Genomic DNA, 72,089 nt, shown 5'->3' with positions numbered 1-72,089 from the left:
AACCCATTCAGTGGGGAAAGAAGAGTCTCCTCAACAAATGATGCTGGGACCACTGGATTTCTACAAGCAAAAGAATGGATTTGAACCCCTATTTCATACCATGTACAAAAATTCATCAATGACCTAAATATAAGAGTTAAAACCATAACACTGTTAGAAGAAAACATAAGTGTAAAACTTCATGACCCTGAATTTGGCTATGGATTCTTCAATATGACAACAAAAGCATGAGAAACAAAAGAAAAACTAGCTAAATTTGACTTAATCAAAATTGAAAACATTTTTGCATTAAAGGACATTATGTAGAATGTGAAAAGACAACCTATAGAATGAGAGAAAACATTTGAAAATCATATATCTGATAAGGGTTTAATATCTAGAATATATAAAGATCTCCTACAATTCAACAACATATAAAGACAAACAACTCAAGTGAAAAATGTGAAAAGGACTTGAGTAGTTTCTTCAAAGAAGACATAAAAATGGCAATAAGCACATAAAAAATGCTTGACATCAGTAAAATACAAATGAAAAGCACAATAAGATACCTCTTCATACCTACTGGGATGGCTATAGCTTTTTAATGAAAAATATCAAGTATTGGCAAGGATATGGTGAAATTGGAACCCACATACCTTGCTGGTGGGAATGTAAAATGGTTCAGTCACTGAAAAAACAGTTTGGCAGTTCCCCAAAAAGCTAAACATAGGATTACCATGTTCCTATTCAAAAGAATTGAAAACTAGTTTCAAACAGATACTTGTACACCAATGTTTATTGCAGCATTATTCACAATAGTCAAAAGGTGGAAGCAACCCTGGTGTTCATCAACAGGTTAATGTATAAAAAATGCTGTATATCCATATGATGTAATATTATTCAGCCATGAAAAGGACTGAAGTTCTGACATACGCTACAACTTGGATGCACATGGAAAACAATATGCTAAGTAAAATAAGCCAGACACAAAGAACAAATATTTTATGAAATATCTGAAAGAGGTAAATTCATAGAAACATAAAGTAGATTAGTAGTTACCGGAGTCTTAGGGGAAAAAAGAATGGGGAATTACTGCTTAATGATTACAGAGTTTCTGTCTGCAGTGATGAAAAAGTTTTGGAAATAGATACTGGTGATTGTTGCATAACATTTTGAATGTAATTAATGCCACTGAATTGTACATTTAAAAATGGTTAAAATGGCAAATTTTATCCTATACTATATATTTTACCACAATAAAATAAAGAGGGGAGAGGAGGTGGTGAATTGGATGAGAAAAATAACAACAGTAAAAATAACTTCCTAGTTGTGAAAAATAAGAAATAAAAACGTGAAAATTCAAATTAACCTATTGTGTCAGAATTCAGGTTAGTGATTGTCTGGGAAGGAAAATATTACAAAGGGGCAAGAGGAAATTTTGGGGGTGATGGATATAAGCATCATGTTGATTGAAATGATGTTTTCATGATATATACATACATCAGAATTCATTAAATTGTACATTTTTAATATGTGCAGTTTATTGTATGCTAATTATACCTCAACAAAGTAGTTTTTTAAAAATGAAAACTTATTATGCAACCAGTTTTATTAAAGACTGGATCTGTATAATCAACAAGACAGGCCCATTCTCTGCTGTCATGAAGTTTACACCCTAGTAAGAAGGATAAGTTTTAATCAAATAATCACATAAACCACTGCTTAATTAGAAACTGGGACATATTCTAGGAAGGAAAATTATGGGGAGCTCTGAAAGTGTATTAATATGGGACCTATTCTAGTCTGGGAATGACTAGGGAAGCCTTTCCAAAACAAATGGCCTTTGAGTTGAACGTTGATGGATAAATAGCCATTAATTAAGCATGGATTAATGGAGATGGAGGGATGGGGATTTTTAGTACAGGGGACAGCTTATGCAAAGGTCCTGGCATATAAAAGAGCTTGGCATGTTTGAAGAACTAAAAGGCCAGTGTGGCTCAGGCATAGTGAGTAGGAAGAAAGTGGTGGGAGAAAAGACTAAAAAGCTAGGCAGGATCAGATCATGAAGCATGATAAAAGCCATAGTGAGGATCTGGATCTTTAACTTAAGAAAAGCATGAAGTTATTGAACGGTTTTAATTAGAAGGGTAACATGATTGAATTTAAAGGAACACTCTGGCTGCTATGTAAAGAATGAATTGTAGGAGGACAAGAGTAGAATCAGAGAAGCCAATCAGGAGGCTCCTATAGTGAATGGTCCAGGGAAGAGATGACAGTGGCTTGGTCCAGGGTGGAGGTAGCGGAGTTTGCAGGAAGAGATGACAGTGGCTTGGTCCAGGGTGGAAATACTGGAATTTGCAAGAAGTGGACATATTTGAGATATTTTTTATGAATTGGATAAGAGGATGGGTTTTGAGTAAAAAGGAATGCTCTATAATAATTCTTACCATCAAACTACAGCCTGCAGGCCATATTGGCCCACTGCCTGTGTTTGTAAATAAAGTATTATTGGAACACAGCCACACTGATTGGTTTATGTATTGTCTAAGGCTGCTTTTGTACTACAATGGCAGAGTTGAGTAGTCGTGAGAGAGACCATATGTAGCTCTTACAGCTTAAAATATTTACTATCTGGCTCTTTATAGAAAAAGTTTTCTGACTCTTGATCTAGTATGATGCCCTTAGATATCTGGCTTGTATGACTAGATGGATGAATGGATGTAGGGGAAGAAGAAGGCAGAGAGGAAGGGAGGAAAGATAGAAGGAGCAACCTCCTGGGGTAGGAAGTCTGTGGCAATATACGAGAATAGAGGATGTGAGGAGTGGTCCTAGAACAGTACAGCAGAGGTGAGAGGTGAGACCACAGTAACTGCAGTATATATACATGTATGTGCCAGAAGTACATATCCAGATCTGTCAGAGAACTGAATGGAAGGCTGATAAGAAGGAAAAGGGAGACCCCTCGTTGTGCCAACATCATTTTTTCAGTGGCTTAGTTAGGGACATTTACAGAAGATGAAAAGCAGGAAGGGCTATGACTAAATCAGATCATGAGTCAGAATCCAAATCATAACATATATTGAGTTATTAGTACATGATAAGCTCTGTTCTAAGTGTGTGACCTACAATGTGATTCCTCACAATAACACTAAGAGGTAGATTCTCTCATTATAACCATTCTACAGATGAGGAAACTGAGTCGCAGAGAGGTGAAGTTAACAGTAAGTGGCAGGGCTAGAATTTGATCCCAGGCGAGACTCTGCTCTTAATCACATTTTGAAAGCAGATGAAATGGAAGAGAGACATAGCCTTGGGGATGGAGACACCTAGTCCTGTCTCCTGGAGAAAAATATCCAATCTACATTTGGGGGTTTCACATTGGAAAGACACCCTTACGTTGTTAGATAGGTCAGGGTTTTCATTAGCAAGTATTCCTAACACAGTGTTCAAGAATTTTGTGAGTAGGCATCAGCATCAGTGAGCATCTGTTCAGAGGCCCATACAGAGCATCTTATGGTCTCTTGAATACCTGCTCCCAACCCCTCAACACTCAGCCACCAGAGCAAGAAGTGAAGCTGCAATACTACCCTCTCTCTTCTCCTTCCAAGCTGCTCCACTGCCTTCTGAGGAGATATGTTTTTTCTTCGAGTCCCCAGATGCCAGCCATCCTCCTCAGCACACCTGCTGCCTAGCTCGAAAAAGCCTCTGCCTTCCTCACCAGACAGGCTGCCCTCATCACCACACTGGACCCTTAGGTTATCTGCCCTCAGCCTAGGTAGAGCTATGCCGCAGCTGTTTGCACCAGCTGACTTCTTTCTGCCCACTTTCAGCACCAATGGGAGGTCAGTCAGACAAACGGCAAAAACCCCAACCTTTCAAATAACAAGATTGGAAATACCTTGCTAGTCTGGGTTCCAGGGAAGAAATTCTAGATACCACCTCTGCCCCCATTTACCTGTCTCTGATGCCCACTACTTCACACAATACCATTGGACCAGAAGTCCATTTGCTGTCCTCATTTCAGGGTCATTTTTCTATTTGTCTTCCTCTACTTCTCAGTTAGATTTCCTGGAATGTGTCTACTTGGCCTGAGGCTCTTTAAGTCTGCTTCTGAAGCCTCCTTCCTGGCTGCTGCTCCCAGATCAGCCTCCACCTGGAGAACTGCTTGGAACTAAAATTGGTCTGGCATTGCCACATCTCTGTTCAGATTGAAAGTTTGATCCTTTTTATAGTCTTTCCATCTCCTTCTGCTTCTTCAGGCTATCTCCTCTTCTCTCAATGTGTAGTATATTCTAATTTCATGGTCAAGGGCAAGGTTTAACAGAGCCCCTTCCATTTCTGAGGAGCCAAGGAACAAATGTGGGGGTCAGGTCTCATTGCTGCCATTGCCAGCCCTGCCTGCCTGGCAGCCTTGAAGCCCCTCTAGAATGTCTGGTATGAAGCACACACCCTAATTCAAGGAGCTTAATGATCAACGTGAATCACATTTGTAAATCTAAGATTCTGAACTTAGATTCAAAACACCACCTAGTAGAGGTTATTAAAGGATGATGGAGCTTAACAGCAGCCTGAATAGAGAAGGTTTAAGAGCTTCAATCTCAATCCTCAGCACAGTGTGGGGTGGTTACTAAAATCAGTGAGGATATAGTCTGCATAACCAGAAGTGCAGTTAGCAAGCAAGGAAGCATAGCAAGGAAGATGATGGTCCTGCTCAGGCCCAATCTCAAGCCCGTACACAATGGGATAGCCACAGTGGTTGTTAAAATATTGAAATCCTTCCATTCTGATTGGTAAATAGCAGTATCCCAGAAGTCTCCAAGAGCATCTTCCGTTACCCTAATGATTCCCTGTACCCTTGACCTCTTCATAGTTCAGAAATTAGTGAGTTACTGCCCAGCCCAACAGAGAGCCTATATATAGGACCTGCTTCAGTGCCGAGGCCACTCTGATGGGTCATGCTTTAATGGGCTACTAAATATGTTGAATATCACCTAAATACTTACATTATCACCCCAGGTCTTGCTCTGCTCCATTCCAATGAGAACACATCAGTTGAAGGTGAGAGCAGTGATCAGGAAAATCACTTTGTAAAAAGCAGTAATAAAAGCAAACCCTCTACTAAGTGTTTTATATTCATTAGCTCCTTTAAGCCTCATTATTAATCTGTGAAGTTGTAACCAATATTACTATCTTGTATGCTGGGGAAATTGAGTCATAGAGAGGTCAAGTGACTTACACAAATTTCCACAGAGTGTGAATCAAACCCATGTTTCCAACTCCATTTATAAAAAATTTCCATAATAGACAAATCGATAAAGACATGAAGTAGATTAGTGGCTGCCTAGGCCTCAGGTGCTGGGGAGAAATGGGTTGATAGTAGGTACAAGATTTCTTTTTGATTGTGGTGATGGTTGCCCAACTCTGTGAATAAACTAAAAAGTGTTCAATTGTACACTTTAAATGGATAAAAAATTGTACGGTATGGTATGTTAATTACATATCAATAAAATTGTGTGTGTGTGTGTATGTGTGAAAGAGAGAGAGAGAGAGTGCGAGCGAGCGAGAGAGAGAGAGAGAGAGAGAGAGAGAGAGAGAGAGAGAGAAAGGGTCTGGCTAGGGAGGAAGAATGGCAGAGGTAGCTGTGTTCAAATATGTGAAGGACATTCCTGAGAATAAGGAGCTGCCCTGTCTGGTTGGTTGTCCTGAGAGCAGAACGTGGGTGTGTGGAAGGAAGTTACAGGGGGGCAGGATTGGCTCACCAGCAGGAAGAACATTCTGTCAAGTGGAATCCTGTGCCCGCTGAGGCACGGAGCTTCCAGGTCTGTCCCAGGTCATTTGGCAACTGGGTGGGGACGCTTGGCAGGAAGGCTGAGGAGGGGAGTCCTCCACCAGGTAGAGAGGGTGGGAGCAGGTGAGCTGAAAGAGTTTCTAGCCCGAGTCTGATGAGGGCCTGGAGGGAGGAGGACTGATGAAGGGGGACAGATGAACCCCAGGCCCCTTCTGTACCTGACACTCGGGTGCCTTGCTCCAGCTCTGTCTCTTGCCTGCCCAGTTTCAACCCCACCTGTTTTCAGGGTGACCAAGGGGGATCCTTTGAGGTTCAAGATGGGAGACTGAAACTTCTGCCTCTCAAAGACACAGGGCTGTTTCTCCTGCAGCCATGCAGACCCCACGTCCACACTGGGGTCCCTTCTCCCACACAGCACCCTGAATCTAAAGTTTAACCCTGGGAACAGGAGAATAGAAGGGACTCAGGCTCTCATGGGCTTTGGCTCTTGGTGTCATTGCCTCTGATTAGATCTGGGAAACACTGTTCACTTCACAGTTATTCTCTGGGTTCCTGGGAGTTCCTGGGAGCATTGTAAAGAGTGTGTGGATGATGGAGAGGTTAGTTAGAGGGTGAATCTCCTTCAGGATAAGACTCTGGGTACCTGTCCCCCATTCTGCTGCAGAGAGGAGAGCAGAGGTCACAGAGAATAAATGATGTGTCCAAAGTCATGGTGAATTATTGAATTCGTATATAGTGAATTAATGATAAACCCAGAATATTTAAACATAGTTCTGTTTCTTGGCCCCGGACTACCTATCTATCTATCTATCTATCTATCTATCTATCTATCTATCTATCTATCTCTAACATCTATCCATCTATCTACATAGCCAAAGCTGTGTTTGATCAAAGAGTGGAGGAAGTGTCTTGAATATGAGTCGTGTTATATCACATGAAGATTGTGTATCTGGAACAGACTATGCTCACTCCAACCTCCAAGTCTTTACTCAAGTTATTACCTTGCCCGGGGTTTATCTTCCCTTCCCTTCTTGTCTTTTCCCTTTTCTCCTTTCACAAATCTAACCATTCTTCAAGGTCTAGCAGCTCAGTCGATTTTACCTTCCAGGGGTCTCTGAGCTCACTCTTTTGGCCCTTTGGTATATTTTATAATGGAACCCAAGGGTTTGTTTTGTCTTCCCAACTAGATAGCAAAGGCTAAGTCTTAGCCTTTTTGTATCTACTATAATCTCCTTCTCCTGAGACTAGGCCCCAATGAAGTGCTCAGGAAATCCAGATTAAAATCCAGTTGCTGAGCAGTAGATGTAGTACAAGCCAGTCAAGCAGGTAGCCACATAGATGGAGCTGTATGTTTTTGTGGAAATCACATTAAAATTGCAGATGTATAGCAGAACACTCACATCCAGTCTGAGGTCTCCTATGCTTTCCAAACCTCACTAAGTCCTCCCTCAGCAGCCCCTCTTCTATCAAACAGTCAGTCAGCTGTTTGTGTGGTCTTTCCTATTCTAGTCAGTGCAGGCATTACAAAGCAAGAAGAAAATACTACAAGATCTGCTCCAGCCTCCACATAGGAAAAATGTCTGCAACCTTCACTCACTGTTGTCCCTCTGGTTCCAGTCCAAGCATTGTATCTATACTTTCTTATACTTAACACAGCCTCCTTTAGATCAGTCCCTCAGTCTAGTCTGGGCATAAATCTCTCACTCCCTTCCCTCTCCTTTGTGCCCTCCCACTCAAATCTCAGTCGGCAGCTGCCAGCAGTAAGGGGCTTTTAGAACCCAAATGGGGCTTTTTTCCAAACACTTCACCTTTGCCTCATTGTTAAAAAATGTGTTTTGCTCACTTGAAGTTATTAGATCCCTCTTGCCCTCAGTGAGACTGGGTGGATGAGGCCCTTGTCTTAGGCAGACCAAAAAGGGTCACAGCCTGAGCAAAATCTAGCCATCCTTGTCTCTGGGAATCTTAGTACGTGGAAACTGTAATCATCTTCTTGGGCCCTTCCTACGCAGTAGCCCAGGATGTTTTAGAGCAATGTGTGGTTATTTCCCTCCCTACTCCTTTTCTTCTTGGAAACCAGGGTTGCTGGACCACTGCTTGACTCCTTGTCCTCTTGACAACTTCTCTCTCTCACTCATGGTGTCCACGGTAGATGGTGTGTAGCCTGGACTGTGACACATTGATCTAACCCAAGCCCCTCATTTTCTCTGTGCCTTCCCTCTCTCAGTGGAGATGGTGCAGAGGGTGGAAACTTTTCTAAGGCTTCACAGGTCCTTTCTTCTTGTCATGTCACTCTTCCTGCCAAACTCTGACCACCTCCTGTCCTCTTATAGGGGTACATGCCACATATCCGGAAGACTTTCTGGCCCACAATTTACACGAGGGAAGGTCTCTATTTATACAGCACCATGCTCACACATAATCTGGGAGTTGTAAGCCACTGGCAAGACCAACACTAGTGTCTTTATCCAAACTTTTGGAGGGGTTGCCATTCACCTGTGAGTGTGAAATTAAGCTACGCAGAATCTGAGCTTCAGGTCCTGAACTGATTTGGGATGTTTTCTAAGTTTAGTTGTAGTATCTACATTGTGCTATTAAGATGACAGGGCATTTCCACGTCTTTTGTCTCATATGATCCTCACGACAACCTGGTGAGACAAATATTCTCATCCCCATTTTCATATGTGAAACTATTAAAGCGTGATAATAACATTAATGACCAACATGCATCAAGCACTTTCTACATCCCAGGTAGTGTTCTAAGCACTGTGTATGTATTAACTCATGTTTCCCTCACAACAAGCCACGACCTCATTATTACAATTATCTAATTTTAAAGTTTAGGAAACTGAGGCTCAGAAAGGCTAAGGGACTTGCACAAGGTCACACAGCCGGTAAGTGGTGGTGCCTCATTTTGAAAATAGGCATCCTGGCTCCTATGCTATTTGGATTTAGAAAGGTAAACTCACTTGCTCAAAGCCACAAAAATTGTTAGAAGATAGATTACTAGGCTGGACACTAGGCTTTGTGACTTCAAATGCTGTGCTCTTTTCACTGTGTATTCATTTATCCACTCATCCAATAAACATTTTTTAAACACTACTGTGTGACAGACAATGTACTGGGAACTGGGCACAAAATTGCTGCTCATAAGAAGCACACAGTCTGGTGGGAGAGATAGTCAAGTAAACAAAAGCAAAGCATAGCATGATGATTAAGAACATACTTTCCTGCTCAATGTATCTGGGTTCAAATCGCACCACTACATATTAGCAATAGGACCTACACCTCGATATCCTCATCCATAAAATGGAGATGATAATATCAGCATATTCCTAATAGGATTGTTGTGGTGATGAATGGATTAATATATGCAATAAACTTACAAAGCACATAAGTGTTAGATGCTATTATTGTTATTATTACTGGTGGTGGTGGTGGCAGAGGGGGTGCTTTCTCTATTCTATGGTAGAGTCCCAATGGCTAAGAGAAGGCCCTAAACCAGTGTTTGCAAAAGAGCCACAAGATGCCTGGAAGGAGGACGAAGAAGAGACAGGCAGGGGCCAGATCATTCAGTGTCTTGAATGCCATGCATTATGCCAAGCGATGTGGCAGAATGGGTTTGGAGCAGGGTCTCTGAAGAGGTGGTTGACCAACACCTACATTTCTGCTATTTCAAGGAAGAGCAGGCTGGGTGATCAACCTGTACATGTGGTCTAGTGACCCCAGCATGCAGCAAACCTTTTTCCCTAGCTCAGGTTCACAAGATTGAATGGCTGTGTGTGGCCTTATGAACTGCTGGTCTGTTTTGAAAGGAACTCAGGGACTTCCCTGGTGGCCCAGTGATTAAGAATCCGCCTGCCAATGCAGGGGACACGGGTTCAAGCCCTGGTCCAGGAAGATTCCACATGCTGCGGAGCAACTAAGCCCGTGCACCCCAACTACTGAGCCTGTGCTCTAGAGCCCGTGAGCCACAACTACTGAGCCCACGTGCCACAACTACTGAAGCCTGCATGCCTAGAGCCCATGATCCGCAACAGGAGAAGCCACCGCAATGAGAAGCCTGCGCACTGCTCACCGCAACTAGAGAAAGCCCATGCACAGCAACGAAGACCCAACGCAACCAAAAATAAAATAAATAAATTTATAAGAAAAAAAGAGAAAGGAACTCAACCCTCCCTCGGTTTTCAGCAGCTTTCTGCTCCATCTGGCAAGAGCTTCAGGCCGTTGCATCCTCATATAACCTCCATGGCCTCAGGCAGTGACCTAGAAGTAATGAGGCTATTGGATGACAGCTTTTGGAGCTGATGTCTGTAAAGTGAGGATCTGGGAGTGGGGTGGATGGAGAGAAAACAGATGGGACATTGCACCTGGCTGCTGGGTAGTCTGAAGCCAAAGGAGCCAGACACCTTAAGGATCTAGCTAGGATGTCTTCCAAACAGTTTGAGATGTTTCAGTCTACCCACAGGGATTGTTTTTCATAAAATCATATATTCCAACATGGGCCAGATAAGCCAGTGTCAATTTTAAGGTCACTGCAGTTTTTTTGTTATTTGTTTCCCATTTTCTCTTTTTTCAAGGTCATCTACTTGAGCTGCTATGCCCTGGAGAGTCTGCAAAGAAAAATAACAGGCATTCCTCACATTTGTATCAGGCTTTATGATTTACAAAGAGCTCCCACATTCATTGGATTCTAAAGTCCCCTGGAAAGGGGGCAGGGTAAGGATTTGCATGGTTATCATTTCCTATTTTACAGATGAGCAAATAGAGGCCAAGAAAGGGGAAGGCACATGCCCAGAGTCATGTGGTGGAGTAGTAGAGGTACAACTCTGTATTGGTTTGCTGTACTGTGTAACAAATTACCGCAAACTTAGCAGCTTAAAACACCAAACATTTATTATCTCATAATTTATTTTGTTAGAACTCTGGGAATGGCTTAGATGAGTTCTCTGCTTAGGGTCTTGCAAGGCCACAATCAAAGTGCTGGCCAGGGCTGGGTTCTCATCTGGAGACTCAACTAAGGAACAATCTGCTTCCCCACTTATGTGGTTGTTGTCAGCATTCAGTTCCTTGTAGGATTTACCACAGCTTGTTTTTCAAAGCCAGCAAGGGGAGAATGAGTTGGCAAGCAAGATGGTGCCATTAACAGTTGGCCCTCCATATCCGTGGGTTCCACTTCCATGGATTCAACCAACCATGGATCAAAAATATTAGAAAAAGAATTCCAGAAAATTCCAAAAAGCAAAACTTGTGCTCTGGCAACTGTATTTACAACTATTTATATAACATTTATATTTTATTAGTTATTATAAGTAATCTACAGATGATTTAAAGTATACAAGAAGATTACGTAGGTTTTATGCCAAAACTACACCATTTTGTATAAGGGCCTTGAGCATCCACAGATTTTGGTGTCTGCAGGCAGTCCTGGAACCAATCCCCCACAGATACTGAGGGATGACTGTGTAACATAATATAATCATGAGAGAGATATTTCATCACCTTTGCCATATTCTTTTGGTGAGGAGCAAATCACAGGTTACACCCCTACTCAAGGGGAGGGCATTACACAGGCATATCAGTGCCAGAAGTGGAGGTTATGGTTGCCACATTAACGTCTGTTTGCCATAGACTCCAATCCAGCTTTGTCTGATTCCAAATCCAGTGATCTTTCCACTGGATCACACTGTAGCCACTAGGGATGCATGACATCCAGTCCTATTACTCCCAAATGTATGTACACCTATTAAAGGTGCATTTCCCAAGCAGAGTAGAGTAAATCCATGAAGCCTGCTCTGCCTGTAAACCTGTGGCCTGGGTCACACAGCCTAGGGTCCTAGCCAAATGACATATGGACACATCCCCACTTTCTTAACTTAGAAAAAACAATTCATCACTTCTAAAGATGGAATGCTGTTTTGGGAAAATTTTGTGCAAACCCTGAGCTTGTTATCTTCCCAAAAAAAGGATGCATGTCTTTTCATTTTAGGAGACCTCAGCTCTTATCCTGACAAATTCCAAGTTATTTACAAAGGCAGAGGGAGTTGTGCTGTGTTGTGCCTCTTTTGCCTTTGTGGCTAAGTCTCATTAGTTTGATCCCATTAATGACTGTCAGAGAAGATGAGGCCTTGGAGGAAAGGAATTAAAGAGAGCTCTTTAAATCAGCCAGCCAGGACCAGAAAGCTCTCTGCAGATGGCTTCTAGAGTTTAGGTTTGCCTGCAAAGAAACCCTATAACTCTCTCCAGAAGCCTGTTCTTAAGTGACAATAGGGGCTACATCAACTATTCATTTCATTTCATTCATTCAGTCAGTCATTCAATAAGTGTTTATTGAGCAATTCTTTGTGTAAGGCAACTTTCTAGGTACTAGCAATACTGAGATCACCATCCCTTTGCTCAAGAAGCTCACAGTGGAGTGAAGACAGACAAGAAAATAACCAGAAGGCTGTAGAACTGCTTTTTTGTTTGTTTGTTTGAAATAACAGGGTAAGTTTATTATACTGTCTGGCTTATTGCACAGTGATGATTGTGTCAGACCCTATTTACAGTCATGCGGTTCTTTTAAACAGTCTTACAGAAAGAATGCATCTAGACTATACTGCAGGTAATTAATAATTTGTGAGATTAAAAATAAGGTGTAGGTGAAGATTCCCAACTTAGTCAGCAGTGTAAAACTTCTCTCTAACTACTACTAATTTGATATTCTAAATTTTTAATAATTGGAAATCAGTGTCACAGATTTATTTGAAAAGAATAGTACTCATGCTTTCACAGTTTTCCCACTATATATGCACTTACATGCTGTGTTTAAGAATCACTAAATACAAATATGCCACACAAAATTAGTATAACCTATCATAATTCTGTGCAAGTCAGACATTCATTTATGGCACATGTAATTTATTTATTTTTTAATTTAATTTTTATTTTATATTGGAGTGTAGTTGATTTATAATGTGTTAGTTTCAGGTGTACAGCTAAGTGATTCAGTTATACATATACATATATCCATTCTTTTTCAAATTCTTTTCCCATATAGGTGATTACAGAATATTGAGTAGAGTTCCCTGTGATTTACAGTAGGTCTTTGTTGTTTATCTATTTTATATATAGTAGTATGTATATGTTAATCCCAAACTCCTCATTTATCCCTCCCCCCAAATTTCCCCATTGGTAAATCGCTAAGATATGGAAGTAACCTAAATGTCCATCAACAGATGAATGGATAAAGAAGATGTGGTACACATATACATTGGAATATTACTCAGCCATAATAAAAGAATGAAATAATGCCATTTGCAGTAACATGGATGGGCCTAAACAATTATCACATTAAGTGAAGTAAGTCAGACAGAGAAAGACAAATATCATATATCACTTATATGTGGAATCTAAAAAAAATGATACAAATGAACTTATTTGTAGAACTGCTTTAATGGAGGTATGCACTGAACCTGTGGGAGTTTGTCCAAGGGGGTCAGAAAAGAGATGTGATTACTCAAGATTGCAAACCCAAAGCTTCCAAGACCAGGCAAATGAATCAAACAGGTGGATACAGGGAGTGGTAGAGTTTCTACTTAATTGGAGGGCATTGCAATATAAAATGTAAACACCATGTGATCCTAATAAAATATAGCCTGCAACCTGACCATTTGCCACCCCAGCATAGACAGAGGTAGTACTGATGCTAAGATTTAAATTATAATAGCAAGCTCTTCTATAGAGGTTACTGTGTACCAGGTATGCTTATAAACAATTCAAATGTAGTAACTCATCTCCTCTCCATAACAAGCCTATTAGGTAGGTACTTTTATTAGCCCTATAAAAGGGGAACAGAGACCCAGAGAAGTTAGATGATTTGCCTGAAGTCACACAGCTAATAACCAGAGCTGGAACTTAAACACAGGTGGCCTAGTTTCAGAAACTACCATGTCCTCAGCTTCTGCCAAAAGATGATTAAGGGTTTGAAAGGTGGTGAGAGAGCATGCCATGCAGAGGAAGCAGGATGTGCAAAGATGGAAGGCTGGGGATTCTGAGGGAATTCAGGGTCTGTAAATGGTGTAGTATTTCTGGAATAACAAGTGTGTGTTTGGGGTGCTGGTGGGAGGAATAGGTGAGGCAGGGTAAGGAGATGGATAGAGAGAAATGAGGCTAGATAGAAAAATCAACAGGATACTTCTATGCCACACAATGATATTATTCATTCCTTAGATAGATGTTTATTAAGTGTTTGCTATATGCCAAATACTTACACATCATGTGCTAAGTGCTGAGATAGACCTAGACAAAATGTGATTTGGAGGTTTAGAGAAGGGGCATCAAATTCAGCATGAGGGAGTCTGGGAGTACCTCCCAGAAAAATGATTGGATTGACCTAAGTCTTGAAGGATAAGTAGGGGTTGACTGGAAGAAGGAGACAGGAGAGGGCATTGTAAAGAGAGGGAATGGGGTATAAAAGGGTATTTCTGAACTCTTGGTAAAAATGATATTCCTTCTTTTTTTAATTTTTATTTTTTGACCTTCCTTCTTGTCTCACGTTTTCCTTTTCCTTTCTATCCTCTCACCTATTCACATGTCACAATGGGAAATAGCCAGAGAAGAATTGGACTAAGACTTGCTCCATGAGATTTCCATGTTCTGGCACACCTAAGAGAGTCAAGGGGGTTAAATTTGGGGTTAGAATAACTGAGTTTGGGCTCAGGCACTTTATCCACATTAATGCCAATTAACTCCAATTATCAATCAACCCTGCAAGCTTTTCTTTTTAATCTTTTAGCCGCATATTATAGATGAGGAAATGGAAGTTCAGAGAAGTGATATCACCTGCTTAAGGAACTCAGTGAGTGGCACGATTTGGGGTTCTCATATTCTCAACTTTTAAGAACCTTCTTTCAAATGAAATGATACTATCTCTTAGTAACAATACCTAAACATCCTTTATTGTAAGCTCGGTCAACAATTCGAAACTCTTTCCCTCAACATGTCATACCTCTGAGTCTTGGATTTCTCGGCTGTAAAATAAGGCTGTGATGGAAATTACTACTGTCACCACTATTCACTTCCTTTCTACTTTCAGGAATATGGGGTTATTATACTTCTTTGCCCCCTTTAAGTTAAATGTGGCCATTGACTTGCTCTGACCAATTAAATAGGAGCAGAAGTGATGTGTGTCACTTTAGGGTGGACGCATTTCAGAGTTCACATGATTCACTGTCTTCTCTTCCCCTTGGACAACATTCAAAATGGTAGTGCTTCCTTTGGCCTGGGTTTCTGTGTGAAGATGACATGGACCAGAATCCTCCACTGACCAGCAATATAGAATGAGTAAACACTCTATATTTATTTTTTTTTAATGTTTTAACACCTTTATTGGAGTATAATTGCTTTACAATAGTGTGTTATTTTCTGCTGTATAACAAAGTGAATCAGCTATACATATACATATATTCCCATATCTCCTCCCTCTTGTGTCTCCCTCCCACCCTCCCTATGCCACCCCTCTAGGTGGTCACAAAGCACCGAGCTGATCTCCCTGTGCTATGCAGCTGCTTCCCACTAGCTATCTATTTTACAGTTGGTAGTATATATAAGTCCATGACACTCTCTCACTTTGTTCCAGCTTACCCTTCTCCCTCCCCATGTCCTCAAGTCCATTCTCTACGTCTGTGTCTTTATTCCTGTCCTGCCCCTATATTGAGTAAAAACAAATGCTTTCACTGATTTAAGCCACTGAATGCCCTCATTCACAGAAGTGAATGCCCTCCATCTTGTGGATTTGTTGTGAAGTTTAATGAAATAATGGGAGTGGAAGTGCTTTATAAACTCTTAGGCTGTGTGCCCATGCCATCCATTATTACTTGCCAAGTGATGTATCTGAATGCAAGTCCTATTGAGCAATGTTCTAATGGAATTTCCACTCTACAAATAGGATTTTTGTAGACATTTACATTGTGTCTTTTTACATTATAGACAGATATTTACTTGTTTACATAGCAGTCTTGTGTGGGAGCTTCCCCTTTATCCATAGGAGAGAACCAACTCTGAGATCTGAAGTTGATTTCTCAAAGACTATGGATAGCTGATGACCAGTCACTCTGAGCAAAATAGTTAAAACTAGTTTCACTGATTTTTCCATCTAGGCTCAAAGAAACAATTGGGGAGGAGGGGAAACCCATCTCCTCCCAAATAACAACTCATTTTTTTAAATTGAAGTATAGTTGATTTACAATATTATATTGGTTTCAGGTATACAACATAGTGATTCAGTATTTTTATAAATTATATTCCATTTAAAGTTATTACAAAACAATGGTTATATTTTCCTGTGCTGTACCATATATCATTGCTGTTTCTCTGTTTTATACATAGTAGTCTGTACCTCTTAATCAAATATCCCTAACTTGCCCCTCCCCCCTTCCTTCTCCATTTTGGTAACCACTAGTTTGTTCTATGTATCTAAGAGTCTACTTCTGTTTTGTTATATACATCGGTTTATTTTTTAGATTCCACATATAAGTGATAACAGAGTATCTTTCTCTTTCTGACTTATTTCACTAAGCATAATACTCTCTAGGTCTATCCACGTGTTGCAAATGGCAGAATTCCATTCTTTTTTATGACTGAGTTAGACTCCATTATATATATCACATCTTTTTTTTTTACATCTTTATCAGAGTATAATTGCTTTACAATGGTGTGTTAGTTTCTGCTTTATAACAAAGTGAATCAGTTATACATATACATATGTTCCCATATCTCTTCCCTCTTGCGTTTCCCTTCCTCCCACCCTCCCTATCCCACCCCTCTAGGTGGTCACAAAGCACCGAGCTGATCTCCCTGTGCTATGCGGCTGTGTCTCACTAGCTATCTATCTTACATTTGGTAGTGTATATATGTCCATGCCTCTCTCTCGCTTTGTCACAGCTTACCCTTCCCCCTCCCCATATCCTCAAGTCCATTCTCTACTAGGTCTGTGTCTTTATTCCTGTCTTACCCCTAGGTTCTTCATGACATTTTTTTTCTTAAATTCCATATATATGTGTTAGCATACGGTATTTGTCTTTCACATTAAAAGGATCATACACCATGATCAAGTGGGGTTTATTCCAGGAACGCAAGGATTCCTCAATATACACAAATCAATCAGTGTGATAAACCATATTAACAAATTGAAGGAGAAAAACCATATGATCATCTCAATAGATGCAGAGAAAGCTTTTGACAAAATTCAACACCTATTTATGATAAAAACCCTGCAGAAAGTAGGCATAGAGGGAACTTTCCTCAACATAATAAAGGCCATATATGACAAACCCACAGCCAACATCGTCCTCAATGGTGAAAAACTGAAAGCATTTCCACTAAGATCAGGAACAAGACAAGGTTGCCCACTCTCACCACTCTTATTCAACAGAGTTTTGGAAGTTTTAGCCACAGCAATCAGAGAAGAAAAGGAAATAAAAGGAATCCAAATCGGAAAAGAAGAAGTAAAACTGTCACTGTTTGCAGATGACATGATACTATACATAGAGAATCCTAAAGATGCTACCAGAAAACTACTAGAGCTAATCAATGAATTTGGCAAAGTAGCAGGATACAAAATTAATGCACAGAAATCTCTGGCATTCCTATACACTAATGATGAAAAATCTGAAAGTGAAATCAAGAAAACACTCCCATTTACCATTGCAACACAAAGAATAAAATATCTAGGAATAAACCTATCTAAGGAGACAAAAGACCTGTATGCAGAAAATTATAAGACACTGATGAAAGAAATTAAAGATGATACAAATAGATGGAGAGATATACCATGTTCTTGGATTGGAAGAATCAACATTGTGAAAATGACTCTACTACCCAAAGCAATCTACAGATTCAATGCTATCCCTATCAAACTACCATTGCATTTTTCACAGAACTAGAACAAAAAATTTCACAATTTGTATGGAAACACAAAAGACCCCGAAAAGCCATATCACATCTTCTTTATCCCTTCATCTATTGGTGGATACTTAGGTTGCTTCCATATCTTGGCTATTGTAAATAATGCTGCCATGAACATTGGGGTGCATGTATCTTTTTGAATTAGTGGGGCTTTATTTTTGGATATACACCCAAGAATGGAATTGCTGGGTCATATGATAGTTCTATTTTTAGTTTTTTGAGAACCTCCATACTGTTTTCTACTATGGCTGCACCAATTTACATTCCCACTAGCAGTGTACAAGAGTTCCCTTTCCTCCACAACCTCATCAGCATTTATTATTTGTAGACTTTTTGATGACAGATAGCAACTTTTGATTTTGCCTTTCCTGGAACAGAGGAAAGGCTGGTGATCCTAGGCCTGATAGTTCCAAACCAATAACTCAACAGATGCTGACTTGCAAACATCAGCCTGAAAGGGCCAGCCATGACACTTGTCATGTAGTGTAGCTCGAATGGTTTATAACCATGGGAAAAAAACAACCCTTCCCCAAGACTTTCCTCATTCAAGCGCAGCAAGCTTGCCATCAAAATAGAAGCTCAGGACTAGGGAGTCTATGGGCCAAAGAGTAACCCAGACCTGAGCAACATCTGCTGAGAGTCTTTCTCTTGTCTATGAGACTCTAACCACAATAGTTATCTTTTCCTCCCTTGAGCATAAAGTTTATTTCTGACTAAGAATGTTTATGCCTCCTGTTCCCTTGGACTAGAATGCTCTTCCCACAGGTCTTCCCATGCCTGCCTCTTATTTAGGTCTTAGCCCAAAGGCACCTCTTGAGAAACCTTCTTTGTCCCTTCTAATGTTATCCCCATCTCAGTCGCTCCCTATGTCCTCACCCTGATTTATTTTACTTTAGAGCATTTATATCAACTTGAGGTTATATTTTTATTTATTATTTATTTTATGTAGTTATTTATTTTTGAATTATATATTTATTTCATACTTTGTACATGTGTGTTTATTTACTTATATAAGTATATTCATAAACTATATATAAATGGTTTATATAATATATTCATTTGTTTATTTTATTTGTCTCTTTTGTTCATTTGCTCTATCCCCAGTATCTAGAACGATGTTGCAGATAAAGTAGGTGCTCAGTAAATATTTGCTGCATGCATGAGCAAACAGTAATCCTCCAACAGCAGAGTAGAGTTTCTCAAATACACATCCTAGAGTCCAAGTGTCTTTTGGAAGTGTCAGGGGTTTGGGGAAGCAGGTGTAAACTTGTTTTTACCTTGGCATCCTTCAGCAAACACCATTCTGTATACGTTCTTCTATCTTTTATTAATTCCAGAAATGTTTATTGAGTGCCTAGAGGAAGAAGAATATAGAAGAAAGCACTGGGACCATGTTTCAGTCTTTATTCTTCTGGATGATTTCTAAAATATAACTGAGAAATAAACAGGAAATACTATCAAAGAAGGTTTGGAAAAGGCAGGGCAATAATGGGGAGAGGTAGGCTCCCAAAAAGATATTAAAACCTCTTATAAAGTAACAATAATGGGCCTTCAAGATGGCGGAGGAGCAAGACGTGGAGATCACCTTCCTCCCCACAAATACATCAGAAATACATCTACATGTGGAACAACTCCTACAGAACACCTACTGAATGCTGACAGAAGACCTCAGACTTCCAAAAAGGCAAGAAATTCCCCACGTACCTGGGTAGGGCAAAAGAAAAAAGAAAACACAGAGACAAAAGAATAGGGACGGGACCTGCACCAGTGGGAGGGAGCTATGAAGGAGGAAATGTTTCCACACACCAGGGAGCCCCTTCACTGGCAGAGACGGAGGGTGGGGGGGAGAAACATCAGAGCCACGGAGGAGAGCGCAGCAACAGGGGTGCAGAGGGCAAAGGGGAGAGATCCCGCACAGAGGATCGGTGCCGACCAACACTCACCAGCCTGAGAGGCTTCTCTGCTCACCCGCTGGGGTGGGTGGGGGCTGGGAGCTGAGGCTCTGGCTTCGGAGGTCAGATTCCAGGAAGAGGACTGGGGTTGGCTGCGTGAACACAGCCTGAAGGGGGCTAGTGCGCAACAGCTAGCTGGGAGGGAATCCGGGAAAAAGTCTGGAACTGCCTAGAAGCAAGAAACCATTGTTTCAGGGTGCATGAAGAGAGGGGATTCAGAACACTGCCTAAACGAGCTCCAGAGACAGGCATGAGCCATGGCTATCAGCACGGACACCAGAGACGGGCATGAGACATGAAAGCTGCTGCTGCAGCCACCAAGAAGCCTGTGTGCAAGCACAGGTCACTATCCACACCTCCCCTCCCGGGAGCCTGTGCAGCCTGCCACTGCCAGGGTCCCGTGATCCAGGGACAACTTCCCCAGGAAAACACATAGCGCGCCTCAGGCTGTTACAACATCATGCTGGCCTCTGCCGCCACAGGCTCACCCCACATTCTGTACCCCTCCCTCCACCTGGCCTGAGTGAGCCAGAGCCCCGTAATCAGCCACTCCTTTAACCCCGTCCTTTCTGGGTGGGGAACAGACCTACATGCAGAGGCGGGACCAAATCCAAAGCTGAACCCCAGGAGCTGTGCGAACAAAGAAGAGAAAGGGAAATTTCTCCCAGCAGCCTCAGGAGCAGTGGATTAAATCTCCACAATCAACTTGTTGTACCCTGCATCTCTGGAATACCGGAATAGAAAACGAATCATCCCAAAATTGAGGCAGTGGACTTAGGGAGCAACTATAGACTTGGGGTTTGCTTTCTGCATCTAATTTCTTTCTGGTTTTAGGTTTATCTTAGTTTAGTATTTAGAGCTTATTATCATTGGTAGATTTGTTTATTGATTTGGTTGCTCTCTTCCTTTTATATATATAAATATATACTTTTTTCCTTTTTCTCTTTTTGAGAGTGTGTATGTGTATGCTTCTTTGTGTGATTTTGTCTGTATAGCTTTGATTCTGTCATTTGTCCTAGGGTTCTGACTGTCCATTTATTTTTTTTCTTTTTTAGTATAGTTTTTAGCACTTGTTATCATTGGTGGATTTGTTTTTTGGTTTGGTTGCTCTCTTTCTTTCTCTCTTTCTTTTTCAAATTACTTTTTAATTTTTAATATTTTTTTCCATTTTAATAACTTTATTTTAATTATTTATTTTTTCTTTCTTTTTTCTCCCTTTTCTTCTGAGCCGTGTGGCTGACAGAGTCTTGGTGCTCTGGCTAGGTGTCAGGCTTGAGCCTCTGAGGTGGGAGAACCAAGTTCAGGAGATTGGTCCACCAGAGACCTCCTGGCCCCACATAATATCAAACAGCAAAAGCTCTCCCAGAGATCTCCACCTCAACGCTAAGACCCAGCTCCACTCAAAGACCAGCAAGCTACAGTGCTGGACACCCTATGCCACACAACTAGCAAGACAGGAACACAATCCCACCCATTAGCAGAGAGGCTGCCTAAAATCATACTAAGTTCACAGACACCCCAAAACAATCCACCAGACGTGGTCCTGCCCACTAGAAAGACAAGATCCAGCCACATCCACCAGAACACAGGCACCAGCTCCTCTACCAGGAAGCCTACACAACCCACGGAACCAACCTTACCCACTGGGAGCAGACACCAAAAACAACGGGACCTATGAAAGGACAGCCAGTGAAAAGGAGACACTAAACACAGTAATTTAAGCAAAATGAGAAGACAGAGAAATAAAAAGCAGATGAAGGAGCAAAGTAAAAACCCACCAGACCAAACAAATGAAGAGGAAATAGGAAGTCTACCTGAAAAGTAATTCAGAGTAATGATAGTAAAGATGATGCAAAATTTTAGAAATAGAAGGGAGAAAATACAAGAAACGTTTAACAAGGAACTAGAAGAAATAAAGAACAAACAAACAATGATGAACCACACAATAATTGAAATTAAAAATTTGCTAGAAGCAATCAATGGCAGAATAACTGAGGTAGAAGAACAGAAAACTGACTGGGAAGATAAAATAGTGGAAATAACTACCACAGAGCAGAATAAAGAAAAATGAATGAAAAGAATTGAGGACAATCTCAGACACCTCTGGGACAACATTAAACACACTAACATCCAAATTATAGGGATCTCAGAAGAAGAAGAGAAAAAAGGTACTGAGAAAATATTTGAAGAGATTATAGTTGAAAACTTCCCTAATATGAGAAAGAAAATAATCAAGTCCAGGAAGCACAGAGAGTCCCATACAGGATATATCCAAGGAGAAACACGCCAAGACACATATTAATCAAACTATCAAAACTTAAACACAAAGAAAAAAATATTAAAAGCAGCAAGGGAAAAGCAACAAATAACATACAAGGGAACCCCCATAAACTTAACAGCTGATCTTTCAGCAGAAACTCTGCAAGCCAGAAGGGACTGGCAGGACATATTTAAAGTGATGAAAGGGAAAAACCTCCAACCAAGATTACTCTACCCAGCAAGGATCTCATTCAGATTTGATGGAGAAAATAAAACCTTTACTGACAAGCAAAAGCTAAGAGAATTCAGCACCACCAAACCAGCTCTACAACAAATGCTAAAGGAACTTCTCTAGGCAAGAAACACAAGAGAAGGAAAAGACATAGAAAAACAAATGGAAAACAATTAAGAAAATGGTGATGATAGGAACATACATATCAATAACTACCTTAAATGTAAATGGATTAAATGCTCCCACCAAAAGACATAGACTGGCTGAATGGATACAAAAACAAGACCTGTATATATGCTGTCTACAAGAGACCCACTTCAGACCTAGGGACACAGACAGATTGAAAGTGAGGGGATGGAAAAGTATATTCCATGCAAATGGAAATCAAAAGAAATATGGAGTAGCCATACTAACATCAGACAAAATAGACTTTAAAATAAAGACTCTTACAGGACACAAAGAAGGACACTACATAATTAACAAGGGATCAATTGAAGAAGACATAACAATTGAAAATATTTATGCACACAACATAGAAGCACCTCAATACATAAGGTAAATGCTAACAGCCATCAAAGGGGAAATTGACAGTAACACAATCATAGTAAGAGACTTTAACACCTCACTTTCACCAATGGACAGATTATCCAAAATGAAAATAAATAAGGAAACACAAGCTTTAAATGACACTTTAAACAAGATGGATTTAATTGATATTTATAGGACATTCCATACCAAAACAGCAGAATACACTTTCTTCTCAAGTGCTCATGGAGCATTCTCCAGGATAGATCATATCTTGGGTCACAAATCAAGCCTTGGTAAATTTAAGAAAATTGAAATTGTATCAAGTATCTTTTCCAACCACAAGGCTATCAGACTAGATATCAATTACAGGAAAAATTCTGTAAAAAATACAAACACATAGAGGCTAAATAATACACTACTAAATAACCAAGAGATCACTGAAGAAATCAAAGAAGAGGAAATCAAAAAATACCTAGAAACAAATGACAGTGAAAACACGACAACCCAAAACCTATGGGATGCAGCAAAAGCAGTTCTAAGAAGGACGTTTATAGCAATATAATCCTACCTCAAGAAACAAGAACCATCTCAAATAAACAACCTAACCTTACACCTAAAGCAACTAGAGAAAGAAGAACAAAAAAAATCCCAAAGTTAGCAGAAGAAAAGAAATCATAAAGATCAGGTCAGAAAAAAATAAAAAAACAAATGGTGGAAATGATAGCAAAGATCAATAAAACTAAAAGCTGGTTCTTTGAGAAGATAAACAAAATTGATAAAGCATTAGCCAGACTCATCAAGGAAAAAAGGGTGAAGACTCAAATCAATAGAATTAGAAATGAAAAAGGAGAAGTAACAACTGACACTGCAGAAATACAAAAGATCATGAGAGATTACTATAAGAAACTATAAGCCAAATAAATGGACAACATGGAAGAAATGGACAAATTCTTAGAAATGCACAACCTTCAGAGACTGAAAAAGAAAATATAAACAGACCAATCACAAGCACTGAAATTGAGACTATGATTAAAAATTTTCCATCAAACAAAAGCCCAGGACCAGATGGCTTCACAGGTGAATTATATCAAACATTTAGATAAGAGCTAACCCCTATCCTTCTCAAATTCTTCCAAAATATAGCAGAGAGAGGAACACTCCCAAACTCATTCTATGAGGCCACCATCACCCTGATACCAAAACCAGACAAAGATGTCACAAAGAAAGAAAACTACTGGCCAATATCACTGATGAACATAGATGCAAAAATCCTCAACAAAATACTAGCAAACAGAATCCAACAGCACATTAAAAGGATCATACACCATGATCAAGTGGGGTTTATTCCAGGAATGCAGGAATTCTTCAATATATACAAATCAAACAATGTGATACACCATATTAACAAATTGAAGGATAAAAACCATACGATCATCTCAATAGATGCAGAAAGAGCTTTCGACAAAATTCAACACCCATTTATGAAAAAAACTCTTCAGAAAGTAGGCATAGAGGGAGCTTACCTCAACATAACAAAGGCCATATATGAGAAACCCACAGCCAACATCATTCTCAATGGTGAAAAACTGAAACCATTTCCACTAAGATCAGAAACAAGACAAGGTTGCCCACTCTCACCACTACTATTCAACAAAGTTTTGGAAGTTTTAGTCACAGCAATCAGAGAATAAAAAGAAATTTTAAAAATCCAAATTGGAAAAGAAGAAGTAAAGCTGTCACTGTTTGCAGATGATATGATACTATACATAGAGAATCCTAAGGACTCTACCGGGAAACTACTAGACCTAATCAATGAATTTGGTAAAGTAGCAGGATACAAAATTAATGCACAGAAATCTCTTGCATTCCTACACACTAAGGATGAAAACTCTCAAGGAGAAATTAAGGAAACACTCCCATTTACCACTCCAACAAAAAGAATAAAATCCCTAGGAATAAACTACCTAAGGAGATAAAAGACCTATATGTAGAAAACTATAAGAAACTGATGAAAGAAATTAAAGATGATGCAAACAGATGGAGAGATATACCATGTTCTTGGATTGGAAGAATCAACATTGTGAAAATGACTCTATTACGCAAAGCAATCTACAGAGTTAATGGAATCCCTATCAAACTACCAATGGCATTTTTCTTAGAAATGGAACAAGAAATTTCACAATTTGTATGGAAACATGAAAGACCCCAAATAGCCAAAGCAATCTTGAGGAAGAAAAATGGAGATGGAGGAATCAGACTCCCTGGCTTCAGACTATACTACAAACTACAGTAATCAAGACAATATGGCACTGGTGCAAAAACAGAAATATAGATCAGTGGAACAGGGTAGAAAGCCCAGACATAAACCCATGTACCTATGGTCAACTAATGTATGAAAAACGAGGCAAGGATATGCAATGGAGAAAAGACAGTCTCTGCAATAAGTGGTGCTGGGAAAACTGGACAGCTACATGTAAAAGAATGAAATTAGAACACTACCTACCACCATACACAAAAATAAACTCAAAATGGATTAGAGACCTAAATGTAAGACTGGACACTATAAAACTCTTAGAGGAAAACATAGGCAGAACACTCTATGACATAAATCACAGCCAGATCCTTTTTGACCCACCTCCTAGAGAAATGGAAATAAAAACAAAAATAAACAAATGGGACCTAATGAAACTTCAAAGCTTTTGCACAGCAAAGGAAACCATAAACAAGATGAAAAGACAACCCTCAGAGTGGGAGAAAATAGTTGTCTATGAAGAAACTGACAAAGGATTAATCTCCAAAATATACAAGCAGCTCATACAGCTCAATATCAAAAAAGCAATCAACCCAATCCAAAAGTGGGCAGAAGACCTAAATAGACATTTCTCCAAAGAAGACATACAGACTGTCAACAAACACATGAAAGGATGCTCAACATCACTAAACATTAGAGAAATGCAAATCAAAACTACAATGAGGTATCACCTCACACCGGTCAGAATGGCCATCAGCAAAATATCTACAAACAATAAATGATGGAGAGTGTGTGGAGGAAAGGGAACCCTCTTGCACTGTTGGTGGGAATGTAAACTGATACAACCACTATGGATAACAGTATGGAGAACAGTATGGAGGTTCCTCAAAAAAGTAAAAATAGAACTACCACACGACCCACCAATCCCACTACCGGGCATATACCCTGAGAAAACCAGAATTCGAAAAGAGTCATGTACCACAATGTTCATTGAAGCTCTATTTACAATAGCCAGGACATGGAAGAACCTTAGTGTCCATCAACAGATGAATGGATAAAGAAAATTTGGCACATATATAGAATGGATTATTACTCGGCCATAAAAAGAAACGAAATTGAGTTATTTGTAGTGAGGTGGATGGACCTAGAGTCTGTCATACTGAGTGAATTAAGTCAGAAAGAGGAAAACAAATACCGTATGCTAACACATATATATGGAATCTAAAAAAAAAAAAAAGTTCTGAAGAACCTAGTGGAAGGACAGTAGTAAAGATGCAGACATAGAGGATGGACTTGAGGATGCGAGGAAGGGGAAGGTTAAGCTGGGACGAAGTGAGAGAGTGGCAAAAATATATATACACTACTAAACGTAAAATAGATAGCTAGTGGGAAGCAGCCGCATAGCACAGAGAGAGCAGCTCAGTGCTTTGTGTCCACATAGAGGGGTGAGATAGGGAGGGTGGGAGTGAGCTGCAAGATGGAGGAGATATGGGGAAATATGTATAGCTGATTCACTTTGTTATACAGCAGAAACTAACACACCATTGTAAATCAATTATACTCCAATAAAGATGTTAAAAAAATAATAACCATATGAGAACTATCAAAATTAAATAAATAATATTGGAATGAAAAAATAAAGTAACCATAGTGCAAATATAGTGGTTCTTAGCCAAATACAGATCACTAGACCATAAATATATATAATTATTATTATATTAATTATTATTAACATAATTGCCTATACAATGAAGTAAAAAATATATACCAATGGGGGTGTGGAAAGGATATTTAATTATTGATATTAGATTTATTATTTAACAATCAGGAAAAGAATATTTAGATTTAAGCCTTATGATGTACACAAAGATAAATTCAAGGTAGATTAAAGAATACATTTTAAAACTCAATCATAAGAAACTTTGAAAAAGGAGGATTGGAATAATTTTTAGATGTCCTTTGGAATTATTTTAGCGTTTTAATTCTGTTTTTAAAAATTATAAAGTTAGAGCTCAGTAGAATTTACTATATATTTTAAATCTTCTGTTTAGAGAAATGGAACAAATCTAAAAAGTAAGGAAGAAATAGTTAAGGAAATATGTACATAAAATATGATAGAAAAAGATTAATACCTACATGTATAGGGGTATTGAGAATGTACTAGATAAATAGACAAAAAACATGAAGATAATTCACAAAATAAGAAATATAAAGAGTAAACAAACATTTGGGGGCAAGTTCAAGGTCACTAATAACAAAGGAAATGTGAAGTGAAATAATAAATAGGAAGTTTTTTATATCTATTAAATCGGTCCATAATGGTTTGGTCCTTTTGGAAAGCAATTTGGTAATATGCATCTGCAGCAATAAAAATATTTTTTGACCTAGTAATTTTACTCCTGAGAGTCAATCCTATGGGGAAAACTCAATAGAAAACAAAAAAGCTAAATGTATGAATATTTTTTATAATAGTAAGAATACAGAAAACACCTAAAACTCAACAACACGGTAAAGGCTATTCAAATTTTAAATGATAGTTATGAAAACTGTGCAGAAACATGAAACTATGTGTTAGAGATAAAGAAACTAAAACACAGGAAAGCCAAGTCAGTTCTCCAAGTTCATTCAGTCAGTAAATGATAAAGCTGGGACTTGAACTCAAGCAATGCAGAAGAGTCTGTGGGTATCTTAGTCTGCTCACTCTGCTATAACAAAATACCATAAACAGGGTGGCTTAAACAACAGCAATATATTTTCTTATGGTTCTGGAGACAGAAAAGTCAAAGATCAAGGTTCTGGCAGAGTTCAGTTTCTGGTGAGAGCTCTCTTCCTGAGCTGCAGACAGCAGCCTTCTCACAGTGTCCTTGCATAGTGGAGAGAGAAATCTCTGGTGATTCAGCCTCTTTTCTAAGGATACCAATTCTATCAGATCAGGGCCTCACACTTACGACCTCATGTTGCCTTAATCATCTCCTTAAAGATTCTATCTCCAATACAGTCACACAGGAGATTAGGGCTTCCATATATGAACCTAGGGGGACACAAATCAGTTCATGACATTCTGTCCCTTGCCCCCCCAAATTTCTGTCCTTATTGCATGCACAATACATTCATTCCACCCCAATAGCCCCCAAAGACTTAATACGTTCCAGCATCACTCTAATGTCAAAAGTCCAAAGTCTCATCTAAATATCATCTAAATAAGATATGGATGAGACTTGAGGTACAATTGATCCTGAGGCAAAATTCCTCTCCAGCTGTGAACCTGTGAAACCAGGCAAGTTACATGCTTCCCAAATACAGTGGTGGAACAGGCATAGGATAGAAAATCCCACTCCAAAAGATAGAAATAGGAAAGAAGGAAGGAGTGAAGGGTTTCAAGCAAGTCCATACCTAGCAAGGCAAATTCCATTAAATGTTAAGTTTCAAAAATAATCCTCTTTGGCTTGATATCCTGCCTTCTGGACCCACAGAGGTGGCAGTCCCACACAAAAGGCTCCAGGCAGCCCTTTCCCCACAGCTCTAGTTGAGGGCCATCTGGCTTGCTGACACTGAGGGGACAACGATACTCTGGAACCAAGGAGGAAGCCCTGATGGTCTCTGAATCACCTTCAGGGCCATTTTTCCCTTTTTTTGAATAGTGCGTGTTTGCAGCCAAATGGTCCTATGGGCTGGTCCTGTGAGACCTAGGAAGTCTGACAGCCTTCCTTCATTTCATTTTTTCTGTCCTCTTTAGGCCCAACTGGCAGTGTTTCTGTTGGTGTAATCCCATCTCTATTCCTAGCTTCTGCTGAGATGGCTGATCAAATTTATGAGTTGCACCCATGATCTCCTTATCAAATGATTGTTCAGCCACACCCTTTATGTTCTCTTCAGAACAAGCTTTCTCGGTTTTTTTGCAATATGGCTAGACTAAGAATTTTCAAAATCTCCAAGTTCTGCTTCCTTTTTACCTAACAATTCCTTCTTAAATTCATCTCTTTTCTCTCACATTTTACTATAAAAAGTAAGGAGGACCCAAGCTGCATCTTCAATACTTTGCTTAGATATCTCCTCGGCTAAATATTCAATTTCATCACTCTCAACTTCTACCTTCCACAAAACACTAGAACACAATTCAGCCAAGTTCACTGCCACATTATAACAAGATCGCCTTTCCTCCAGTTTCCAATAACTTATTCTTCATTTCTGTCTGAGATCTCACCAGAATCACCTTTAATATCCATATTTCTATTATGTACCTCAAAACTCTTCCAGCCTCTACCCATTACCCAATTTTGAAGCCACTTCCACATTCTTAGGTACTTGTTATATCAGCACCCTACTTCTAGTTACCAAAATCTGTATTAATCAGCATTCTCCAGAGAAACAGAACTAACAGGATATTTATATTTATATATAATTTATTATAAGGAATTGGCTCACATGCTTGTGGAGGCTGAGATATCCCAAGGTCTGCAGTAGGCAAGCTGGAGACCCAGGAGAGCTGATGGTGTAGTTCCAGTCCGGGTCCAAAGGTCTGAGAACCAGGAGAGCCAATGGTATAAGTTCCAGTTTGAGAGCCAGCAGGCTCAAGACACCAAAAGAACTGATTTTTCAATTACAGTCCAAAGGCAGGAAAAGACCTATGTCCTAGCTCAAGCACTCAGGCATGAAGAGTTCCCTCTTATTCACAGAATAGTCAAAGTTTTTGTTCTATTCAGGCCTTCAACAGATTGGATGGGGCCAACCCATATTAGGGAAAACAATCTGCTTTACTCAGTCTACCAAGTCAAATGTTAATCTTATCCAGAAATACCCTCACAAACACACCTAGAATAATGTTTGACCAAATGTCTGGGTATCCCTTGGCTCAACCAAGTTAACACAAAATTAGCCATCACAGTGGGTTTAACCATGGGAATATTTTACTTAGTGCCCACCCTCCTTGATGCTTATTACTTGGCCCTTCGTACAACTTTCTTAATTATTTTGCCGTTTACTTTTCCAATTGTATTTTTATGGATTCTAATTATTATTATTAGGATTTTCATTGGAATTGCCTTCATCCAATTCAGCCTCCACACTACTGCCAGGACAAACTTCAAGTACAAAACAGATATTGTTCTTCTCTTGATTAAAATATTTTGAGTTTCCCAAACTCTCTAAACTCCTCAGCAGGGATATTAGACCTTTCATGATCTGACCCCTGCCAATCAGTCTAGTGTCCTGCCCCACTTCTCTTCCTGCACTCTAATCATCTCTAATAAGTTATATTTCCCAAAAGTGTGCTCTCTCTTCCATGCTTTTGCTTGTGCTTACCCCTCTGCTTAGAATGTTCCATTAATCCTCCTGTGCCAGATAAACTCTTATACTTCTCTGTGAAGCTTTCCTTAACCCTGCAATATGGCTTAGGAACTGTCCTTCTGTGTCCCACAGTTTCCTATATTTACATCTATTCTGACACTTATCTCTGTATGTTTATTTCCTTTCTAGTTGTCTGCCTTCCCTACAGGACTGCATGTTCCTTGAGATCAGATACACAGTGGTATACCCAGTGCCCAGCACCCTGTAATTGACTCAATATATGTTTGTTGAAGAAATGAGTTGTTGTAACAGTAATGAAATGTATAAAGAGGTTATTGTAATTTCTTGGGGGAGAAGATACTTTTGAGGGGTAGAATCAATAGGATCTGGGGACCAAATATGAAGCGTGAAGGAGAGAAACGATTCAAGGATGACTGGGGTTTTTTTTGGCAGAGAAAGTGGTAGTGCAATAAGAGAAGGGAATACATGATGGAGAACTGGCTTGGGAAAGTAGATATGTGTTGTTAGGACAAGAGTAGCATATGACAGCAGGAAATTCAGGCAGAGGTGCCCAGCTGGCAATTAGAAATACTAACTGGAGCTTGAGATTGAAATAAGGAGACCAAAATCACTCAGAGAGGATAGCTGATGTTGTGGGAATGTGATGGCATAGAAAGAATCTGCAGAAAGAGAAGAGAGTTGGGAAGAGAATCATGAGGAAAATCTACTCTGAGTGGGCCAGAGGAAAAATGGAGCCTTGAGAGGCAAAGAAAGAGCTGTCAGAAAGGTAATAAGAGAACCTGATGTGTGCTGGCTCATGGAAGCCTAGGGGGAAGAAAAAATAATTTCAAAGAGGAAGAAATCAGCAGCGTTAGAGGATCACAAAAAAGGAGGACAGAGATTTACACTATGGGAAGATTGTTGAAACATCTGAGATAATAGTATTGGTTGAATAGCAGGACCGGAAGTCAGTATACAATTATGTATTATGAAGCTAGAAGTTTGATGGCAAAAGGAGGGAAAGAGACGGAAATATATCTCTAGGGAGTAGAAACATTGAGAGACAAGCTTGTTTAATATAGCTACTTGTAGAGTTCCTTACATAAGTGATTGAGCAATTTTTAAAATTCACCCAATTGATTGCATGGCAAATATTATTTTCCAGTCCTCCCCACCTCTACTCACACCACAAACCCTTACCAATCCTGTAAAAATGTACATGTCATACAATATAAATTCATGTTCTCAAACTCTATCTTACATGGCTCAAAGCAAGGCCCTTCAATTGGGCGAATCAATCAAATTCCACTCTTGATGAAGAGACAGTTACGACTTCTGGTCTCAAATTCCATATGTTAAATGCCAAACCATATTCCTTCTTATGCAAAACATCTTTCCAGAGCACCTCTCTAAACGTCCTTCTCCCACTGATGACACCCTGCCTCTCTCTCTCTTTTTCTGTTCTCTCTCAGTTTTTACCTTCCTTTCTCCTTTATCCTTCTCCACAGAGAATTCAGAGCTTCATAGTTTGTAAATAATAATTACTGTGTATAATATCTTGATTTGACTGTGGGAGTGAGGGCAGGAGGGGAGAGAAAGTGATTAGAATTGGGAAAACATAGTGGCTTATGCAAGATAACACAACAAGTGCAAAGCTGAGCCAGACAGGATGAGAAGCCCAGATTTTATGGCATCACAGGCCCTATTACATCATCCACTTACATATTACCCCCCAAACTCAGCTTACCCATATAGAAAGTACCCAGACAATAGTTCCCAGCTAGAGTTGTACTTCATCCATCCAATGACCTTCCCCTCTACATACCAAATCTATAAGACCTGAGTGCTCAGCCAAGCCCTTTCTGCTCAACCCAGACTTCAGGATTTCAAAATTCTTGTCTCTCAGGACCAAATTCACCTACCACTCCACGATTTTCCACAAATAGGGGAAAATTAACTAACATTGATTGACTACAACCTAGGTGCCAGGCATTCAACCTTCATATGGGCAAAGTTGGTACTATTGGTTTGATTTTACAGGTGAGAAACTGAGGCTCAATGAGGGGCTTTTCTAAGATTATGTACCTAATAAGTTGGCAAAGGGGAATTTGAACAAAATAAGTCCAAGGTCTGTATTCTTTCCACTACCCCTCTATGGGACAACTTCTATGGGACCTTTATTTAACCAGGCCCAGAATGCTCGTTTGTATCCTATGTTTTCCCAAGTGTTATCTCCTATTCAATTCTCCAATTTCCTGTTTCTTCAAAGAACTAATAAAATTCACCAATGGAAGGAAGTTATGCTTAGTAGTTGACAGGGAGCAGAGTATAGAGGGAAAGTACAATGGAGCTTGATTTGATTCTCTCATTTCTCACCTACAATTCCAGTCCAGGCTCTAGGAAAAGGGTAGAAATCTTTTGACCTGGGATACTGGACTCCCATAAACATCAACCCTAGCCATCCCAGAAAAGCCTAGTAGACTAAATGAGTTTGATTTTCTTTTGGATAGGCCTGAAAGTGGCCAGAAGAGGACATATCTTGGTCTTTCACCAGGTTTTTGATATCTGCGATCCAGGCCTCTCCTGTCCCTCCACAGGGACTATGGAAAGCCTGTGGTTTTTTAGAGCTGTTTGTCTAATGGACTTGGCTTTGCTAGGGGATCCTAACCCACCCATGCTCCATGCCGTTCCTTCTCAAGCCCAAAGGGCTCTACTGAAAATGATCTATCTCTGGAAATGGCCCAAAACCCTGCTGCATTCCACTTAGTTCTCTACCTTAGGTATGTGGGATTAGGAGTATACGTGATTTTAATCTGACTTTTAGGTCAACAACAGGATGATTAAAACTGCCCACAGTATATTTTAGGCTCTAAGTCAATTTTTTCCCCTTGCACTTTGTTATATTTCAGATTGGCTTGTTTCTGCTCCAGTGTCATCACAACATCATCTGTTCTGGGTAAAGTGGTACTGTTAGCTTTTCCCATCAGCTGCGTCCCACTTCCAATTTCTCTGTCTGGCCCCCTCTTTCTTTTTTAGCACTCCTCCCTCCATCAGAGACTTCCAGTAACACTAAGCCTTTGTTCAGGGAGATAAAGCTCATGGGATAAGGTCCAGTGATAAGCTAACAGGAGTGATGGTTTAATGCAGTGAGGATCTCAATGATTCCCTGAAATCCTACCATTTAAATATCCTCCAACTTCCCCAAATAAATACCCCACTCATGATCATGCACAGCCATGTAGCCGCTCTCAAAAACGGCCAAGGAAACAGATAAACAGATTCATTCACTCATTCACTTATTCATTTATTTAACAATTTTTGTTGAGCACCTCAGCTGAAGGCATTATAGGCAAGGGGAATAGCATGAGAAAAGATGGGGGGATTAAGGGGGAGCTTGCCTGATTCCAAGAACTGTAAGTTCTTGAGCTTAAATGAAGTGTAGGATGCAAATGTGCATGTGAATATAGACGAGACCTGAGAAATAGTTACAGGTCAGATCAGAAAGGGCCTTGCTTGTCATTCTGAGGAGTCTGGGTGCACCAATAGTGGCTGCACCAATTTACACTCCCATTAACAGTGTACAAAGGTTCCCTTTTCTTCACATCCTTGCCAACATTTGTTATTTGTGTTCTTCCTTTCTTTTTTGTTTTTTAACATCTTTTTTCTTAACATCTTTATTGGAGTATAATTGCTTTACAATGGTGTGTTAGTTTCTGCTTTATAACAAAGTGAATCAGTTATACATATACATACGTCCCCATGTCTCTTCCCTCTTGTGTCTCTCTCCCTCCCACCCTCCCTATCCCACTCCTCTAGGTGGTCACAAACCAGTGAGCTGATCTCCCTGTGCTATGTGGCTGCTTTCCACTAGCTATCTATTTTACGTTTGGTAGTGTATATATGTCCATGCCACTCTCTCACTCTGTCCCAGCTGACCCTTCCCCCTCCCTGTATCCTCACGTCCATTCTCTAGTAGGTCTGTGTCTTTATTATTGTCTTGCCCCTAGGTTCTTCATGACCATTTTTTTTTTAGATTCCATATGTATGTGTTAGCATATGGTATTTGTTTTTATCTTTCTGACTTACTTCACTCTGTATGACAGACTCTAGGTCCATCCACCTCACTACAAATAATTCAATTTCATTTTTTATGGCTGAGTAATGTTCCATTGTATATATGTGCCACATCTTCTTTATCCATTCATCCTTTTTGACCCACCTCCTAGAGAAATGGAAAAAAGACAAAAATAAACAAATGGGACCTAATGAAACTTAAAAGTTTTGCACAGCAAAGGAAACCATAAACAAGATGAAAAGACAACCCTCAGAATGGGAGAAAATATTTGCTATGAAGCAATGGACAAAGGATTAATCTCCAAAATCTACAAGCAGCCCTTACAGCTCAATATCAAAAAAACAAACAACCCAATCAAAAAATGGTCAGAAGACCTAAATAGACATTTCTCCAAAGAAGATATACAGACTGCCAACAAACACATGAAAGAATGCTCAACATCATTAATCATTAGAGAAATGCAAATCAAAACTACAATGAGATATCATCTCACACTGGTCAGAATGGCCATCATCAAAATATCTACAAACAATAAATGCTGGAGAGGGTGTGGAGAAAAGGGAATCCTCTTGCACTGTTGGTGGGAATGTAAATTGATACAGCCACTATGGAGAACAGTATGGTGGTTTCTTCAAAAACTAAAAATAGAACTACCATACAACCCAGCAATCCCACTCCTGGGCATATACCCTGAGAAAACCGTAATTCAAAAGAGTCATGCACCAAAATGTTCATTGCAGCTCTATTTACAATAGCCAGGACATGGAAGCAACCTATTTGTGTTCTTTCTGATGATAGCCATTTTCACAGGTATGAAGTGATATCTCATTGTGGTATTGATTTGCATTTCTCTGATGGTTAGCGATGTTGAGCATTTTTTCATGTGCCTGTTGACCACCTGTATGTCTTCTTTGGGAAAATGCCTATTCAGGTCTTTTGCTCATCTTTTAAATAAGGTTGTCTGGGTTTTTTGATATTTTAATACTTTTGATGAGTATGAGCTGCTTATATATTTTGGACATTAACCGCTATTGGTCATATCATTTACAAATTATGTCTTCCTTGTACTGAGTTGTTGTGGCCCAGGATCCATTTGTATTCAGCCATGCCAATCCCTGCGAAGCTGACATACAATAGAAGATGGAGTGATACGTATGCAACCAGTCTCTGTAGGTCTTTCAGGGGAAGCACAGTCTCCCTACCTTTAATGTGGGAAGTCAGTTACCTAGTCATTTGCTTTATTATCAAATTAAAGAAATACAAGTAGCTACTGGGATCAAACAGAGGGAGGCCATAGAATGGGAATACGGTCAATGATTACTGATGACTTGATTACCCAAAAATGACCAAAAGCTCCAAAGACAGCAGGTGTCTCTGAGGCCAAAAGGAACTTCAGAGTGTATCATGCTTAGCTCTTACTTAGCTCTTGCTTGCTTGCTTGGCTAAAAGAAAACCTGGTCTTCTAGTTGTCTGGGAATGTTATGGTCTATAAGCAATGATGAGAGTTAAAATTCTGTACTCAGGAATCCTTGTGGGATTATCTTATTGGGGAACTGAGTCTTCTTAAGGGGCTAAATGTTCATTGGCAGCTTATATAGCAACTTACAAGATACAAAGAGAGGGGCTCTGAAATTTCCTCTAAGTTGGGTCCAAATCCCAGTGGATTCCACCATTTGTGAGCTGTACAACCTTGGACAAGTTTCCTTTTCTGATTTTCAACTTCTTTACCTATAAATGCGAATATAGTACTTAACTCACAGAGTTGATATGAAGATAAAATGAGATATAATATGTAAAATGATACAGTCTAGTGCCAAATAAATATTTCTATAAAATATACCATACTCTCTGTTTTAAGGAAAATGATTTTTTTAACAGAACATCTAGAAAATAGGTCCATATTTTAAGAACTCAGAAGAGTAATCAGAGGAAATATCATGGTTATGGGAAATATTTCCTATCTTTTATGTCTCTATCAAGGTTGTTATCTTCTTGAGAGAGAAACTGTTTGATCGTGGTGTCCCCCAACCTACTGCAGTGCCAAGCATAGTACTGGGAGTGTTAAAGACCAAGAACTTGTCTTATTAATTTCTGTACTCCTAGAGTCTAGTACAGTATCTAAAACATAATATGCTTATTATATGCATTGACTCATTTAATCTTCATGACAGTCTTCTGAAATATTGCTATTATTATCCTTGTTATTAGATGAGGAAACTGAGGTACAGAGAGGTTAAGTCAATTGCAAAAATTACCAAGCTAGTTAAGTGGTAGAGCTGGAATTTGAACCCAGGCAGTCTGGCAATAGGCCTGCACCCTTAACACCTTACACAACCACATAGGAGGTACTTATTAGATATTTGTTGAATGAACACAATTGTAAGGAAATGTAAATTATAATCATGTAAAAGATGATGTTTAAAGTACATATGTACTTTAAACAATACCCATGCTCCCCCAAATTGGATAAAAATCTATTCTTTTGTAAATTTCATGCCTTTTACCAGTGTGCCCAGCATATTATAGTTTGAAAAGTTAACCCACAGTGTGCATTAAGGTTTCCTGCTGCTCAAAGCAACTTGTGGTGACCTATTTTGTTGTGTCAAGAACACTTTTAGTCATATCAATAATCACCTCCTAAACTGTCCAATTTAAATAATTAGTGTTTTCACATACTGGCTTTTTCTAAAGCAGAAAGGCCTGGTAAATATCATTTAGTAGATCCTGTTCCAATCACCTATAACCTGCCCCTCCACTCCACCCCACCCCTCCAACCATAAAGGCTGGAAAGACAGTTGGTGCCCTCTTCTGGGGGTTTGGGGCAGTAGCATACATCAGGCCCACCAGGGGGCATTTCCAGGAAATAATCAAGTCAGCTTCTTTCAATTCTGGTGATAAGAATGGAGTTAGTTTTTGGATCTCTTTCTGAAATAAGAAAGCTGAACTATTCATTCAGGTGAGTCTTCTGAAGCCCTGGTGAGTAGAGGGATGGAATAAAAATTCAGCTGAACTTTAGAAGGATGCTGAGTAGATATTTCCTTCAGTCAGTTACACTTTACATACAGTTTAAAATCATAGGTTATTAATGATAAATTTTAACATTTATTTAAGAGTATCTATATGCTAATACTTTGTATACATTATCTCATTTAAATCTCACCACAGCCCTAAAGAATATTCCAAATTTACAGTTAAGAAAGCTGAGATGCAGAGAGGTTAAGCAACAGACAAAAATGGCAGAACCAGGAATTCTAACCCAAATCATGTTATTTCCAGTGAATATGTTGTCTCTTTTTACTTCTTTTGATCCTGTATCAAAATCTTACTACTATGGCAGAAAAATGTTCTTGACGTATATAATCCCACTCAAATACCACAGAAACATCAAAGAAAACTGTGCTGGGAACTCTTGTATGGATCCTTTGCTAGTTGTCCTAATAACTTGCTCTTTTACTGAGTTATGTTGGATAGAAAATAGGAAGTTTAAATTGGTAACAGAGGTCAAGGGCCAAAGAGAATGTCGGGAGGCAGAGAAGGGGGAAAGGAAGCAGGGAGAAGCGGTGTGGACATGGAGGACAGAGAAACTTATGGGCCACCTCTCCACAGCTCATATGAGGTCAGAACTAGCACTTCAGGGTAAGCTCAGCTTTCTGGAGAGCACAACTTGCATGAAATGTAATAATAATTAACCTGTGTCTAGTACTTACTTTGTGCCAGGCACTCTTTTAAGTGCTGTACATGTGTTAACTCATTAAATACTCACAAAAATCCTATGAAGTAAGTCTTTTGATTAACCTCATTTTACATATATATATTACAAAATTGAAGAAGAGAGAGGCTATGGTTTCCATTTCACAGATGAGGAAACTGAGGCACAGAGAAGTTGAGTAACTTGTCCAAGGTCAAGCTAATGAGTGGTAGAGCTGGAGTTTGAAATTAGGATCCTGAATCCAGAGCTGTGTTCTTACCCATTATGATATATTATCCCTCCCAACATGTTGGAAAGATAAAAATTGTTGCAGGAAATGTTTACTTCAGATACCTGTGTGTGTGTGTGTGTGTGTGTGTGTGTGTGTGTGCGCTTGTGTTTCTATTGGGTCTGATGTAAAATATATTTATTCCTGTGAATCACAGACCAAAATATCTAAAAGCTACTGTTCTAGCAATAGTAGCAATACCTGAATTGCACATCTTCAAACTCAGTAGAGGTAATGCCAGATCGCTCTATAAAACAATTGTACCAAATCACATTCCCACCAGCGGTGTAAGAGAGTTACCTGCATTCTACATCCTCACCTAGATTTAATAGCATCAGACTTTTAATATGTTGCCAATTCAATGGATGTGGAAGCACATGTGGTTTTAAATTGCATTTTTCTGATTCCTTTTACATCTTTTCATGTTTTGGCCATTCAGGTTTTGCCTATTGTGAACATTCTGCTTATATCTCTTACTTGTATGTCATTGTATACAATAAAAATGTACACAATACAACACTCACAACAACTCTCTGTAGGAGCCAGCAGTACAAATGAAGAAACTCAGTCTGGGAGTAACCTTGCTTGAGGTCACCAGCTAATGGGTTGTTGACTTGGGATTTGAGTCCAGAACTAGAGGGCCCATATCTTTTGTTTTACGATACATGCCAGGGACCAAGGCCATGTTAGAAAAAACAGAGGAAGGAAACAAATAATTTCTAGCATGTAACCATATATCATATGCCTAATTAGGTTTTGTGGAATTAACACAGATTATTTCCTTGTATCCTCACAACAAGCTATGAGATAAAACATGTTATCTCCATTTTACAGGTGAGGAGACTGAGGCTCAGGGAAACGAAGAGATTTGCTTTGGAGAGGTTAAATGACTGCTAATAAGAGAAAGAATCACAGGTCTGTCTGTTTACAAAGTCCATGCCTGTTCCACAAGAGCCACATCTTGACCTCCTGCCCCACCTTCTCCTTAGAGCCCCAGCAAACTGATTCTACTTGGACAGGGCCAGGACAACACCTACCATTTTTCTGAAGAATCCTGGTGTGGGGTAGCCTTAACTGGCTCAGCCCTGATGCCTCCATTAACCAGCCAAGCTAGGTCAGCTTCCAGCCAGCTTCCACAGATTCATCTCCCACTGCCCCAGGCTTCTCTGATGAAGCCCACTCAGGATCTCAACACCTTCCATGGGGAAACCAGAAAATTCTAAGTCAGAGTTCTCAAACTTGGCTGTGCATTAAAATCACCTGCAGAGCTTTAAAACATCCTGATGCCCTTGTAACACCCCAGACCCACAACATCAGAACCTTTGGGGATGGTACCCAGGAATCCATAATAGTTAAAACTCTCCAGGTGATTTCAGTGTAGAGTCAAGATTGAGAACCACTGTTAAGGTATCTTCTTCAAGCTCCAGCAGCCATACTCACACAGAGGTTCCCATATTTTAGTGGGAACTTCTTGGAGGATTTAAGATTCAGATTTCTGGAGCGTATCCTCAGAGAGTTCATGTTTTGGGCTGGGCCCCGGAGCCTGAATTCTTAACAATTACCTCAGATAGTCTCACTGCAAGTCCTTAGTAGACCACATTTTGGGAAATGCTGCATTAGGAAAAGTATTGCATGGAAGTGGGATGGGAGCAGGAGGCCTCTGGCCCTTTAAGGACTGATTAAGGTGCTGCCTTTAAAGCTCTGGAGTGGAGCAGGATAGGGTTGCTTCTTTTCATCCTAGTGGATAAGGTAAGGGAGCAGGTCCTGGGATGGACCTCTCCTTTTAAGTGCTATCTTGTTCCTGGCCCTGGAGAGCAGGAGGGGCATGTTGCCTTGTCCCTCCTGCGTTTCTGTTTGTTTTGATGCAAAGAGGACAATTTAGAAGACCTCCTTTTGGTCAAGGAGATCCTCCTAGAGGAAGCAACATAGGACCTGCCTGCCTGCCTTTCATTTTTTCTTGCCCTATCCTTTGTGGTAGTGGAGCCTGGATGCTATTACCTGTGTGAAAGGAAAGGGTCAGAGTGGCATCCTTTGGGCTTGTGCTGGAAAGTGTTGCTGAACACCAAGCCTTTCAAGATGGTCCTCCTGAGCATCCTTAGAATCCTTCTTTGGGGACTGGTGTTTTTTATGGAACACGTGGTCCAAATGACACAGGTAGGGCAGCCTTCTGTTGCCCTCCTGCCTGAGGCCCCTACCTTGCCCCTGATTCGGGAACTGCTAGAAGAAGCCCCTGGCAAGCAGCAGAGGAAGCCACGGGTCCTAGGGCCTCCCTTGCGGTATATGCTGGAGTTGTACCAGCATTCAGCTGATGAGAGTGGGCACCCTAGGGAGAACCGCACCATTGGGGCCACCATGGTGAGGCTGGTGAGGCCGTTGGGTAATGTAGCAAGACCTCTCAGAGGTGAGTTATCATACCATATTGTCCTAGAGGGGAGAAAAATGGGGAAGAAGAGTGTAGAGAAAAGGGGATCTGCGAGTTTACTGTCAGGCTTCATTGCCTGGAAGGTGGTTTTCTCAGGCTTGGTTTTCAAAAGATGGCAAACTTGGGAGAAGCTGGCTCCAAGCCTGCTTCCCTTCAGGGGCCCAATTTAAGAACAGATTGCCTTGGGGCCTACCTGAGGAAGCTCTCCCAGGCCCCAGGGCAACTGAGCAATGTGTCAGCTCCTACCTTTCAAAGAAAGTCTTAATGCTTGTTATATCTCTGAAAGCTATAATTGAGAAATAGTCATATACATTCCTGTGCAGGGTTGTTTGTGTTGTTTTATTCTTAGAAGGCAAAGGGTACAGGATGCTGAAGTGGGGAAATTTACAAGGCCTCAGAAAGGACAGAAACAGGCTCACATCTGAGAGTCTGTATACCTGGCTCCGTGAGCATCTGCTATCGTATTTAATCCTTAATGACAGCTACTCTCATTAGCTGTCCTGGAGCACTTAGCCTAATTTTTAAAGATAAGAGAAGTAAAACACAGAGAGAAGTTAAATAACTTGCAGAGGTCACAAGGACAGTGGGTGGCAGAGACAGGATTTGAGTTCAAGTCTGTCTGTCCGTAACTACTTGTGTTTGAATGTGGTACCCTGATATCCTTGTACACCAAACAGTTTTTCTATTCAGACTGTGGTTGCTACTTCGGGTTTTTGGTACCAAATGTATTTTGGAGTTTTCTTTGTTCCCATTATGGTTGCTTCTGCTTTAAACATCTGCATTAGACATTGTTCCAGGGCAGCAGTGGGCTCCTGCAGTGTGGGGCTCTCTGTGAAATGCAGAAAGCCATCATTCAGGGAAATCTTGGGAACCTGGTGAGATCAATCTTAAGCCTTTGCTAGTCTCAGCGATTACAACAGACAACTTTGCTAGTCTCAGCGATTACAACAGACACGATTTATCCTCCTTCCCTCCAAGTAAAACAACTACCGTTTCCCTAAACTAACCTTTAGTGTGAACTTACCATGTGCCAGGCATTGGGCAAAGTACTTTGCAAACATTATTTTCATTAATCCTCCTCACTATCATACAGGGTAGGTACTATGAACATACCCATTTTATAGGTGAAGAAACTGAGGCTTAATGTAACACAGCTAGTAATTAACAGAGCTGGGTTTCTAACCCAGGGTTTCAGGCTCCATAGCCTGTGCTTTTAATTACCCTGTTGTGCTGACTGCTTAACAGATTTTAATTGAGCACCAAGCACTGTGTTTGGGTTGGGTATAAAGAGGCAAATAACCGCTTCCCTGACCTCCAGGAGCCCCCACTATGGTAGAATAGATAGATAAGTAATCACACAATGGTGGTGGAGTGTGGCAAATGCTTTGAAAAGGATAAGCAGTAGGGCTCCCGGGACTCCAAAGAAGAAATAGGTTGCTGCTTAGTGCAAGGAGAGGGAAGCAGTGAGACAGTTGGAAGACCTCAATGAGGAGGTGGTATTTGAGCTGGACTTTTGCATAAGGAGTAAAGAGATAATGCATACAAGGAGGGGAATGCATTCTGATTAAGGAAAAAGAAGATAACTTGGTGTGGGTGGAGGTTTACTCAACAAATATTTATTTGGCAAATGCTAAGTGCTAGACATTGTACTAGGTGGCGGGAATATGATCAAGATAGGCATGGTTCTCATGGGTGAGACAAGTAAGTAAACACGGATAGTTGTAAATTGTGGTGAATGCTATCAAAGAATGAAATAGGTGGTTTTGATAGAGAATAACAAAGAGATCTTCCCTTTGCATGGGATCGTCAGGGAAGGCATCTTTGAAGAGGTGATATTTGAGCTGAGGTCTGTAAGATAAGAAGCTCTGCATGAGAAGGGGAGCGAGAAGGAGAAGTCTGATCTAGGCAGAGGGAACAACATGTGCAAAGACCTAAAGGGTGGAAAGAAGCTTGTCCGACTTGAAGAACAGAAGGAAGATCAGGATGGTTGGAACCTAGTGAGACTGTGGAGAGCAATGGGATATGAGACTCAGAGGTCATTTCAAGGGATCTGGGTTTCATTCCCAAGTGCAACTGGGAGCTGCACAAATCAATTCTGTACAGATGATATGAGGCTAGAAAGGAAGATGCCTAGAATTAGGCCAGTACCCTGGTCTGACTGTGGGACATACCGGCATCTAGGGACTCTGGAAAGGATCCAGAAATGGATGACAAGAGAGCTGGGCCTGATCTTTCCATCAGGAGATGACCCAGCTGAATCGAGCTTGCCTGGAGAGCTATTCCAGGTTCAATCACACAGGATGTGTGAGTCAGCCATTTCCCTGAAAAGTTCTGAGCAGACCCTTCTTGGCTCTGATCCTTAGCAACCCCACCCTGCTTCAGGAAATATGTGATGTCAGGGTCTGAAAGGAAAGGGCAGTTCCTCACCAGACAGCCTGTTAGAGGCTGGGTTTGGATTCCTTTTCAGGCAGGGTGGGGCAGATGTATGCATGGGTCTCTTGGAAAGATTATTGTAGGATGGGAGTATGGAGTAATTTGAGAAAGCAAATACAAGCCTGGCTTGGGCCTTGTCTGAATGATATCTAAGTGCCCCAAACTTAAGGGTGTATTAAGCATGAGTTGGAACATGAACTTAAAAAAAAAATCCTGATGTGTGATTTCACTCATATGTGGAATATAAAAAAACAAAACAAATGAACAACAAAAAATAAAAACAAACTCAGGTAGAGAGATTAGATTAGTGGTTACCACCAGGGAAAGGGGGTGGGGGGTGAGTGGGTGAAATAGGTGAAGGGAGTCAACTGTGTGGTAACAGATGATGGTAACTAGGCTTGTGATTGTGATAACACTGTAGTGTACACAGATGTTGAATTATGATGCTTTACACCTGAAACTTAGATACATAATATTAAAAAAAATCCTGATGCATCAAAACATTAAAGAGTTTCTATATTGAGCGTCCCAGGCCTACTGAAGAATTCCAGGCTCCTGGATTCAGTGGAGAAGGAAGGTTAGGTGAATAATATGTAAATTAACATGGGAATGTTTACTGATGTGTGAAGATGACAGGCTTTTTCTTGCTGTGCGTGGTTTTTGTAATTGTTGCTCTTGACATTTGCCAGGAGAGGGCGCAGAAGGTCAGAGCACTGCAAGCCCAGCTTTCCAACACTTTGGCCACTGGGTGTCAGCATCACAGTTTAGATTAAAACTCTTAATCACTAAGGCATATAGCTTCTAAGTAGACTTCTTAGCTAACGAAATATTTACATGAACAGGGCCTTGTTGAAAATGGTATTTACAATGAATGGGGTAAATGAAGAATCATTTCCAGTAAGGAATGGAAAAGGGAGAGACTGAGGGTTAAGGGGGAAATGGCCCAAGAAGGGAATAGCTGCTCAAGAAGAAATTCAAATAGAAGGCAGAAATGGTAAATACCTGCCCCCACTAGGAGTAGATAGACAAAATTATTTTGTGCCATCTCAGCCCCGGATTTGAAGTGATGGCAGACCATAGCCCCCAGTATTGGACTGTCACCCTAAAGCTGCATCTGTATAGTGATATAGCATGAGGATTTGTTATTCATGTATGTCTCAATAACCCTCCTTATTGGTCACCTTTAATAGTCAGCTAATAATACATACAATATATATACACAATTCTGCATTTGAGGTGTTTTTCTCAGCCTGGTGCTGTGAGTGATCTAAAAGTTAGACACAATTTGTCTTAAGGGAAAAATACTCGGGCTCAAATCTTTATTCTAACACACTGGCTGTGCGTCCTCTGGCATAGCTTCTCTGAGCTTCAATTTCCTTGTCTACAAAATGGGGAAAATAACTATCTCATAAGGCTCTTGCAGATTCAAGAGTTAACGTATGTAAAGCATCTAATACATTAGTAAGTGCTCAATAGATGATAGCTATTATTATGATCTTGAATTCATTTTAGGGCTGCTTGTCAGTTTGCATTGAGCAGGTTTTTGAGCGAGACTCAGGCTAGGAGGTAAGAAGCTAATGCTCTGCTCTTGTTCCCTCTTACTGATGCAGGCCCCTGGCACAAACAGACCCTGGACTTTCCTCTGAGACCAAACTGGGTAGCATACCAACTAGTCAGAGCCACTGTGGTTTACCGCCATCAACTTCACCTAGCTCACTCCCACCTCTCCTGCCATGTGGAGCCCTGGGTCCAGAAAAGCCCAACCGATCACTTTCCTTCTTCAGGAAGTGGCTCCTCAAAGCCTTCCCTACTGCCCGAAGCTTGGACAGAGATGGATATCACGCAACATGTTGGGCAAAATCTCTGGAATCACAAGGGGCACAGGGTTCTACGACTCCGCTTCCTGTGTCAGCGGCCAAGAGGTAGTGAGGTTCTTGAGTTCCGGTGGCATGGCACTTCATCCTTGGACACTGCTTTCTTGTTACTCTATTTCAATGACACTCAGAGTGTTCAGAAGGCCAAACTTCTCCCAAGAGGCCTGGAAGAGTTTACGGAAATAGATCCTTCTCTTCTCTTGCGGAGGGCTCGTCAAGCAGGCAGTATCGCATCTGAGGTTCCTGGCCCCTCCAGGGAGCGTGATGGGCCTGAAAGTAACCAGTGTTCCCTCCACCCTTTCCAAGTCAGCTTCCAGCAGCTGGGCTGGGATCACTGGATCATTGCTCCCCATCTCTATACTCCAAACTATTGTAAGGGAGTCTGCCCTCGGGTACTACACTATGGTCTCAATTCTCCCAATCATGCGATCATCCAGAACCTTGTCAATGAGCTGGTGGACCAGAGCATCCCTCAGCCCTCCTGTGTCCCTTATAAGTATGTTCCCATTAGCATTCTTCTGATTGAAGCAAATGGGAGTATCCTGTACAAGGAATATGAGGATATGATTGCCCAGTCCTGCACGTGCAGGTGATAGCAAAAGTACAGCTAGCTCAGGTTTGCCTGAGAAATTAGAAAAGGGTTTAAAATAAACTAATATTAATGTTAAAGCTGCAAGTGATGCTCTACCCAATCTATAGGTTCTATTCCTTGCCTTCAGTGTTGTTACTTAAGTCTCTTCCCCTACTTTACTTTATAAAAATAGTTCTGATATCAAACATCAGTATGTTTTGACCATTAGTCAGAGCCCTTAATGTTTAAGATCTTCCTTTGGAGAGGCCCTCTCTATTTTCTTGTCTTTTCTTTATTGTGACTTTGTCAAACGTCACCAGTCCATGATTGTAGAACTTTAGGAATTGTACCGTCAAGTCCTGGGAAAGGTAGAATCGTCCTAGAGTCCATCTTCTGAGGATCTAGAAGATTTGGGGTGAAGAAAGCAACTTGAGATTTTATACTCCTCTTCCTTGCCTTCTGAATCCTAGAAACTAGTACCATATCGGAAAGACTGCCTGCTTCTGTATTTGGATTTCCCTCTAAATCTAAAACCATTTCTCAGATGGACTAGAAAACTTTTAGGCAATAATCTCCATAAAAATCTTTTGAGGGCAACAGAAGGAAGGGAATCTTTTTCTAAGCCATCAGGGCTTTTCCTCTCAGGCTCTGAACCTGGGGGAAATACCTGGGTTTCCTTTACACCCTAGGGTGAGGAGAGCAGTCTTTAATAAGGCCAGTAGGGAAATGTGTATGGAGCTGAGATGACAATCACTTCAAAATCGCCTGTGTCTATAGTGAAGAGATAAAGAGCTGTCATTGCTGATTAGGATTATGTATGGGGGAGTCGTTTTAAACTTTCTATGGAACAATAGATTTCACAGGGTATTTTCTCATTTTAGGTAACCCTTAAACCCCTGATAATGATCCCACAAAGAAAGCTCCCTGGTGGCTAGGAGGCTGGGACTTGGCCTGGTTAGAAGTGGAGGGGGTAGAAGGCTGCAGTTAGGAAGCTTAAAAGGGCTGTGGGGGAAGGGTGAAATGTGATGAGGCCTGGGGCCGACTTCATTCTGAGCTTGCCTGTTCGTGTGTTCAGCTGGGCTCCGGGCATGGGTCTCTGGGGGAGACGGGCTTGCTGTATTGGGAGCCATGGAACTCTGCCTTGAACTAAATGATGCTTGCAGTGTGACTCTTTCCTACTCCTGTGCTGTATTGAAATGATGGGGACTGGGCTGTGTTGCAAATAAATCATTTGTTGTTGTTAAAGAAAATCTTGAATGTTTTGGGGATTCGGAGAGAGTGGGTGGAAGGGATTTATTTCATTTGTTCCCTTTAGCTATGGCCAGGAACTCAACCCTAATCCCCCAGGGTGAGGCTGGAGGCTCCAATGAAGTTCTCTCTTAAGGCAGCACTGCTAGCAATCAGCCCTCACCAAAGGGCCCCTCTGAGGAAGCCCAGTAAGGCATTTCCCCTGCCCAACTGTTCCTTGACTTGTCTTATGGTAATTATCAGTGGAATGGTACTGATTTAGGGTGGCTTCATATATTTGCCAAATGTAAATCCCTATCTCTTTATCCCCTATCCATTGTAGATTAACTCATTTTTACCACCCCCTTAAATTGGTTCCAGCTAAGCTAAACATCTTACATGTCTATAAATATACAAATTTTATTCTACTGCCTGAGGAGCTATTCCTTAGCATCCTTTTGTCCATCTGTCTTCTTTACTGTATCTTTAGGAATGGGCTCAGGCATTTCTCTTCATCTCAACGCCCCAATAATACCCCAGACTCAGGTAGGATCTCCCTCTCTGTGCTCACAGCATTATTTGTTTTCCTTTAACACACTCTAGTGTAACTGTCTTTGTTGCCAAAAGATGGAGCTCATTTTGAGAGTTTCAACTGTGTTTTATCCATTTCCATATTATTGGAGCCTGGCACATAGTAGGTCCTTGATGGATACAAACATAGGACAGTCACACTATTTTTTTTGTGAGGGACGCATCCTTCCTAACATGGACTATTTCAATGTTCACATCTCATTTTCCATTGGAATAAATGCAATACAAGATATACTTTGTATATAAAGTAAGATGAATTCTTGTGCCCCATTATTTCAAAATCGTGATTCAGGTTACAATAGAATGTGACAGCTGTGTTCTTGAGTAAGGCAGTTCATGGAATTGTTATATATGTTGGGAGTTAAAATGGGAATGTAAATATGGGCTTCCAGGCCAGTCATTTCCCCAGCCTAGCTGGGGTAGGCACGAATACCTAACAGGCCTGAAAACAGACCTTGGTCACCAGACCAGATTCTGAATTCAGCATCTCAGTGTTCTTTGGAATTTTCAGGAAATCATGGTCTCCTACCCTTGAGTCCTGAATATGTCTGAAACTTAATCTGTTTATGGAGGGCTCAGGGTTAATTGGTCCCCTTATCCATTAAGCCCTGACTTGTCAGAATACCCAAAGAAAACACTGGCAGGACAGAATCAGTTGTGGCTGATGTTACGGATTCTTTTCTTTTGAAACATTTCTTTCAGCTGAGCACTTTTTCTCAAGTCCAAAGTGAGAGATCTGTACCTCAAATCTTTCTCTGGGAGGATGGAGGCATGCTTGCTAGTGAAGGACTGTATGTGTATGGGATTCTTCCCAGGTGGGTGGGGAGAAATAGTTACTTGGTCCAGAAAGGGAAAGCACAGAGCAGAGTCCACCTTGTCCCAGCTCCCCCAGTGAAGAGGCCAGAACTCCATTCAATGTGTCAGTGCAAAAGGATCAGGTGATTAAGCTTTCTTCTGACCCTGGAGCTCTGTTACATTTACCTAGGTAGTATATTTTGTCCAATTCTGGGCAAAGTTAGGAAGCAGGTGAAATTTATCTTCAGTTTCACCAAATATTTGGGTGCCTAATTTTGCAAGTTTTCAAACATCAGTTAATGCTCCCAACAGCACTATAAAGCAGGAGCTATTAGCCCCACTTAAAAAAAGAATGGTTTATTGAGATATAATTTGTATACTATAGAAGCCACCGTTTTTAAGTGTTCAATTCAGTGGTTTTTAGTATATTCAGATTTGTGCAAAAAACACTACAACTGATTTCACCGTAAAGAGAAACCCCATGCCCGTTAGCAGCAGTTAATCTCCATTTCACTGACCCCAGCCCCTGGCAACAATTAATCCATTTTCTTTTTCTGTAGATTATGGATATTCATACAAGTCAAATCATGCAATATTTAGCTTTTTGTGACTGTCTTCAAATAAGGATTATGCTTTCAAGGTTCATCTGTGTTGTTCATTCCTTTTTTTTTCCTGTATAAAGTTCCATTGTAGTATAACACATTTTATTTATCCATTCATCAATTGATGGGCACTTGAGTTGTTTCTACTCCAGCTATTATGAATAATGCTGACAAGAATGTTCATGTGGAAGTTTTTGTGTGGACATATATTTTCAATCCTCTGGCATATATACTTAGGAGTGTTAAGTCTGAATCATGGTATGTCCATGTTTAACATTTTGAGGGACTGTTAAACTGTTTTCCAAAGTGGCTGTACCATCTTACAATCCAGAAATGTCTGAGGGTTTCAATTTCTCTACATCCTCACCAACACTTCTTTTGTCTGCCTTTTTTATTTTAGCCATACTAGTGGAGGTAAAGTGGTATTTTGCTGTGGTTTTGATTGAATTTCCCTAATGACTAATGATGTTGAGCATCTTTTCATGTGCTTATTTGCAACTTGCATATCTTCTTAAGATAAATGTCCATTCAAGTCATTTGCCCAATTTTTAATTGGGTTTTCTCATATTGTTGAGTTGTAAAAGTTCTTTATATGTTCTGGATGTTAGTCTCTTATCAGATGTATGATTTGCAAATATTTTCTCTGATTCTGTGGATTGTCTTTTAACTTTCTTGATGGTGTCCTCTGAAACACAGAAGTTTTTAATTTGGAAGAAATCCAATTTATCTGTTTTTATCTTTTGTTCTTACGCTTGTGGTGTCATCTAAAAAATCATTGAATAATTTAAGATCATGAGACTTTACACCTATGTCTTCTTCTGAGTGTTTTATAGTTTTTGCTGTAACGTTTAAGTGTTTAATCCATTGTAGTTAATTTTTGCATATTATGTGAGGTAAAGGTCTAACTTCATTAATTTGCATGTTGATGTCCAATACTCAGAGCACCATTTGTTGAAAAGACTAATTTTTTTCCCCATCGAATTATCTTGGCACTCTTGATGAAAATTGACCATCAGAGTTTATTTCTAGACTCTCAGTTTTGTTTCATTGATCCATATGTCTGTTATGCCAAGACAGCACTGTCTTGATAACTGTAGCTTTGTGTAAGTTTTGAAATTGGGAAATGTGATTCCTCCAAATGTTTCCTTCTTTCCCAAGATTGTTTAGGCTATTCTGGGTCACTTGTATTTCCATATGAATTTTAGAATCAGCTTTTCAATTTCTAAAAAAATACCAGCTGAGTTTCTTTGATTACGGACTGAAATGAATCTATATATAAGTTTGGGGAGTATTGCCATCTTAATATTATTACCTCCTGATCTGTAAAAATGAGATGTCTTTCCATTTATTTAGGACATCTTTAATTTTTTCAACAGTTTTGTCATTTTTCAGTATATGTCTTACACTTTAAATCCATTCCTTAGTTTTCAAATTCTTTTTGATGTTATTATTAAAGGATTTTTTCTAAATTTTTCAGGCCATTAATTGCTAGTATATAGAAATACAATTTATTTTTGTATACTGAACTAGTAGTACTCTGCAACCTTACTAAACTCATTTATTAGCTGTAATAGTTTGTATGGATTTCTTAGAATTTTCTATATACAAGATCATGTCATCTGTGAATATATATAGTTTTAACTTCTTTCAATCTGGATTTCTTCTTTATTTCTTGTCTAATTACCCTGTCTAGAACCTCCAATACGATGTTGAATAGAAGTAGTGAGAACAGACATTCTTTTTCCTGATCTTAGAGGGAAAACATTCAGTCTTTTACCAATAAATTTGTTAACTGTGGTTTTTCATAGTTCCCCAACTTCAATACTTACTTTAAAGCTATACTGATCAACACGGTGTGCTATTCGTGAAAGAATAAACAAATAGATTAATGGAATAGAATAGAGAACCCCAAAACAGACCCACACAAATATAGTCAACTAATGTTTGACAAAGCTGCAAAGGCAATTAAATGGATAACAAATAATCTTTTCAACAAATGGTGCTAGAATAACTGGACAACCGCATGCAAAACAATGAATCTGTACCAAGACATTATACCTGTTACAAAATTTAATTAGAAATGGAACATAGACGTAAATGTCAAACACAAACTATAAAACTTCTAGAAGATAACATAGGTAAACTTTGCTTTGGTGATGACTTTTATTTCTTTCTTAATTTTACTTTTTGCTCTTTTAGGGCTTTTTATCATTTTATTTCATCTTGGCTTGAACAAGTATCATCTCACTTTACATTTGTGGAAACGAAGGTTTCTGGAGACTTGCCCAAAGTCATAAAGCATAGCAAATGAGTGGGTAGTTGGATCCTAACCTGAATCTGTCTGATGCCCCGATGATAACTTTTTAGATGTAACAGCAAAAGTATAGTCTAAGAAGGAAAAAGCTGATAAGTTGGATTTCATTAAAATTAAAAATTCTGCTCTGCAAAAGGCACCGTTGAGAATGTAAAGATAAGCCACAGACTAGAAGGAAATATTTTCAAAACACATATTAGATAAAGGACTTGTATTCAAAACATGCAAAGAACTCTTAAAATTCAACAGTAAGAAAACAAACAACCAAATTATAAAATGGGCCAAATATATGAATAGAAACCTCATCAAAGAAGGCATATATATGGCAAATAAGCATATGAAGACACGTTCCACATCATATGTCATTAAAACAACAAGATGCCACTGCACAATTATTAGAATGATTAAAACCCAAAACGCTGACAGCACCAGTTGCTGGTAGGAATGCAAAATGGGACAGATGCTTTGGAAGACAGTCTGACAGTTCTAAACATAGTCTCACCATACAATCCAGCAACTACACTCCTTGTTATTAAAATGAGTTGAAAAGTTATGTCCACACAGAAACCTGCACGTGAATGTTTACAGCAGCTTTATTCATAATTACCAAAACTTGGAAGCCACCAAGATGTCTTTTAATAGGTAAATGGGATAAACAAATTAGTACATGTATACAATGTAATATTATTCAGCAATAAAAATAAATGAGCTATGATGCATATTGCTAAGTAAAGTCAGTCTGAAAAGGCTACATATTGTATGATTCCATGAATATGACATTCAGGAAAAGGCAAAACTATAGAGACAGTAAGAAATGGGGGATGAATACATGGAGGATAGGGGGTTTTTAGGACAGTGAAATGCTTCTGTATGACACTGTAATGGTAGATACATGGCATACGTATTTGTCAAAATACCTATGCAATATACAACTGAAAGAGTGAACTTCCTGTAAACTATGGATTTTAGTTAATAATAATGTGCCAATATTGGTTCCTCAGCTGTAACAAGTGTACCACAACAATAAAAGCTATTAATAATAGGGGAAAACTGTGGCAGGGGGAGAGGAAGGAAGGGTAGTATATGGAACCTCTCTGTACTTTCTTCTGTTTTTCTCTAAAACCAAAAATGCTCTTTAAAAAAGTCTATTAAAACAAAAAAAGGCTTTTTTGTGTGTAAGTGAGCTCTAAGCCAGGGCAAATAATGATGAGTCATGTGAGTGGGTGTTTCCAAGAACTGCCAGACAGGTCAAATTGTGACAATTCTCTGGGAATGGGGCTTTTTGGGGACCTCAAACCCAGTCCGCCCCCTCCAGTGGCTTCTAGGCTACAGATTTTCACAACTACTGGTTGTTGTCAGGCTGTTATTTTTCAAGGCTACTATGGAGGTGACGAGATGGGGATTAGAATAGAACAAGTTAAAATGCCATACAGCTCAGTATTCTCATGGAGGTTCAGTCATATTCCTTGAATAATTGCTTTTTGGATTGTTGCAAGCCTTTGGTTAAATCCAGAATTCTGAAAAAGTTGATTTTTTAGGGGCGTGGGGGTGAAGTGCCACGGGATCTTAGTTCCCTGACCAGGGATGGAACCCGTGCGCCCTTGGCAGTGAAAGCACGGGGTCCTAACCACTGGACCACCTGGGAATTACCCAAAAGTTGATTTTTATATATATATTTTTTTGCCTATGTTTACTGATTTTATTGAGTGGATTTCTGGAGCTCCTTGCTGCACCATTGCTGAAGTGGTCTTCTATTAGCCCCATTTCACTGTGACTTTCGCCAGAGGTCTATAGCTCCATGTCTTCTCTACTCACTCATTTGTTCAACAGATACGAAATTCTCCAGATAATAGGCTATTTCACTTTTTTTAAACATCTTTATTGGAGTATAATTGCTTTACAATGGTGTGTTAGTTTCTGCTTTATAACAAAGTGAATCAGCTTTACATACACATATATCCCCATATCTCCTCCCGCTTGGGTCTCCCTCCGACCCTCCCTATCCCACCCCTCTAGGTGGTGACAAAGCACTGAGCTGATCTCCCTGTGCTATGCGGCTGCTTCCCACCTGCTATTTATTTTACATTTGGGAGTGCAAATAAGTCCATGCTACTCTCTCACTTCGTCCTAGCTTACCCTTCCCCACTCTGTGTCCTCAAGTCCATTCTCTACATCGGCATCTTTATTCCTGTCCTGCCACTAGGTTCTTCAGAAAATTTTTTTTTATATTCCATATATGTGTGTTAGCAAACGGTATTGTTTTTCCCTTTCAGACTTACCTCACTCTGTATGACAGAATCTAGGTCCATCCACCTCACTACAAATAAATCAATTTCATTTCTTTTTATGGCTGATCAATATTCCATTGTATATATGTGCCACATCTTCTTTATCCATTTATCTGTTGATGGACACTTAGGTTGCTTCCATGTCCTGACTGTTGTAAATAGAGCTGCAATGAAGACTGTGGTACATGACTGTTTCTGAATTATGGTTTTCTCAGGATATATGCCCAATGGTGGGGTTGCTGGGTAGATTGGTAGTTCTATTTTTAGTTTTTTAAGGAACCTCCATACTGTTCTCCATAGTGGCTGTATCAATTTACATTCCCACCAACAGTGCAAGAGGGTTCCCATTTCTCCACACCCGCTCCAGGATTTATTGTTTCTAGATTTTTTGATTATGGCCATTCTGACTGGTGGGAGGTGATACCTCATTGTAGTTTGATTTGCATTTCTCTAATGATTAGTGATGTTGAGCATTCTTTCATGTGTTTATTGGCAATCTGCATGTCTTCTTTGGAGAAATGTCTATTTAGGTCTTCTGCCCATTTTTGGATGGGTTGTTTGTTATTTTGATATTGAGCTGCCTGAGCTGCTTGTAAATTTTGGAGATTAATCCTTTGTCTGTTGCTTCATTTGCAAATAATTTCTCCCATTCTGAGGGTTGTCTTTTCGTCTTGTTTATGGTTTCCTTTGCTGTGCAAAAGCTTTTAAGTTTCATTAGGTCCCATTTGTTTATTTTTGTTTTTATTTCCATTTCTCTTGGAGGTGGGTCAAAAAGGATCTTGCTGTGATTTATGTCATAGAGTGTTCTTCCTATGTTTTCCTCTAAGAGTTTTATAGTGTCCAGTCTTACATTTAGGTCTCTAATCCATTTTGAGTTTATTTTTGTGTATGGTGTTAGGGAGTGTTCTAATTTCATTCTTTTGCATGTAGCTGTCCAGTTTTCCCAGCACCATTTATTGAAGAGACTGTGTTTTCTCCATTGTATAGCCTTGCCTCCTTTTTCATAGATTAGTTGACCATAGGTGTGTGGGTTTATGTCTGGGCTTTCTATCCTGTTTCATTGATCTATATTTCTGTTTTTGTGCCAGTACCATATTGTCTTGATTACTGTAGCTTTGTAGTATAGTCCAAAGCCAGGGAGTCTGATTACTCCATCTCCATTTTTCTTTCTCAAGATTGCTTTGGCTATTCAGGGTCTTTTTTCTCTCCATACAAATTTTAAGATTTTTTTGTTCTAGTTCTGTAAAAAATGCCATTGGTAATTTGATAGGGATTGCACTGAATCTGTAGATTGCTTTGCATAGTATAGTCATTTTCACAATGTTGATTCTTCCAATCCAACAACATGGTATATCTCTCCATCTGTTTGTATCATATTTAATATCTTTCATCAGTTTCTTATAGTTTTCTGCATGCAGGTCTTTTGTCTCCTTACGTAGGTTTATCCCTAGGTATTTTATTCTTTTTGTTGCAGTGGTAAATGGGAGTGTTTCCTTAATTTCTCTTTCAGATTTTTCATCATTAGTGTATAGGAATGTAAGAGATTTCTGTGCATTAATTTTGTATCCTGCTATTGTACCAAATTCATTGATTAGGTCTAGAAGTTTTCTGGTAGAGTCTTTAGGATTCTCTATATATAGTCTCATGCCATTTGCAAACAGTGACAGCTTTACTTCTTCTTTTCTGAGTTGGGTTTTATTTCTTTTTCTTCTCTGATTGCTGTGACAAAAACTTCCAAAACTATGTTGAATAATAGTGGTGAGAGTGGCCAACTTTGTCTTGTTCCTGATTTTAGTGGAAATGGTTTCAGTTTTTCACCATTGAGGACGATGTTGGCTGTGGGTTTTTCATATATGGCCTTTATTATGTTGAGGTAAGTTCCCTCTATGCCTACTTTCTGGAGGGTTCTTATCATAAATGCTGTTGAATTTTGTTGAAAGCTTTCTCTGCATCTATTGAGATGATCATATGGTTTTTATTCTTCAGTTTGTTAATATGCTGTACCATATGATTGATTTGCATATATTGAAGAATCCTTGCATTCCTGGGATAAACCCCACTTGATCGTGGTGAGTGATCCTTTTAATATGCTGTTGGATTCTGTTTGCTAGTATTTTGTTGAGGATTTTTGCATCTATGTTTATCAGTGATATTGGCCTGTAGTTTTCTTTCTTTGTGACATCTTCGGTTTTGGTATCAGGGTTATGGTGGCCTCATAGAATGAGTTTGTGAGTGTTCCTCCCTCTGCTATATTTTGGAAGAGTTTGAGATGGATAGGTGTTAACTTTTCTCTAAATGTTTGAAAGAATTCACCTGTGAAGCCATCTGGTCCTGGGCTTTTGTTTGTTGGAAGATTTTTTTTTTTAAGAAGATGTTGCGGGTAGGAGTTTATTTATTTATTTTTGCTGTGTTGGGTCTTCGTTTCTGTGTGAGGGCTTTCTCTAGTTGTGGCAAGCGGGGGCCACTCTTCATCGTGGTGCATGGGCCTCTCACTATCGCGGCCTCTCTTGTTGCGGAGCACAGGCTCCAGATGCACAGGCTCAGTAGTTGTGATTCACGGGCCTAGTTGTTCCACGGCATGTGAGATCTTCCCAGACCAGGGCTCGAACCCGTGTCCCCTGCATTAGCAGGCAGATTCTCAACCACTGCACCACAGGGAAGCCCAGTTGGAAGATTTTTAATCACAGTCTCAAATTTCAGTGCTTGTGATTGATCTGTTTATATTTTCTGTTTCTTCCTGGTTCAGTCTCAGAAGGTTGTGCTTTTCAAAAATTTGTCCATTTTTTCCAGGTTGTCCATTTTATTGGCATATAGTTGCTTGTAGTAATTTCTCATCCCTTTGTGTATCTGCAAGGTCAGTTGTTACTTCTCCTTTTTCATTTCTAATTCTATTGATTTGAGTCTTCACCCTTTTTTCTTGATGAGTCTGGCTAATGATTTATCAATTTTGTTTATCTTCTCAAAGAACTAGCTTTTAGTTTTTGATGTCTGCTATTGTTTCCTTCATTTCTTTTTCATTTATTTCTGATCTGATATTTATGATTTCTTTCCTTCTGCTAAATTTGTGGGGGTTTTTGTTCTTCTTTCTCTAATTACTTTAGGTGTAAGGTTAGGTTGTTTATTTGAGGTGTTTCTTGTCTCTTGAGGTAAGATTGTGTTACTATAAACTTCCCTCTTAGAACTGATTTTGCTGCATCCCATAGATTTTGGGTCGTCGTATGCTCATTGTCATTTTTTTCTAGGTATTTTTTGATTTTCTCTTTGATTTCTTGAGTCATCTCCTGGTTATTTAGTAGCATATTGTTTAGCCTCCATGTGTTTGTATTTTTTACAGTTTTTTTCCTGTAATTGATGTCTAGTATCATAGCGTTGTGGTCTGCAAAGATACTTGATATGGTTTCAATTTTCTTAAATTTACCAAGGCTTTATTTGTGACCCAAGATATGATCTATCCTGGAGAATGTCCCATGAGCATTTGAGAAGAAATTGTATTCTGTTGTTTTTGGATGAAATGTCCTATAAATATCAATTAAGTCCATCTTGTTTAATGTATCATTTAAAGCTTGTGTTGCCTTATTTATTTTCATTTTGGATGATCTGTCCACTGGTGAAAGTGGGGTGTTAAAGTCCCCTACTATTATTTTGTTACTGTCAATTTCCCCTTTTATGGCCGTTAGCATTTGCCTTATGTATTGAGGTGCTCCTATGTTGGGTGCCGAAATATTTACAATTGTTATACCTTTTTCTTGGATTGATCCTGTGATCATTATGTAGTGTCCTTCTTTGTTTCTTATAATAGTGTTTATTTTAAAGTCTATTTTGTCTGATATGAGAATTGCTACTCCAGCTTTCTTTTGATTTCCATTTACATGGAATATCTTTTTCCATCCCCTCTCTTTCAGTCTGTATGTGTCCCTAGGTCTGAAGTGCGTCTCCTGTAGACAGCATATATATGGGTCTTGTTTTTGTTTCCATTCAGTCAGTCTATGTCTTTTGGTGGGAGCATTTAATCCATTTACATTTAAGGTAATTATCAATATGTATGTTCCTATCACCATTTTCTTAATTGTTTTGGGTTTGTTATTGTAGGTCTTTTCCTTCTCTTGTGTTTCCTACCTAGAGAAGTTCCTTTACAACACATGCTTTAGCATTTGTTGTAAAGCTGGTTTGGTGGTGTTGAATTCTCTTAGCTTTTGCTTGTCTGTGAAGTTTTTAATTTCTCCATTGAATCTGAATGAGATCCTTGCTGGGTAGAGTAATCTTGGTTGTAGGTTTTTCCCTTTCATCATTTTAAATATGCCTTGCCACTCCCTCTGGCTTTCAGAGTTTCTGCTGAAAGATCAGCTGTTAACCTTATGGGGATTCTCTTGTATTTTATTTGTTGCTTTTCTCTTGCTGGTTTTAATATTTTTTCTTTGTATTTAATTTTTGATAGTTTGATTAATATGTGTCTTGGCATGTTTCTCCTTGGATTTATCCTGTATGGGACTCTCTGTGCTTCCTGGACTTGTTTAACTATTTCCTTTCCCATATTAGGGAAGTTTTAAATGATAATCTCTTCAAATATATTCTAAGTCCCTTTTTTTTTCTCTTCTTCTTTAGGATCCCTATAATTCAGCTATTTCTAATCATCCTCTAAGTTTTAAATAGACTTAGAAACCAGAGTGTTTATATACTTTTATGCCTTTCTACATACCTATACATATACCCCATCTTCTACATATATAAATTTATTTATAGGTGGATATAAATTTATATATGTCCATCTATCTATTCATCCATTCATCTATTCATTTATCCATCCTTCTGTCCCATATGCAATCTCAGTTGCAACTAGAGTTCATTGCTAGAATTCGTTTGCAAGTAGAGTTAACGTGGAGGAAGATGGTGTCCCTACACACGGGAATCAATTGCTTTTATCACTTTCTCATCTTTGTGATTTTGAGTGCTTTTATGTTCAGCAAGCAGAAAATTGACCTTAAACTTTGTGCTTTTATCTGACCCTGGGAGTACCACAGAAAAATATCAGAGAAAGAAGATGGGAGGTGTTTGGGTCAGAGAGGCAGGGATTTTCATACTCAGAAATGTATCAAATACTTGAACAATGTCTGTTAGGTAGGAGGAGCAATCTCAAGAGTGGGTGTGGAATGATGGGCTACGGAGCATAAGGAAGCTTAGTGTAACTTTACTACTTCTCACTGAAATAACAGAAACTCAGCTGAAATCTGCCAGGATTCTTTTCTGACACTATGTGCATATTATATCTTACTGGAATCATGACATGTTTTGCTGCTACTACTGCTGCTGACACCTCAGCTGGTAAGTCTGATAGAACTTCACAATGCTAAGCCTTGGGAGGTGTGTGAGATGGGCACACATTGAGCACTAGATTGAATCTACTTTCTCCTTTTTCCTTTTTTTCAGACCCTTACTCAAACCCAACTGAAGATAATGTTTTTGAAGCTGTAAGTGAGGCTGTGGCAAAACCATTAGATGGCATGGGTCTACCAATCATCTCCAGGTGGCTAGGATGACTACATTCTATAGAATCCTTCATGGCAAATATGTTGGGACTGCTTGTGCTAGACCATAGAATGTGAAACCAAATACTGCAAGTGAGAGCTAAGTGTCCATCAACAGATGAATGGATAAAAATGATGTGGTACATATACACAATGGAATATTACTCGGCCATTAAAAAGAACGAAATAATGCCATTTGCAGCAACATGGATGGACCTAGAGATTATCATACGAAGAGAAGTAAGTCAGAAAGAGAAAGACAACTACCATATGTTCTCACTTATATGTGGAATCTAAAAACAAAACCAACCAACCAACAACAAAACTTAAGCTCATAGATACAGAGAACAGATTGGTGGTTGTCGGGTGGCAGGGGGAGATGGACAGAACAAGTGAACGGGGGGTCAAAAGCATAGTGACTATTGTTAAAAATACTGTATTGCATATTTGAAAGTTGCTAAGAGTAGGTCTTAAAAGCCCTCATCATAAAAAAGAAAAAAAACTAACTATGTATGCTGACAAATGTTAACTAGACTTATTATGGTCAGCATTTTGCAATGTACACAAATATTGAATTGTGTTGTACACCTGCAACTAATAGAATGCTATATGTCAATTATACTTCAATAAAAAAAATAAAAGTAAATTTTAAAATTGTGAAAAACTCAACCAATTGTAAATATTAATCACATCTACAAAAACAGTGTTTAGTGTTTGACAAACAACTGGGCACCATAGTATAGCCAAATTAACACATAAAACTAACAATTATGGGGTGTTTGGGGGGAGTTGACATCTTTGGGACAGCGTGGGCTTGATCCCCAAAGACAAAATCTGCTACCGCCTCACCAAATTGCTTATCAGGATTGGAACCTCCAGACTCTGTGACTCAGCCAGATTTAGAATACAGTGCCTATTATATTGGACCATGCTCTCTCTGTCCCTGGAAGGGAAATTACTGAGGTTAGAAGCGAGGAGAGAGATCAGAGTCCTGCCTACAAATGACCTAAAAAATAAGAGTTTTCCTACCTTTGTCATATATCTGTCATCTAACAGATGACATTCCTCATCTATAGAATGTAGATAACAATTGTGTTTACCTCTTAGGGGTTTTGGGAGGATGAAATCGAATAAAAGTGCTTAAACCTATACCTTGCACATCAATAATCATTATATAAATGTTAACTGTATATCAGCTGGTTTTGTTGTTATTGTTGTTGCTATTATTAGTAGTAGTACTATTATTACTATTATTATTATTAGCAGCAGCAGCATCCTAGGTAGAGACCTCTGCAATAGTATGAAGTCAGCAAATTTGTATTCAAGACCTCCTTTGATATTGGTCTATTCTTGAGATCCAGTGACAGCAGGAAGCTTGGAGGGCTTTAGCCCCTCTCCTCCACATCAGCATTAGTTACCCCCAATAGATATATGAGTAAAAACAGTATGATGCCACATTAAAACAGAACAAGCAAGCCCCCTAGCCTGTGCCCACCACTTTTGTTCTTTTCACCCCATTATCAACCTCTTATAGAGAAATTATGGAGACTCTAAAGCTGGTCACACAATAGCTCTACATAAATACCCACATAAACTGGCCCTCTCTTCTCTTTCCCTCTCCTAATCAAATCCTAAGAATTAAGTAACACCATCCTCGGGAAACTGAAACACAAAGAGTTAAAGGGACTTTCCCAAAGCCACACAGTTACTAACTGGTATAGCAGGGATTCAAACCCAGATATGAGGGACTTAAGCCTGGGTTTTGTCCACTCTGCCACACTAATGCATCCCAAGATACCTGTGGCTTCAAATGGCTTAACTCCTAGCTTAAACAGAGTTTGTATTTCAAACCAGGAGTCATGTAGATGCAAAAAGCATGAATCTAAAAGAAGGAATTTTTAAAGTTAAATTGTAATTTCTTTAGGCTATGGAAGGGATCATGATGAAGATAGATTTTTTACATGGACAAAAAAGGATGCCTTCCAGAATTAAACAGTTATCTTTCTCCTTGTTATAAATAATTTTAGCATATGTTCTTGGTAATGTCATACAGGAATTAATTCATACAGTTGGAATGTTTAGGCAGTGTGGCAAGATAGTGGGGGAGGGATTTGGAGGCAGGAGTTCTTTTAGGGATGTTCCCAAAGCATACCTTTGTGTAAATTCTAGACCTTAGACTTAAGGCAGCCATCTTCCTGACAAGCCAATTCAGGTGGAGGCAGAAGATTAAGGAAGTCTCCTTACAGCTCTTAGCTTGGCAGAGGAATGACAGCAAAGACTGCTGGAGAGTCTAGTGTTAAGACTGGATCCCTGTAAAGTTCTCTCTTTCTAGACACGCACTCTGCCAGGCTGCAGAGAATTTGAAAATACTTGAATTACTTTGGGACTTGCCATATCTTAGCTAAGCTGTCAATGTGGAAAATCACAAAGTAATTATGAGTGCTTTCACTGTCCTTCTAAATTAGGCAGTAAATAGGATGAATCACTGAATGAGACATCAGTACTTTCCAAGCTCACTGCAGCATACTGAGAAAGGTAATTATTGAGTGAAAAGCAAAGAGCTACCCAAGCTGAGGTAGCCTCAAGGAATATGTGTGAAAGGAGACTTAGAGGAGACTTAGAACACATAGTACCTTTATATTATTGGCATTTTACCTATCATGAAACATAGCAAAATATTCTAAATTTGTAAACAAACACAGCTACAAAGAAGTCCCTCATCACTACTCTCTTCCACACACACCCCCCCCACCAAACACTGCTGCTGGGAAGCTTTTCCCAATACTGAAAGCCCCACAAAGAACCTACCTACTCTTCCCATTTACCTGACCAACAGCACCACCAAAATCAATAGCATGGAACTGTTGGTTCTCCTTTGGCAATGAAAAACACACTCACACACAGACACCATTTTTTGAGACATCAGTGGTTTACAGGATGGGCGAGCTTACACGCCTGAAGCAAGGTCCTGGAGAGACACCCCACCACGTGCAGCAGATGACAGGTAGGACATGGAGGCAGTCTTCGTGCAAACACCATTTTTATAGCACTGCCTCCCTGCTCAGAAATTTAAAATTATTTCCGGTGCCCACTATATCAAGCCCAAGTTCTGAAATTCCCTGATTTTAGAAATGAGGTGTTTCATAATCGATTTCACCCCTATTTCCCAGCATATAAAGTTCTTTACAGGACTCATTGTCTTCGTATGGAGTGGGAAAAACCCTTTGGGATTTCACACTTGCAGTTTTAACTATATAAGTGCAATGCCAATGTTCAACTTCAGGTTAGAGTTTGCAGTTTTGCTGAAACACAGATTTGAATTAGTGTTGCTGTGGAAGCTGGTATGTAGCACCCAGACCCTTAGCTAGTCACAGTATCTCACATGCCCTCTAGCATCCACGTCATGATACAGCACTACTGTTCTCTCTAAGAGTCAATGACATAGGTAGTACCATCCCTGTTTTACAAGTGAGGCAATTGAAGAAGTTAAATATGATGTATTCATTCAACCAACATTGACGGAGTGCCTGTTCTGGAAATTAGGGTTAGAGCAGTGAACAAAACAGCAATTCTGAAGCTTATATTGTTAAGGGGTAAGCATAAAAATAATCAAGTAATCTAATAAACAAGATGATTTCAGTGAAGAAATGCTTTATGAAAAGACATCTAAAATCTTAAAAGGATGAGAAAATGACAAAATGAACGAAGACAAGATTATAATCCCAGCGCAAAGCAAATTAGATACTGGAGGAATGGCTGAATGCAGATTCTTATGCCACTTCATTCAAAAGCACCCAATGCAATGAAGCAGCTCTTGAGGTAATGTTGAAATACATTTAATGAAACAGAATATTAAGCCCTACTAAACATAGCCTTTACCAAAAATGTTTTACAATTTTAAAATGTATGCATAAAAAGTAGGATACAAAAGATGTTCATTCACTGAACAAATTATTTTTATTTTTTTTACTTATTTATTTTTTAACATCTTTATTGGCGTATACTTGCTTTACAATGGTGTGTTAGTTTCTGCTTTATAACAAAGTGAATCAGATATACATATATCTCCATATGTCCTCCCTCTTGCGTCTCCCTCCCACCCTCCCTATCTCACCCCTGTAGGTGGTCACAAAGCACCGAGCTGATCTCCCTGTGCTATGTGACTACTTCCCACTAGCTAGCTATTTTACATTTGTTAGCATATATAAGTCCATGCCACTCTCTCACTTCATCCCAGCTTACCCTTCCCCCTCCCTGTGTCCCCAAGTCCATTCTCTACATCTGCATCTTTATTCCTGTCCTGCCCCTAGGTTCTTCAGAACCTTTTTTTTTTAGATTCCATATATATGTGTTAGCATACAGCATTTGTTTTTCTCTTTCTGACTTACTTCACTCTGTATGACAGACTCTAGGTCCATCCACCTCCCTACAAATAACTCAATTTCATTTCTTTTTATGGCTGAGTAATATTCCATTGTTTATATGTGCCACATCTAGAATCTCCTATGTGTAAAGTGCTACTATATATACTGAGGATACAGCAGTGAACAAGAAAGACTAAGAGAATTTCTGCCCTCTGAGAACTGAAATTTCCATGGAAAAAGGAGAATAAATAAGTCTACAAATACATGAATTAGATTCTTTTTTTTACATCTGAATATTTTATTGGATGCATATAATTAACTAGAGATCAATATTTTGCAGTTCCTTGTTTCTTTTGAGATAAATTTTATGTACAATAAGGTGCACACATTTTGTACTTTTTCTTTAAATTAGGGAATAACAAAAGCTTTGGCAGGTGAAAGGGAAAAAGTAATGGCAGAAGAAAGGAGCAAAAAATAATGATTTTTCCTTTATATAAAAATTATATGTTCCATATACTCATATAAACATTGCATTCTGTATGACAGTCTCTGCAAATAGCACTATTTTGTTCCTTTTTATGGCTGAGTAATATTCCATTGTATATATGTACCACATCTTCTTTATCCATTCCTCTGCTGATGGACATTTAGGTTGTTTCCATGTCTTGGCTATTGTAAATAGTGCCACAATGAACATTGGGGCATATGTATCTTTTTGAATTATGGTTTTCTCCAGGTATATGCCCAAGAGTGGGATTGCTGGGTCATACAGTAGTTCTATTTTTAGTTTTTTAAGAATGGATATGGGAACATATGTATATATATAACTGATTCATTTTGTTGTGAAGCTGAAACTAACATACCATTGTAAAGCAATTATACTCCAATAAAGATGTTAAAAAAAAAAAAAAAAAGAATGGATACCAGAATTAGAATCACCCTCTTAGCAGTAAGTTTACCATTTTTAACCCTTTTTTTCCCTTTAGTATCCCGTAGTCTTAACACAGCCTGAAACACAGAAGTGGGCACAATGGCACAGACAAAGAGCTCCAGAAGTCCTCTATTACTGTCTTGAGGATCAGGAAAGGTAATTCCTAATGCTCGGAGGGTGTACGGAACTCACTCCCCCTTTTTAATCTTCCCACTAACAGTGCAAATCCTTGCCAACACCTGTTATTTCTTTTCTTTTTGATAACAGCCATTCTGACAGGTGTGAGGTGGTATCTCATTGTGGTTTTGATTTGCATTTCCCTGATGGTTAGTGATGTTGAGCATCTTTTTATATGCCTGTTGGCCATCTGTATGTCTTCTTTGAAAAAATGTTTATTCGGGTCCTGTGCTCATTTTTTAATTGATTGGTGGCTTTTTGTTTCTTTGGAAAAATATTTATTCAGATCCTGTGCTCATTTTTTAATTGGATTGGTGTATTTTTTTTATTTTGCTACCAAGCTGTATGAGTTCTTTATATATTTTGGATCTTAACACCTTATCAGATATATGATTTGCAGACATTTTCTCCCATTTAGTTGGTTGCTTTTTTATTTTGTTGATGATTTCCTTTGCTATGGAGAAGATTTTCTTTTTGATGCAGTCCCGCTTGTTTATTTTTGCTTTTGTTGCCTTTTCTTTTAAGAGTCATATCAAAAAAAAAAAAAAAAGTCACCACCAAGACCAATGTCAAGGAGCTTCTTCCCATAAAAACCCTTTGGAAAAAGGTGTGAGTAATGGGTTATTCTATCTCTGGAACAGCAAGAACAAACCTCTAACTGATGACTTATTCAGATTCAGAGAAAATATGTGAGGATTTCAGATCATACTATAATGTGCAAACATTTTATTCATGGGAGCCCTGGTCTATGGGAATGGGGAATTTTCCCATGGTAAGAAACAGAGGGTCACATGATCTTGACCAGTGGCCTGTGATGCTTCATTCTCGAAGTTCAGAAACATGGGTTCAGTCTGACTCCCAGAAACTAGTTATGTGACTGTATCCAAGACCCAAAACCTCTCTGAACTTCCATTTTTCATTTATAAAATGGAGATAATATTTGCCCAATTTCTTTCATAGGATGATGTGATAATCAGATGTGATCAGAAAAAGAAGAGCAATTAGAAATCCAACTCTGTGTCTACTTCTTCACTGTATAGATGAAGAACCTGAGGCCCCAAGAGAAGGATATTTCTCATACTCTAAGCCACTCAGCTGGTATTAGGATGCCACTCCTATGAGTGGAATTATGATGTCTTAATGCTACCACAGAAAATGTATGACTTTGAAGTCGGTCAAATCTGGGTTTGAGTCCCTGTTCTTGCACTTACCCTTTGACCTTAAACAAATTACTTCACATCTACATGCCTCAACTTCTTGTGTGGAAAAATAGTACCCATCTCATAGGATTGTGGTGAATAGTAAATGGATGTGAAGGGTGTGGCAGACAGTAATGGCTCAGTAATGTCAGTGCTTTTTCTTTGTTCATCCAGTGCTCTTTCTCTAATCTTACTATTACATCATGACACAGTTTCCAGATCTCATGGAGTCCTTGTGTTTGCTTGTGACAGACAACATGGAGAGTGTTAGAGTGAGATGGTAGCATAGGGGTGGGACAGTACATTTTTTTCTATAATCACTGTTTTCCTACAGACTGGACCTGAGCTCAGGTTTCCAAGTATACTCTAAGGTCCTCTCCTCCATAAAAAGTTTCCTGGAGTCTAGAGAAGTTGTCAATACAAAAATTTGGAACAACAGTATTTATGGTTCTTGTCATTTGCACTGGGTCCATTCTCATGAAAAAGAGGGTCTATTTTCCAAAGATGGCTTTCAAAACACATATTTTAGATCTGCTCTCAGCCTGGCCTTAAGTTCAAACTCTCATGTTAAATAGAGAAATGGTTGTTCCCTCCTCTAATTTTATCTTTTCAAGCTATGAACATTTTGCACAAACTAGGGTGCTAATTGTGGGCCACAGTGCCATAGGTTAAAGACCTAAGTACTACCTCCAGAATCATATGTTCCTAACTCTAGCTGAAGGTCCATTTGGCTGGTACAGAGTTGGAAGAAAATTCCAACTATAATTTCTTGCTCAAAAGCCAATGTTCATGCACTTTTTATTCCAGCTTTATTGAGATATAATTGACATATAACATTGTGGAAGTTTAACATGTACAATACGATGATTTGTTACATGTATATATTGCAAAATGATTACCACAATAAGGTTAGTTAACACATCCATCATCTCACATAATTACAGATTTATTTTTGGTGTGTTGAGAACATTTAAGATCTAGTCTTTTAGCAACTTTCAAGTATATAATACAATATTGTTAACCATAGTCACCGTGCTGTATATTAGAGCCCCAGAACTTACATTTTATAACTGAAAATGTGTACCCTTTAACCAACATCTCCCCATTTTCTCCACCCCCAACCCCTGGCAACCACCGTTATACTCTTTGTTTCTATGAATTTGGCATTTTAAAGATTCCCTTTGAATACCTTACTACTAAGAATTGAGCCTAAGAGAATTATTTAAAATCCATTTGTTTGACAAATATTTATTGAGCATCTAGGATCTGGGATACATCAGTAAACAAATGAGACAAAGGACCTTGCCCTTGTAGATTAACTTCAAAGTGGGAGGAACCAATAATAAGCAATAAGTATAATTGAGTAAATTAGATACTATGCATATATGGGTACAAGAAATAGCGGGGGTGGGGGCACAGAGCAGAATCCTTGCAGATAGGTGTTTCCATGTTGGGGTTGTTATGTAACTTCACAAATTGTCTTGCATTCAGAGAATGAAAGGATCAAATATATCATAGCACATCACCTGGAAGAAATGTTATATATTCACTAACACAGTAAATGCAAAGACTATGGAGCAATTTAGATCAGTGTTTATGCAATAATGTTACATAGAAAAAATAGAACCAAATTGCATATATACTATGGTTATAACTATGTAAAATAGTATGACAACACCAAAGGCATGGTCCATGGAATAAATAACTGATAAGCTAGACTTCATTGTTAGAATGGCCTAACTCCAGAACACTGACAACACCAAATGCTGCTGGCAAGGATGTGGAGCAACAGAAACCCTTATTCATTGCTGGTGGGAGCAGAAAACGATACAGCCACTTTGGAAGACATTTTGGCAGCTTCTTACAAAACTGAACATATGCTTACCACAGGATCCAGCAATCATACTTCTTGATATTTACCTGCAGGAGTTGAATGCCCTCACAAAAATCTGCATGCAAATGTTTACAGTGGCTTTATTCATAATTACCAAAACTTGGAAACAACTAAGATGTCCTTCAGCAGGTGAATGAATAAATAACTGTAGTACATGCAGACAATTATTATTCAGTGCTAAAAATAAATGAGTTTTGAGCTATCAAGTCATGAAACAACATGGAGGAATACATATTACTAAGTAAAAGAACCTGAAAAATCTACATACTGTATGATTCCAACAAATGACATCCTGGAAAAGGCAAAACTATGGAGAAAATTTTTTTAAAAATCAGTGGTTTCCAAGGATTGGGGGAGGGGGATGAATAGGTGGAGCACAAAGGATTTTTAGGGCAGTGTAAATACTCTGTGTGATATTATAATGATGGATACATGTAATTATACATTTGTCTAAACCTATAGAATGTACAACACCAAGAGTGAACCATAAAGTAAACTATAGAGTTTGGGTGATTGTGATGTGTCAATTTTAACAAATGTACCACTCTTATGGGGGATGCTGATGATAATGGGGGAAGGTATGCATGTGTGGGGCAGGGAGTATGTGGGAAACCTCTGTACCTTTCCCTAAAGCTTGCTGTGGACCTAAAACTGCTCTAAAAAGTTGTCTTAATTTTTTTAAAAGCATGTGTACATATAAATAAAAACTAGAAGGGGATCTAGAAATATAAAAGCAATTGTGTTCAGGGTGGAGGATTATGGGTAAACCTATTTACTGTATTAATTGTAAATTATTTAAATTGAAGGAAAAAAATTCACTTGAATAGAAGGAATAAAAGATGGGGAGCACAATGCTTACCTGAATGCTGAGTTTAAGAACTGTATGGGGAAAATTACCTTTCATACCCCTTCCTTGAAAGCTAGCTTCTTTCTGAATCCTTGGGAATGAACTTTGGTCAACCATAACCATTAGCTTCAGAATTCTTCTCCTAAGAGCCAGTGCTAAAGCTTAAGGCTGTGCATATTATACACTACAAAACTTCAGGGATGCCATTCACATTGTAGTCTATATAATGGTGTTTCTTGGAATTGCAGAGTACACAGTTTGAAAATCGTACGTTGTAGCCCTGCTAAGAGATAGGAATCCAGTATTACTAGCCATGGCTGGTTGGGGCATACCTAGTCCATCTAGCACATCCCTGAATGGGTTTTTACTTGTAAAAGCTTTATTGATATATAATTCATATATGTTACAAAGTCATGGAAGTTGCTAAGAGTCTAGACATGTGAGATGCCTGACAGATTGATTTTTGCAGGCACCTTGAGACTCAGTCAGAAACTTGCTTATTCTAGAGGTGCCCAGGGGTTCAGATAGCTGACAACTAGACCTGGAGAAGTTAGGCCTGTTCTAAATTCCTCAGAAATTTCAGCACACTTGAAACCATATCAGAGCTCAGGACCTAACCATAGGATCACACTGACTTGCTTTCCGTAAAGACCTAAGGACTACTGAGAAGGGCATCAGATTTGAGGTCAGTTTTGGAGATTAAAAGTCCTGAACTCTTGTCTCTTATGGAGACACCAAGTTGCATTTTTTCAATGATTTTTTTCTCTCAATAAAATCCCAGGGTCTGATTTTGATCCAAATCCATGGGGTTCATCCAGAAGCAAATGGCTCCTAGGATCATTGACTCTGACTACACAACAAGTACATGTTAAACTAAATCTTCACTTCAGCCAGCTTTGGATTCGGTCTTGCATAAAACTGGCAATAAAATAAGAAACATGGTTTAAACTTCACAAATATCTGCCAGGGAGCTAGTTTGGCTCAAATAATTTTCACCAATGAGTTAAAGATAAACCCATAGCAATTTGATTTCTCTGCTGGTGGGAGTAGGGTGGTTGATCAGAGAATCAGTATTATTTATATTTGCTTGATGGTATAAAACACATATATTTTGCTTTATGAGCTAGATTAATTCCACAAATTTCCACCTGTAAGACTAAAACTGAAGAGCATTTAAACTGAATTCCATGGTCCCATTAGGAAATCAGAGATGGGGTTTACGTGGGGGAGAATTCTCCAAAGAAACTGTTGAAAAATTTTGTGAAGAAAGATGCTAACATGGTGCTCATCTCTATGACCTATTAAATAGTGTAAGGAAAGTTGCTGGACTTTTGGTGTTACCAAACATAAGCTGTACTTTAGTAGCTATCCATCTACCTTAAGAACTCTATTAGGACCAAGCCAGTCCAGTTCAGGTCTCCTGAAGGATTTTTACACATACCATCACTAAGAGACCTGATTACTTAATTAAGAAAGACCTACTGTATAGCACAGGGAACTCTACTCAATACTCTGTAATGACCTATATGGGAAAAGAATCTAAAAACAAGTGGATATAGGGCTTCCCTGGTGGTGCAGTGGTTAAGAATCTGCCTGCCAATGCAGGGCACATGGGTTTGAGCCCTGATCTGGGAAGATCCCACATGCCGCGGAGCAACTAAGCCCGTGAGCCACAACTACTGAGCCTGCGCGTCTGGAGCCTGTGCTCTGCAACCGGAGAGGCCGGGACAGTGAGAGGCCCACGCACCGTGATGAAGAGTGGCCCCTGCTCGCCGCAACTGGAGAAAGCCCTCACACAGAAATGAAGACCCAACACAGCCCAAAAAAAAAAAAAAAAAAGTTGAACCTTCAAAAAAAAAAAAAGAGTGGATATATGTATATGTATAACTGATTCACTTTGCTGTATACCTGAAACTAACACAACATTGTAAATCAACTATACTCCAATAAAAAATTTTAAAAATGAAGGTCCTAAGTGGTGTTCCTGAGGTTAAAGTTTAGCAGGAAGGGCTTCAACACCATTTTTAGAAGGACTCTATATTAAGCTACAGAAATTGCAAAGCAGCGGTGCTCAAATTTCAGAAGGCATGTTGAAAATGCATATTCTTGGGCCCCATACTCAGAAATTCTGATTCAGTAGGACTGGGAGTGGATGCCGAGAAAGGTACATTTAAAAATAATCCTCAATAGGGATTCTGATGCAGGAGTTTCAGGGAGAAGACTTTAAGAACCATTACTATATCTGAAAGGAAGAAGGTCCTAAATGTCAGGATTTGGGAAATACTTAAAATGATAGACTCAGTCAATGCTGGAGCTCCTGCAAGGTCTCTTATCATAGCTAACATTTATTGAGTATTTTACTATCTCCCAAGCTCTGTCCAAAGCATATTTTACGTATTGTCATTTATTCCTTACAACCCTATTAGGCAGGTACTATTAATCCTCATTTTACAGATGAGGAAACTGAGGCACAGAGAGATTAAATAAAGTGCCCTAAAGCCTACAGTTAGTAAGTAGCAGATAGTTTTGCCCTTGAACCTACACATATAACCACTATGTCATACTGCTGTAGCAGGCGTTCACATGTATTGTTTAGTACTCTTTGGGCTTGGCAAGTAGTGAAATAGGGGAAAAATGCTCCCAGGAGAAGAGAATGTTGAATCCCAAAGGGACCTATTCTAACTACCTCCTTTTACAGAAGTGGAAACAAGCCCTTCTGAGTACCTAAGTATATGAGCCAAAGAGGCTTCACCTCTTCACTTTTCATGCATTCCCTTTGACAATGGACTGTGATTTTCTCTCCTTTATTCCTTTGTGACTTGGTATCTGGGGCAAAATGGCTACATAGCACAGATATCATTGCCCCTTCCACTACTTGAAAAACCCCTCCTCAACCATTCAAACTTGGAATTATTGTCTATTTCATTTAGAGTAAAATCTCTCTGATTGTGATTTACTTTTATTAAATCCATTTTGTTGATCTTGCTTAGCTCAATATTTCTAGATCATCTACCAGGAAATCACTGAGTAATTCTGATATAGCCCTAGAGATCAATACTGAGTGTCCCATTTACTTACCTAAGGAAAAATTGAGTACAAGAACAGCTCACATGTCTGGCATACTAAGAGACTCTCCCAACTGTGCTACAAATTGGGGGTATGCTTCAGGCTGGGAAGAGACAAGTCATCTATGTAGTTAGTGGGAAGAAGCGTCCCTACCCCCAAATAATTACTTGGAGAGGATTGCAATGTTTATTTCCCAATTCAAATTCCCAATGATTCAGCCACCTGAATTAGCTCCAAAGCTCCTTGTTAGTTTAAGCAGTCACTGAACCCTCCATTTAAACAATAATAATAATTCTTATAATATTGAGTGCTTACTACGTGCCAGGCACCATTCTAAGAGTTTTATATGTATTAACTCATTTGATCCTCAGAAACTCCCTTACGAAGTATATACTGTTATTCTCTCCATTTTATAGATGACTAAGCTGAGGAACAAAAAGGTTAAGAGACATATTCAGAATCACAGAACGAGTCAATGGCAGAACCATGTAACCCTGGCTTCTCTGATCTCATTGGCCTTGCAGGATGATAGCAACAATAACATGTATGAGTTATTATATGCTTGCAGATATTATGCCTCCTAATCATTACAACAGCCTTAGGAGGCATTTGACAGATGAGGAAATTAAGGTGCAACAAGGTAGGGTAACTTTCCCATGGTCATACAGCCAAGTAAGAAGCAAAACAATGATTCAAACCAGG

The 72,089-nt window shown here is 39.3% G+C and overlaps 1 protein-coding gene across 1 annotated transcript; it reads left to right on the top strand.

Moving 5' to 3' along the window:
• Positions 1-40,325: 40,325 nt before the first annotated feature.
• On the top strand, positions 40,326-45,592 carry BMP15 (bone morphogenetic protein 15). The gene is made up of 2 exons (XM_060001912.1): positions 40,326-40,671; positions 44,736-45,592. The coding sequence occupies exons 1-2, from the start codon at positions 40,347-40,349 to the stop codon at positions 45,590-45,592; spliced, it is 1,182 nt and encodes a 393-aa protein (XP_059857895.1). The 5' UTR covers positions 40,326-40,346.
• The last annotated feature ends 26,497 nt before the right edge of the window (positions 45,593-72,089 follow it).

The sequence above is a fragment of the Delphinus delphis genome, chromosome X, assembly GCF_949987515.2.
Source record: "Delphinus delphis chromosome X, mDelDel1.2, whole genome shotgun sequence".
NCBI lineage: Eukaryota > Metazoa > Chordata > Mammalia > Artiodactyla > Delphinidae > Delphinus > Delphinus delphis.
Note: the sequence above shows the minus strand (reverse complement) of the source record. Positions and strands in the feature narration are given on the sequence as shown.

What these genes read in the sequence shown, in the direction of transcription:
- BMP15 (XM_060001912.1), top strand. Translation starts at nt 40,347, where the DNA reads ATGGTCCTCCTGAGCATCCTTAGAATCCTTCTTTGGGGACTGGTGTTT. An exon ending in TGTAGCAAGACCTCTCAGAG is followed by an intron (nt 40,672 to 44,735) that starts GTGAGTTATCAT and finishes TTACTGATGCAG; the next exon opens with GCCCCTGGCACAAACAGACC.